At 44.4% G+C, this 71,786-nt stretch overlaps 1 protein-coding gene across 1 annotated transcript; it reads right to left on the bottom strand.

Moving 5' to 3' along the window:
- Positions 1-30,042: 30,042 nt before the first annotated feature.
- LOC123809217 (myosin-3) lies at positions 30,043-50,486 on the bottom strand. The gene is made up of 39 exons (XM_045824170.1): positions 50,269-50,486; positions 48,356-48,499; positions 47,761-47,917; positions 47,256-47,283; positions 46,771-46,879; positions 46,055-46,147; positions 45,233-45,296; positions 45,054-45,152; positions 44,132-44,235; positions 43,911-44,049; positions 43,378-43,496; positions 43,143-43,292; positions 42,050-42,220; positions 41,647-41,953; positions 41,460-41,530; positions 40,790-40,877; positions 40,592-40,709; positions 39,886-40,009; positions 39,651-39,787; positions 39,311-39,566; positions 38,879-39,121; positions 38,614-38,790; positions 38,358-38,503; positions 38,187-38,277; positions 37,390-37,779; positions 37,160-37,286; positions 35,972-36,090; positions 35,605-35,801; positions 35,064-35,247; positions 34,239-34,404; positions 33,832-33,956; positions 33,000-33,308; positions 32,679-32,882; positions 32,475-32,600; positions 31,427-31,597; positions 31,229-31,333; positions 30,983-31,078; positions 30,740-30,877; positions 30,043-30,164 (listed from the first exon to the last, which is right to left on the bottom strand). The coding sequence occupies exons 1-39, from the start codon at positions 50,470-50,472 to the stop codon at positions 30,138-30,140; spliced, it is 5,823 nt and encodes a 1,940-aa protein (XP_045680126.1). The 5' UTR covers positions 50,473-50,486; the 3' UTR covers positions 30,043-30,137.
- Between the last annotated feature and the right edge of the window lie 21,300 nt (positions 50,487-71,786).

Genomic DNA, 71,786 nt, shown 5'->3' on the forward strand with positions numbered 1-71,786 from the left:
TCATTCAGTACCAAATATATTTTTTATCAAAGCCTTTATTTCTAAGGAAATTCCTATTCAATTCTGTAAACTTGAGGCAACCTGGGTGGTTACATGTTAAGAATATCATGAAAATTTTATCTAGAGTCCTGGGAAAGATTGCAATTGCTCTACACAATGGGTGAAAATGGGGTTATGTCCTCTGAGAGGAGGGAATTTAGAAACCTGGTTTTTACCTCAAAGGAGTCACAGGCTGGAAAGGGATCTGAGTGTAGTTTTGTTGTGTCCATACTGTGCTGGGCACTGTCTGTGGCTCCTAACATGCCTCATTTTATTTACATAATCCTGTCTAGTACTTATAATGAAGCCCAGTTCACAGATGAAGCCCAGTTCACAGAACAAACAGAAGCTTTGTTGCTAACCTAAGCATCATGTAGCTGGCAAACTGTAGAACTGCAATAAGAACGCACACAGGTTCACTACACTGAGTTGTCCTCAAACAAAGCAAACAACAAACATTTTGAATGTTAAATATAAGTGAAAGTTTTCTTCTTGCTGTAAATCCACAGGATTGGTCTCAGGCAAAGCTTCTCCAATTGTGATACATGCAAGTGGGGAGTAGAATGAAGGGCCTTGCTCTCCTTCAAAGCACCAGGATCAGCAGGCAATGGTCCTCAATCTGGCTGAATATCACACTCACCTGGAGATCTTTAAAAACTACACCTGGGAAGAGCATTCTGACCTACTTGGCCTGGGGTAGGATTCAGATACTAGCACATTCATAAAGCCCTGCAGGTGATTCTAATGTACACCAGCAGCAAGGGCCACTGGGGACAGAACACTAGACACATATAGGACCAGGCAATGTCTCTATTTTCATGGTTTTCAGAAAGTCTGATCCCCAGAGCAGCAGCTTTAGCATCACCTGGGAACATGTTAGAAATGCATATTCACATTCACGTGCTGAATCAGAAACTCTTGGGACGGGACCCAACAATTGTGGTTTAAACCCTGTAGATGATTCTGATATGCAGTAAGGTGTGAGAACCATTGTGCTTCAAACAGTCAGTTCACTGAAAGGAAATACAGTCAAGATGTGTAAAAGGTATTCAACCTCACAATTAGAGAAATACAAATGAAAATAATGAGGGGATATATTTTTTATCTTACAGATTGATAAAAATTTAAAAAGATTGGCAATATCTTATGTGGCAGTAGGAGGTAGGAAACATCCTCATATCTGGCTAGTGGAAGGGTAAACCAATATATCTTTACACAGAAATTTGGAAATTGAATTGAAAATTTAAAATATCAAGAAATTTCTCCTCTCAGCCTCTCTCCTAGAGAAATGACTTGTTCCAGTGCATAAACAGACACATACAAAGGTATTCATTGTGCTGCTTCTAATAATGGGGGAAACTAGAAACTACCTAAATGGTCATCGGTTAGAGGAACGCTAAGGAGACCAAGTTCAGCCTTACTATGAAGTGCCATGCAGCTCTCTCAGAGACATTGTGGAATTCAAAGGTAAGTTACAGAAATATACATGTAGTACCATTTAAGTTAAGAAAAACACACACCCAAATGCTTGAAACTTTCTCTGGGTATGTAATTAGGAAGATGCATAGAAAAACAGAACAATTATTACTTCTGTGGGGAATAAAATTAGGGGGAACAGATCTGGAATGGCAATGTGAAAGAGATTTCAGACCTATCTATAATTTTAAAATAATAAGATTTGTGTATTTCTGGAGCAATGAAAACAATGTTGAGAGTGAAAAACATATCTATGGAGATAATATACTAATTTGGTGGTTCTTAATCACTTTTGGTCATGACCCCTGAGAATCTGATGAAGGGTACCCCCCAAAAAAATTTCCACAAAGTCATGAAAATTTTTGTTCAATTTCATGGAATTTCTAGATGCCCTGAAGCCCTCCCATAGACCCCTTAGGGCTTCTGGCCCCCAGGCTGAGAGTGTCTGGCCTGCCTGATCTTTGAGGATCCTAAATAGCTTTACTTTTTTGCCCTGGGCTCCATGACCCCTTTCTCCAATGTGTCCCGGAGGAGTCATAATGTCTGAAAGCTATTTTTATGAGTGTCAGCAGCTCCTCTCCCGCAGATTAAATTTCCCCAGAAGGTAGGTTTTCGCTGACATCTTAGTACTTGGAAAGGAGCGATGATCCTTGAGGAGTGAGTGAATGCAGCATATGGTTTGCTGAGCTGCAAACAGAAGCTGACCTGTGTCAAGGAAGCTTCAAGTGTCACCCATTTGCCATTAGACAGCGCCAGGTTCTTTTTTAAGTTCTGTAAGGTCATTCGTGCTTCACAGACCCTTTGTCAAGGTTTTCCACTTGGCCATTCAGAGGAGAGTTCTTTCTTGTATGTTTTGAAAGAAGAAAGGGGCAAGAATAGGGTATCTTTTCACTCCTAAAATTTTAATCAGTTTTCCTTCTGACATTTTTCAAAATGGTACAGAATGATGGTTTTTACTTGTCCTTTAGTTTACTATACACTGTCTTAAATGGCGGTCAGTCCCCTTTAAAGTGAAGCTCCGTAGTATTAAGTCTCCAAGCTGCCAATAGATTTGCCGCCCTTCTGTACTGAGCCTGATCCCACATGTGCTGTGCACGTCTTTACCATGAACACCTGCCTCACAGGCTCCCCAGGGGAGCACTCCCCCACCACCACTCTGCGCCCTCCCCATGTCCCCATCTCTCCCCACACCTTGGCAAGTTTGAGAGAGCCTGGAGGAGCTATGAATGGATGTATTCATCCTGTTTCTAGCTTCCCACTGATTTACTTACATTGTAACTAGGAAATGGGATGTCTGAATACTGTATGGCATTTTCTAAGAAATGTGGATTGTTATTCTTCAAACAACAACAACAAACAACTGTTGGCTTTGTTCAATGGGGATGCAACTGAATGCTCTTGAGTTCTTTCTCCTCTTGAGGAATATATCCTGCAGCTGTATTTGAAGCCTCTCCGTAGCCTGGTCCAACCTATCCTTTTAGACTGCTTGCTTCAGGAGCTCTGGGTCCAGCCACTCTACAAAACCCTTCCTGCTCTGACTCCTTTGCTCATGCCCTTTTGACCCACCCTCATATGGTTCAGCCACATTACCTTTTCTTTATTCATCATGATCCAGATCCCAATCTAAATTTTTCAGGTAGGTTTGCTAGTCAACCTGGCTGACCACACTCATTCTCTTTTGATTGTTTACAAAACTTTCTCTCTTCTACTCATAAGGTATTTCTCTGTGAAATGTTGCACTGTACCTGCCCTCAGTAAATGTGTTTTGAGCAGTTACTGTATGCCAGGTGCTCTTTATGTTCTGGGGATACAAACAAGGTTCTGTTCTGATGGAGCTCATATTCAAGTGTGTGAAACAGAATGAACAGGTACACAGATACATGCAATAATTTCAAAGAGTGAAGAAAATGAAGCAAGGTGATGTCATAAAGTGACTGAGGAGGAGAGAGGGATAACATGAAATAAGATGCTCAAGGAAGGTTTCTGTGAAGAGAAGCATTTGAATTGAAATCTGAATGATAGAAGGTACTAGTCAGGCAAAAGTAAAAAAAGAACAGTAGGCAGAAGGAGCAGCAAATGGAAAGGTCCTGAGGCAGGAAGGAGCTTGGCAAGTGGGTAATCATATATTACCTCTTAAAAAAAGGTATTTTTTAAAAGATGACTGTATTTCCCCTATAGCACCTAGCACATAATAAGGCTGACAGACTGTCATCTCCATGAGGGTGGATTTCATGCCTGTCTTGCTTTCCATGACTAATACATTGATTAGCATATTATAGACACTCAAATCAATGAAAGAGTGGATGGGTGCTCATTCAGTAACTGAATGACTTATATTTGATCTGATAGCAATTTTTCAGCAGAGTAAGAATGGACTCCTTCATTTCCTAAATGTTAACCTGTGCTGAGCCAGTGTATTCCTAATCTCTGCTACCCTTTGTTCAGTGAAGTAAGAACGGGACACTCACTTCCTTTTTGGAGAAACATTGTACACATGTGTGAGACCTCATGTATGAAATGTTTGGAACTCTTGGAAGCTACCCAATAAATTCAGGCAATTCCTATGGCATGGCTCAGCAGGGGGAAGCCCGAGTCATGGTATGTTACATTTTACCCAGGCAGCACTAGAAATACTATGCACTATGACCAGTCCCTGCCCTCACTACTGTAGTAGGATCGCAAAGCTGGCACCTCTTTCAAGCTTTTGGAATGTGGACAAAGCATTCCATCAAGTTAGCGGGATGTTGTTTTACTTTCCCCGCTGCTGGGTTTATTGTTGTAGTAATCCAGGGCTCCTGCATTCTCTCATGGAGAAGGTTGTGCTACAGTCATTCAATATAATCCCTAGTGGAGTGATGTTTTTAGTATATTGAGGAGACCGTCCATTCCTAGAAGCAATAATGTAAAATTAGTATAGAATACAGAATATAATCAAAAGCTTTGTTCAAATAATGAACCTCCATAAAACCTTCATCTCAAACAACATCAGTAGTTGAAATTATAGGCCTACTTCAGCTTTCAGTGGAACTCTAAGAAACATAAGCTATCTAAACATTTTTTCATTTTTTATTTTTTATAAGAGTTCAGTTTATTTGAGCAAAACTGACAATGTATGTTGGAGAGCAAGATCTTAAATGCTCTTATTCTAAACATTTTTTAACTATGAAAGTCTTCTACTAATTTCCAGTGTCACTGTTCAGGGTTATACAATAGTAGAGATCATGGCCACTTGTTCACATGGGGAAATGGATGGAGCACTTTGATGCTCTTTTTTCAGTGAAACCAAGATGTTATAGTTGACCCTACAAAAGGGTCAGTTTTTCTAAGCAATAATAAGTGGGTACTTTAGGAGTAATATTTCCTAGAAAGGATTCTCAGCCTCTCTTCAAACCCACTCTGCCACTGTTCCCCTGTGGATGGCAGCCCACACCTGGATTGGATGTGCAGTGAACATCCATGAGCCAACAATGTGTCATGTGAGTCATGGGCCAAGCTAAACCCACAGTTAGACTTTCTTTTCTTTCTAACAACAGGTATCCTGAGCTGAGTATTTCTTAGCACACAACTTAGTTGTTCTCACCACTCAACTTAAAATATCACGTTCAACAATGACCCAGTATAGTGGCCAGAGTTTAATATTTTGTGTATAATAATTCTATACAACTGATGAGTGTGGAAAGAAGAGACAGAGAATAAAATGGCAAGGTCCAAACCTCCTGGTTTAGCCCCATTTTACCAGCTCACTATTACTCTCTGAGAGGGCAATGCCTGGCATACAGTTTGAGCTTAGACAGAGACACATATTAACGCTGAATCTAATCAGTTGACACACCATTTTGCCATTTGAAGTGGGGGCCAGTTCGGCAGCTGAATTCCCTAAGTATTCCCTGCTGCACAAGTCCAAAACATTGTTCAGCCTCCAACATCAGCGGGCTTCTACCCTCCCAGAACCCATAATCCAGACGGCTTCTGTGTCAGGCAACCAATGTGCCCTGGTATAAGTACACTTGGTAGTCTCTCTGATTGATGTAGAACCCAGTTTGGAAGAAACTGGAAAGACCCATTCAACAGCACAAAGGCACATTGTGAAGGACTATTATTTGCTGCATAGTTATAATAAAATTTATTTCTAGTTGGTTTCTACTTATTTCCAAAAGAAACAATTTCCCCTCTTTCTCAAGAGGTCTGAAGAAAGCATGTTTGACTCTTAGAAGTCAATAGATGAGGAAAGTCTCCTTGAATCCTTCTGAATAAAAAATCTTCCCATTAGACCTTATGTAAATAAAACCAATTTTCAGAATATTCTTTCCAACTTGATTAGTTTTCATAAGAACACAATTCACAACTAGGAGGATACAAGCTAAGACAGAGGGTTTGCTCAGTGGACTAACACTGGTTCTAATTTAGCTTTTGCATTTAATTCTTTTGTTATTTTGGTACTATGACTCTGAGTCAATAATTGTGAGCTGTAGGGTCTGCGAATGCAAATGCAAAACAAGAATCTCTAAAGTCCCAATTATATTTTCCAGTTAAACTCAACACATTCACTCATACAACAGATATTTTGAGCACCCAGTATTCACTTAGTGCAATAATACTAGTACTTACTTCAGAGATGAGTAAGGTAAGGCAAGAGATGAACAACTAACCCTCCCCAGAGTCTAGTGGGAGGGACAGACATTATCACAAATGATAAAGAGCAATATGCTAGGGGCTAGATTCGACAGTCTAATACAATGTGGTGAAAACACAATGGGGAGAGGAAAAATAATTCTTGCAAGCTAGGAAGGGTTTCTTTGATGAGGAGATAACATTGGAGTTTATTCTTTAAAGGGGGCTTTGCCAGATGGAGAACAGAGAAAGCACAATCCCAGCATGTGGAGTCATATTAGCAATATATACTGATTGGAAATAGAGGAAGCTTGATAAGTATGGAGAAAAGTACATTATCCAGGGTGGCTATTGTATGGGGTGTGGCAGGGAGAATGAGCACAGAATAATGTGGAGAGCCATGTAGAGGTGAAAGACAAAGAGTCTTCAATTAAGCCAGTTCTACACAATCTGAAACAGATGAACCACTACTAAACCCAAATGGCTCTTCTGCTCATCCTTATACCTGTTGTATTACTGAGACCCAAAGATCATGACTAGGTGGTAAGAATGTAGGCTTTAGAGTGTCACAAACCTGAGCTTTTTTCTTGGCCCCAAAACCTACTGTAATTGTGGTTTTACAAAATTATTAACTCTCTCTAAACCTCAGTTTTATTATCTGTAAAAAAGAGATAAGAGTAGTACCTTCTTGACCAGAAACATGGGAACAAATAAGAGAATGTGTTACCCACTTACCAAATGTTGACCAGCACACACTGAGTACTCAACGAACGTTGAGATCATAATAATACATAGTAATAATACCTTATAAATAACTGAAGAATATGACTGATAATAATGTTTCCTTTGTCAGGGTCAGTGGAGAAGCCCAGGGTCAGGTAGATCAACTGAGGTGAGATGACCCCATCACTTGGTTTCTGAGGACAGCCTCGATGGGATTTGCAGCTCTGACTCAATCTCTCAGCCAGATTTGTAATGTCAGAAGGACATGCCCAGCAAGATCATTCTGTCCTCAGATTTCTATCCCCATGGGGTTTAAGGAGGGGGAGACCAAGCCTTGGATTATGAAGACATTCTTGCATCTCCCTTTGTAAAATGATAATGCCAAAGGTTCCTGGCACCAAGCAAGTGAATGTGTCCCCTGTCCAAGGCTCCTTGTCCCCACATGATTATTAGGTGTGTGCTGATATTAGACCTTGGGGACTGTCTTTAAAGTTCTTGTTTCTTTCCCCTTTTGTCTTTATGTGTTTAATAGCTAAATTGTACAGGTGGGTACAGGGGTGTTTTCACCTCCTAGCTGTAGTCATTGACTTTGAAATTTTTTAATAGACTTTATCTAGAGAAGTTTTAGGTTCACAGCAGAATTGAACAGAAAGTACAGAGTTCCCATGTACTTACCTTTTCCCCACATACAAATGCAGCCTCGCCACTATCGACATCCCCCACCAAAGTGCCACATTGGTTACAGTCAATGAACCTATATTTATACATAATCATCACCCAAATTCCATGGTTTACATTAGGGTTCACTCTTGCTGTTGCACCTTCTGTGGGAGTTGTTGGCTTTTTATACCTCCAATTGTCCTGGGAAAGCCTATCCAAATAACTTGGGACAAGGCTGGTGAAGCTAGCCCATTTCCAAATAATCCGTTTTGTAGAAGAGCAGTTAAGATTAAGTAGAACTATGAGAGAGAGGCAAACAGAGAGAGAAAGAGAGATGGAGGGGGAGAAGAAGGAGAAGGAGAATGAGGAGGAGAAGGAGAAGCAGCAGCAAGAGAAAGGAAGAAAGAAAGAAGAGAAGAGGAATGGCCATCAGCTCACTTAGGCAGGTCCTACTTCCAATTTCTGATGCTCTTTATAGGGAGGGGTTAGTGATAATTTTTGCCTAGAATGTTCATATTATTTTCTTGTTTCCTAAATCTGTGTCTACCATCCTGCAGTTGTCTCTGGGCCCTCCTCTTCCTGGAGAGATAACACTGACTTTGAATCTTTTCCTTGCAGCTCCCCTCACCCCATACATCCTCCAGGGCTACATGATGAGGCCCCCAAACTATAATAGGGGAAAGATTTATTGTGAATATAGGTCTCAGAAAGGGACTGGGCAATTCTGGAGAGATTTTTTAAAGCACCTAAGATAAGCTTTTAATTACTCTTGCAAATTCTTGTAAGGAAATCTAAGTCAGCCTCCTGCTTTGACAGATGAAGCCTTGTGGGAAGTTGGCTGTACCAGGAGCCTCAGAAAACACTGAGATGTCCTTCCAAACAGGGATGTGAACAGCTGAAGGGCTCCAGTTACCCAAAAGGGGAGTGACATGGACCCTTTGCCAGTTGGAGAAAGGAAGGGAGTGGGGCAAGGAAGGAGGTGGAGAGAAGGACAGAAGAGAAAGGACAGTGACAGAGGGTGGGGGGAGTGAGGAGGAGTGAAGTGGGACGAACGGGCCACAGCTGTCAAGCAGCCTGGCGGAATGAAGTGGGAGCATCCTGTCCCTGACCACACCCGCTGCTGCATTTTGGGGAACAAAGGTGGCACTCCACCTTGGACCTCAGGGTATGATTGGTGACTTACCAATCCAAATTTTACCTTGCTTGAAGTGGAAACCATTCTGGCTGACTCCCCCAGGATTATTAGGGTCTCTCACAGCAAACAACTATTGTAGATAAAGCTAGCCATCTGCAGCTGGCAAGTGGCATTTGTCCTAAACTTTGGATTCAGGATTTCAATATATACTAAGTGTTTTCAAACTGAATGAAAATGAACACCCATTTAAACGTTCTCATTTCACTTTGCTTTTGCTCATTTGCATGTTTTATATTTTTCTCAAATGAATATGGATTGCATTGATAATAATAAAAACAAAGTATTTTCAATTATAAAAATTGAATTAGTTTTTAAAAGTTCACAAATGATTTTTTAAACACATAGAGAAAGGGGGAAAGGGATATATATTGAACTGTTAATCTTGGTTAACTTGTGGGGTGGGGGTGTCATTAGAACACAAGATGGAGCTTGTTGACTTTTGTAACTGTCTCTATGCTGCTTGACTTCCTAAAAAGAGTGTATTTACTGTTGCCATTTTTTTTAGTTAATTCAAGAAAAAAAGAAATTAAGAAAAAAATTTTGCCACATGTTTTTAAAAAGCAAAACTGTTTCATTATGTGAAATACCTTTAATTCACTATTATTTAAAATAATAGTGAATTATTTGTATAAAAATTTTATACACTATTGTATACAATTTTAATTGAACATTGTATTCTTAACTTTATAGCAGATCCTTTATACCAATTTCACATGTGTCAGCCACCTGACAAAAGTTTAGGTTTGTATTTGTCCCCTCAGTGTGGACCATATGGGCCTGTTTTTATATATATAACTTTTTTATTTTTTAATTACAGTTCATATACATTATTATATTAGTTGCAGGTGTAGAACCAAATAGTTAGACATTATATAATCTACCTAGTGATCATCCTGATGAATCAGCACCCATATGACACCATATATAGTTATTACAATATTATTGACTATATTTTCTATGCTGTACTTTACATCCCCATGACTACTCTGTATCGACCAGTTTGTTTTTCCTAATCCCTTCACCTTTTTCACTCATCCTCCCAACCTCTCTTCCATCTGGTGACCTTCAAAATGTTCTCTGTATTTATGAGTCTTTTTCTGTTCTGCTTGTTCATTTATTCTGTTTTTCAGGTTCAATAGTTCATAAATATGTATTTATTGCCATTTTATTGTTCATATTTTTATCTTTTTTTCCTTTTCTTTTTCTTAAAAAAGACCCTTTAGCATTTCATGTAATTTTTGGTGGTGATGAACTCCCTTGCTTTTTCTTGTCTGAAAAAGCTCTTTAACTGTTCTTGAGTTCTAAATAATAGCTTTTATGGGTAGAGTAATATTGGTTGTTAAGTTCTTGCTTTTCATCACTTTCAATATTTCATGCCATTCTCTTCTGTCTTAAAATGCGTCTGTTGCAAAATCAGCTGGAAGTCTAATGGGAGCTCCCTTGTAGTTAAATAACTGCTTTTCTCTTGTGCTTTTCAGACTCTCTTTAACTTTTGTCATTTTAATTATGATGTATCTGGGTGTGGGCCTCTTTGGTCTCATCTTGTTTGGGACTCTCTGTGCTTCCTGAACATGTGTGTGTATTTCCTTCACCAGTTTAGGAAAGTTTTCCATTGTTACTTTTTCACATAGGTTTTCAATTTCTTGCTCTCTCTCTCTTCTCCATCTGGTACCCTCATGAGTGAATGTTGGTACTGCTTGAAGTTGTCCCAGAGATATCTTACACTATCCTTGTTTTATTTGGATTCTTTTTTATTTTTGCTGTTTTGATTGGGTATTTTCTGCTTTCTTATCTTCAATCTCTGATTTCATCCTTTGCTTCATTTATTCTACTGTTGATTCCCTGTATTCTTCATTTCAGTTAATGTATTCCTCATTTCTGACTGCTACTTTTTTATGTTTTCTGGTTCTACTTTTACATTTCCTATCTCTTTGTTGAGGTTTTCACTAAGTTCATCTACTCTCTCCCTAAGTTCATTGAGCATCCTTATAATCAGAGTTTTGAACTCTGCATCTAGGAGATTGTTTATCTCCATTTGGTTAGTTCTTTTTCTAGAGTTTTGTTCTGTTCTTTCAGTTGGGACATTTTTTGGTCCCCTTATTTTGTCAGCCTCCCTTTGCTTTTTTCTATATATTTGGTAGAACTACTACATCCCCTGGGCTTGACAGAGTGGCCTAATATAGTAGGTGTTTTGTAAGGTCTAGTGGCACACCCTCTCCATTTACCAGAACTGGGTACTCCAACCCCATGTGGGCTGAGTACACATTCCTGTTGTAGTTGAGCCTTGATTGCTTCTGGCATATCAATGGGAGGGATGTACCCCCAGGCCAATCAGCTGGGAAGACTGGTTGCAACCACTGCGGGACATCAGCTGTGCAGGGGCCTACCCCCACGGAGCAGGACTTATTTCAGTGGGGCTCTGGTGCCTGCTGAGGTTACTCCTTGACTGTGTTGTTTGGGGAGGTGTTTGGGGGATGCTTTGACGTGATCTGAAGCTGACTACTGGGTGCACTGGCTCTGGGACCTCCCAGGAGGTGCTCATCAAGGTCAGGTACCACCAGTGTTCTACCCAGCATGAGCTAAAAAAAAATCTGTACAGGGCTGCTATTTGTGCTGGGCATAGAAATGCCCAGGAGAGGCTAAGCTGTGAACCAAGGCAGGCTACCTCTAGTACCAGGCCTGGGACCACTTAATGAGAGGTATGGTGCACACTGAAGCCAGATGCTGCTTGTTTGAGAGAGTTTTAGGAAAGTCTGAAGCATGAGCAAAGACAGACCATATATATGGAAAAGCCACTGGAAACATATTGGGTGGGCCCACAATTTGCATGGGGCCAGGTATCAGAGGATCACCGGGCAGGTGAAAATGTTAGCCAGGTTGATAGAGACACATATGGTGTGCGCCTGCCAGCCCTGTGGGGAAGGGCACAGCAAAGGAAAAGTGGCTTCTTTCTACACTCCTGTCTGGGAGAAAGCTGTTGCTCTAGCTCTTGCCCTGATGCCATACACTTCAGGTCATCCTCATATGTCTCTGGTGCTTTTTGAGCTGCTGCCCCAGCAGGGGAGTTCAAGGGGAGTGAGTCTGAGTAAGTCTGTGCACAGGCCCTTTACATGTAACACCTGGGACATCCAGCAGTTCTCTGTCTCACTCAGCTATAAACCCTGCTGGATTTTACAGCCTGAAGTCATGGGGGCTTCTCTTCCCAGCACAGGAACCCTGGTCTGGGAGGCCTGATGTGGGGCTGAGAACCCTCGCTCCTCCAGCAACACCTCCACAGCTGAGATAGGCTTTCCAATTTTTATCTGCCATACCTGAGTGTAGGACCAGCCCATTCTGCATCTCTGCCTCTCCCTGCAGTCTCAGTGTGGCTTCTTCTGTACATTCTTAGTTGTAGGACTTCTGTTCAGCTACATTTCAGCTGGTTCTGAATGATGATTGTTATGTAGTTTAGTTGTAATTTTGATGTGGCTGTGATGTGGGACGATGTGAGTAAAGCTTTTACCTATGCTGCCAGTTTGACTGGAACCAGGCCTTTCTGTTATAAAGCAAATTTTTCCACCAAATCAAATGATCCATATGTGTGTCTTTACTTCAGAGCTTTAATAGCTTAAATAACTTTTTTCCAAGTATGGAATTTCAAGCTGATAGAAAAGTCTGGAAAATAATTTAATAAATGTTCAGACCAGACCCACTATCTAGATTTAGCAAATGTCATTTTCCATATTTGCTTCAGATCCTTAATAATAATTGCAATAAGTAATAAAAAATACCATCTTCCTGTACAATGTTTTATACTTTTATTTTATGTGCGTATCCTTAAATAATATGTATTACTTTATATTTTAAATCTATACCAAAATAATGTGGCATTATATATATAATTACTTTTTGCTGTTTCTTATCAATGATTTTTTTGAGATTTATCCAAGTTGATACATGTGGCTGCGGTTCATTCATTTTAGTTGCTATATATCATTTCTTGTATGACTCTACTGCAACTTACTTATTTATTCTCTTATTGATGGATGTTCAAGACATTTCTAATTTTTCCCTATTATTAAATAATGGTGCATTGGGCATCCTTGTCTGTGTCTTCTTGTGCACTCAGATCAGAGTGCATTCCAGGGACTCTCCTGGCAGTGGAGCCACTGGGTCACAGAAATGCCTTTATAAATTTAAGTGAGAGAGAAAGAGAAAAATGTATAACATCTTAGGTTTTCTTCAGGAAGATTAGTTGTAATAAGGATTTGGGGTCACTTTGTTTCATCTGAGGATGTATTCTTTACTTCCTTTCACTACTTTTCTCCCAAATTTGAAAACTGGGAAACCATTTAGTCAGAGCCCTGATGAGGAAGAATTTGTTAGTCAGAACTCAAAGACTCACTCATCCTGAAGCAGCGCTGATGGTGAGACTGGTGAATCCGTCATTTTTTCCCTCCTTTCTCTCAGAATATTGCTTATCAGCTGAGAGCTTGTTAAATGAGATATCAAGATCAGTGAGGTTATTCAAGAAAGAAAACTCTCTGGGTAGGTAGAATGATAAATTAAAACTTCTGAACCTTCTGAACCCAGAACAAGGCTGCCCCTGGGCTGGGACTTGATGAGTATCCTGTAATGATATTTTTTCACTCCTTCTGGGTCATTTTCAGTGTGTGTGTGTAGTGGATTCCAGGTGATGGATAGGCAGCTTCATTTTAATAGTCTGTTGGTACAGAGTGACCTATGACCTTTACAGAAGGGGTAAAATAAATTCTCCCATCATGGCTCCCTTCTTCTTCACACCAGCCCTCTCAGAAATCAGTTCTCTCAAGCTGAGTGCCACCGAGGACTGACCTGACAGACTCCGTGAGGAGCACTGCAGCCTGCTGCCTGCGGTCACCTGAAGTCTCCTCAGCCCCACATGTGAACAGCTGCTGCAGATGTGTGCAACACCTGCCCCAGTCCTTCCCAGGGCTTGCCAGAGCCACGGTACTTCAGGCCTGTTTGTCCCAAAGTGTGCTCACCATGATGTGATGCATGAACCAAGGTGGCTAAATCTGCTTCATTTTAACAGTCAGTAGTTTTTTTGGCTTATTTCACAAATTTCATTGTTGAGAATGGGCTAAAGTAGCATCTAAGTTAAAAAATCATTAATTTTCATTAAAAACATAAGGGTTTAAGCACGTAAAGGTGAGTGTGTCAAATATCATGAAGACCATATACAGATGAATAGATTTAGGAGACATTTCCTGAACCAAAGCATAGTCTGGCTTAAAGCGTTACACTAATGTGCGTGTTGCTTCCAGCACGCCCCTTCAAGTCCTGGAGTCTGCTTACACACCTGGAAAACACAGGGGTTGAACTAAAACAGTGATTCGCAGCCTTGCCTCCCCCTTTGAATCACCTGGGCAAATTTAAAAACACAGATGCCCGGAATTCTCTCCAGACCAAGTCAGTGAACATCGCTGGGGGCTGGGCCAGGTGTCAGCATTTTTTTCAAAGCGTCTCTCTGTGACTGTATTCAGGCGAGACTGAAAACCACTAGGCATGGTGATGTCTGAGGTTTCTCCCAGATCTAAGATTAGTTCATTTTCTAATCCCATGGGTAAATGGGAATGTAAATGCAAAATAAGTGCTGATTCATTGCTGGTAGAGGAAGCTCACTGTCCCTTTTCTGGGTTTATCAGGTCCTGCTGCAGTGTGTGGTGTAGAGTGTGTGCTGAAGGAATGTTGCATGAAAGAATGAGAAACTGAAGTTCAGCAACATTATCGTCTCAGGGCATCCAGGACTGATCAAGGGGTCAGAAGTTAGTGACCAAACTCAAAAAAGACTGATTTTTTTAAACCGGAATGTCAGTTTACTAGTTTCTAACAGGAGCTATTCTGGATCCAAGACATGGAACCAGTCTTTGCCCCAATGCAGTCTCCTCTTGGTGAAAGGGATCAGCAGGACACATAGTAAGCACAGAACAAAAGCTGAATCTTATGTGCTATTTCTATCAAGTTCTACCAATGTGCTGATGGCCTGGTGTCCAATTCTTTGAGTCTATTTTTAAAGGGTCAGGATCAATCATCGAGACGCAGATTGCCTGCTGTACCTCCTGGTGACAGAAATTTTCGTTCTGCAACTCTCCTTCTCCAACATTGATGCAGACCACCACCCTGCCATTTACACCCACTTGTTACCACAGCACACAGTTCCTTAAGGGTCAGATTGTTTTGCGTTGATTTAGGCAGCTTGCTAATGACATGCTTGGGACAGATACTTTAATCCTCTCAGTAAGGTCACTCCAAATCACTGTGCAAGATGTGTTACTTCTGGAAAGCTATCCTGTAGACAGCTAATCCACCCTTCTTGCCAGCTTGAGTTACAGGGGTGGCATCTGTTGACCTTATGTTTTGGGAACCATCTTATTTTGAGGGCTCTAGTGCTTTTTGTCCACCATCTACAATTACCTACATTGGAAGGTAAAGAATCTACGAGGGGACTTTGCACCCTGGACTGTACTCCTCATATTTCAAGGTAATAGCCTTGTTACAATGCTAAGCTACATATACCTGCTTGACCAATATTTCCTGTTATACTTGGTTAGAAGCCAATTTTTATGCTGAATGTTGTGATGACATCCATCACCACTTCCCTGAAAATGTATCCAGTAACCATGTTGCCTGGGATTTTCCTGACTACACCATCACCACTTAGCTTCAATATACAGAATTGTCTACCTTCCCAGTGCAGATGCCAACGCTTCATTTTCCTTCTGCAAATGTAAGCATCCATCCATGTGCATCAGCCACAGCCCTCCCACATGCCGCCTCCATCTCCCACCCCGACAGTATCATCTGTGAGCTTCCACCTAAACACAAGACCAGAGAACAGAGATGGACTTGCATTGCGCGGGTGCTGGTGTTTGTCTAGAAAGAAATCTGGAATGTGCTGCCACAGGTTCCAACTGAACTATGTTTCTAAATCTTGGTATGTTTCTAAATCTTGGTATGCCACTGACCTGATGAGCTACATGAGAGGCACTAAGAGGCGAGCAGCTCCTGATTTTGGGCAGAAACCTGTTAGGCTCTACCACGTGTACTTTAGTGTGGTTAAATCAGAGGGAGTGCTTCCACCACAGGAGAACATTCGGGTAACTCTGAGGATGTACTCTCATATTACGGAAGCTCTTCCTTAAGATTAATTTACATTTTTCTTCCTACACTTTTAGTCTAATTCAGCAATTTTCAATCTTTTTCATATCATGGCACAACATAAACTTATTACCAAAGTTCTGAAGCACACCAAAAAGAAATATTTTTTCCAATGTGACAAAAAAGTAGGTGTAATTTTTTATTCATTCACAGCAGACAGCTATTGTCATGTTGGCTGTTGTCTAAGGGAAAAGAGCTCAGTGCCCCTGACTAAGTGGTCAGGTATTGCATGTTTTAAAAATTCTTACAGCACACTCATAGAAAATCGCTATTCTGATTGAACCAAAAGCAAGTGAGTGTGCGCTTGCACGTGTATATTAGTGTGTAATATACACAAAGGCATGTGCATATTAGTGTGTGTGTGCATGTACTTGCACAGAAATAGAACATTTATGGAAGGAGCTACAAGAAACTGGGAACCGTGATTACTTGAGGGAAGGGAACTGATGAGCTGGGGTAGGAAAGAGGCATTTTAAATTTTAAATCCATTTGTGCTATTTTAGATTGCTCCTTCATCCATTAAGAGATTATATCTCAATGATCATGTGATCTTCTGAGTTACTTCTCTAAGCGTCTGTAATTCTCATGAGTTGGGGGTATATTTTGTACTTTCTTTCTCTAATCTCTTTACTGAACTCAACTCTGTTGGTTATTTAGAAACGCCTCGTCTTTCCAGCATTGCCTGAGAATGAAATTTTTCATACCGTGAATTGTCCAGAGAAATGAATCTAATCCCTTTAAATTGCTGAAGTTCGGAATCATGTCTAATATGCTATTTATAAGTTGTATTACATACCTTCCTATCTTTTTTTACAGCTTATCAAGATATGTTTCACATATCATAATATTCACCTATTAAAAGTTAAGTGGTATTTAATATATTCACAGAGATGTACAAATATCACCACAATCTAATATTAGAACATTTCAACACCCCCAAAAGAAACTTCATCCCATCGAAAGTCACTCCCATTGGTCTCTTTCTGTCTCTGTGTATTTGCCTATCCTGGACATCTCAGATATGGAATTACATGATATATGAGTTTTGTTCCTATCCTCTTAAGTAGAATAAAGACCATTTTACCTTTTCTTGATAATTTAGGCTATTATTATTGACAGTATGCTCATGAAGACCTCAAGAAAACCGAGGCAGGGTGGCTGTTTTCCTCTAGATTCCATGACCCATTCAAATATGTGATTTTGTCAGAGCTTTGATGCTCTGGTCATAAGGCAAGTTCTTGAATACCTTATCTTACAACCTTTGACTGTCCTATCCATCATCCCTTTTCTGGTCCTCCCATTTTTGCAAAGTTGGACCATTAGTATATCATCTAGGTCAGGCCTGAGTTCTTATGTCTTCTCTTGACCCAGGCCCATAATGGAACTCAACTCTAAGTCTCTGCTGTGTTTCTCTCCTTCTCCTGGAGTGATTAAACAGACTGAAATCTTCCCTTCTCTACTGCTCTTTTCAGCATCTCATATGACTCAGGCAGCTAAATTTCATCTGAGAGATAAAACCCACAAGTATCTTATGAGCTTTCTGGTTTGAGTGGTGTTAAAAACCCTATGGTTCTTTGTATCCTTCCTCCCCCCTTTCTAAAATATTCTGTAGCTCTCATGTCAGGGACTTTGTTGACTCCTCTTTCTCTGAAACTGCATGAGGGCAAAAGAACGTTTTCCCTATTTCCCTTGAAGCACATGCATTCTTAAAATATTCTCAAACGCAAACCTCCAGGCAGGTGGGGCAGGGCAACCCTTAAATCAACAGGGTGCATGTCTGCCAAGTCCAAGAGCATTTGTATGTTTGACAGGGGAGAGGATATTTGACATCTGAACTGTTCTAGGAAGTAGGGTCTCTAAGTATTTTCTTTACCTTTTGCTAGGAATGGTGTGAAGGGAAGAGAGTCTAACTTGGGGCATTATCTCAGGTCTGAGTCAGACTCTTACAGGGGCTGTTGGTGGTTTGAGTCAGCTGGACAGGGAGGGAGTTGTCGTCATCCTGCATTTGGCCAGAGCATCATGGCAGGGTCTGGCCAGGAGTGTCATGGGAATCTAAGATTTCAGACCTTCCCCTCTTATGTCAGGCCCAGAAATTTGAAGTACCTTTGCTGAGCATATCTCTGACTTGTGAATCTGGAGGCCCAAGAATATTCAGTCTGTGTCAGAAAACCAACCCTTCACTGGGCTTGACTTGGGCAGAGAAAGGATGGCAAGTAGACAAGTGCCTAGCACACAGCAGACACTCAGTAAACATCTGCTGAATGACCCTGGATTGCTGGTGTCAAGTCTGAGCAGCTAGTACCAACTGTGTAACATGAGATGCTGAGAAATATCCTCAGGCACAGGTAGGCTGGAAATGCTATAATTTAGGATTTATCTGCCACAGGTGCCCACAAGCAAGTGGAGAGAAACCCAAGAAGTCTTATGGTGGTGGGAAATGAGAACAGAAGCCCAGCTTGAAGACATTGTAGTGGCCCTAAATTGCAGGTGGGTACCAGAGAAGCTGACCTCATACCAGGTCACTCTGCTGAGCTCAGACCTAGCTAGACTAGCTGACAGGATACACCCGGGCTCAACATGAGGTGGCCAGAATTGAGGCAGTCACGGGCCTGCCTTTCACTTGACCAAGACGAAATCTCTCCATAAGTGACCCCACACTGCCCTCTGGTGGTGATTGCTATCAAATGCACACTGGCTTAAAAGGATGCCTTCTGGAGCCTCTTAAATTTACAATCTAGCAGATGCCCTCAGCATTTGGGCTTTAGGGCTAATGTAAAGGACCTGCATGAACCCAATACTGCTGTGCTGTAAGTATAGTGATCATGAAAATTAATGTGCTTTATGCCTCTGTCTGGTTCCACCAATAGGCCTAGACAATTCAGTTAGCCTTGAAGAACTACCACTAATAAACTCTTATTAGAGTTTACAACTCTTAAAATGTGACAGGCATTGTGATTGGCCCTTTGGGTCATACAATTAATCTCCAGGAAAGGTGCTATAGTTATTTACATGTTAGAGATGAATAAACTGAGGCTCAGGGAGGACGTTTCACCCTTGCTGCAAGAATCTGACATTCAGCTCTGGGTGCCACTAGCCTGTTCCCATTGGTGCCGCACCCCAGACAATGGGAATGAGAGGGGAGTGAAGGAGGCTGGGATACTTTCTTTGATGTTTTAAAAATGTTTTTAAATAATTAATATTGATTACTTGTCACACTTTAAAATTTAGACTAAATTCTGGCATCTCACGGGACAGAGGGATATTACCAGTCAAGCATGTCCAGAAGAGAACAACTAGGACACTGGGTTCTTTCACCCGGAGGGGCAAGGACTCATAGGACTATGGTAGCTGTTTCCTGACCGACGCAGATTCAGGAGAGTGAGTTTGTTCTGTGTGTGTCTCCAGGGTGCAGACCCAGGGCCAAGAGAGCAGAGTTCTCAAGGCAGATTTCAGCTGCATGTCAAGACATTTGGCTAGCCAGTCAATAGGGGCCATCCCACCAGTGAAAAGGGTGGCCTGTGGGGCGTCTCTAGGAAGGCTTAGACAGGAGGTCGCTGGGACGTTTATACAGGAAATCATTTGTGGGTAGAAGACAGGTTCTAAAGCCCTACCAGCTCCTGTCTGTGATCTGCCTGTGGGTAGCAGTACCAGCTCTAGCCTGTAGGTGACAGGTGGCAGCCTTGCTCATTAGGAGCCCAAACCTGTTTGGTGCCAGAGTTCCCATGGGCTGGACACGTTTTCACTTGAGGGGCCTTACAAACTACTGATGTCTGGCGGGTAGAAGGAGAAGAGGAGGGTGGACTGTATCATCAAGGATTCTGACTTAGTTGATCTTGGGTGAGGCGAAGGCCTTGGGACTTTTAAGAGCTCCCAGGTGGTTCGAAAGGGAGTGACTGATTGAATGCTTTGACCCTGATGTTTCTCTTGGTTCAACAGGCAGTTTGTTTCACTTTTTTTTTCTTTCCCTGTGCTCTGTAGGGGAAGCCTGGGCCCGCAGCCCCTGCCCCCCCAAAACTAGGAGCATCAAAAGATATGTATGCCACCAGAAGCTGCAAAGAATACTAGCTCATTAAAGGAAAGAAAATAATAATGTTCCTCTTGAAACAGGAGGGAAAGAAGAAACAGGGCCCCAAACTGTGCACATGAAGAGTGATAGGCATTCGGGTCCCTCAGGAAATAAATTGAATCAAGTCATGCAGAGGGCAGGGAATGCTCTAGAAGGCAGGGTGATATACTGGGTAGGGTGGGGTGGAGGCAGGAGACCCATCTTCTCCAGTAGCAGGGGCTTCGACTTGTGGCCAGGCAGTGGTCGTTCTGGGACTCAGGACTCTTTAGGGACCTGGGACATGGGCTGGCCAAAGTGGACTCACAGGGAGAATGAGGGACCTCCTGTGGCAGAACTTATCCTGAGAGGCATTGGGTTTCTGCCTGTGATGGTGAACTGACCCAGCCCATAGCCTCAGTCCCACGTGTTGCAGCTGCCCTCAGACCTGCCCCAGCCCAGCATCAGGACCTCACAGAGAGAAGGAGCTACCCTGAGCGCAGGAATGGCTATTTCCATAATGCTTGCAGATGCTGGAGCACAACCCATACTGCTCTGCCCTAGGCAGGGACTGGGGTGAGGCAAGTGAGTACAAAATTTAAGGGGACAATGAAAACTGGGTAATTAATAATATTAATATTCAGTGCTATATTTTTCAGTCAAAATTAACACAAAAGAATCCATGGTGAACAAATGTTTAAATTAAGACAGGATGGTATTAGTGGGTTTTCCTTTTGCTTCGGCTCCAATATGGCCTGGTGCTATCAGGACTTCCCTGCCAAACAGCAGGCAAATGCAGAGGGGAAGTCTTCTGCAACTTGGCACCGTGCTTCTCCTGAGCATCAGCTCCGGCCTCTGGAGAACTTGATTACTTTGGCTCCTGGTTGAGGACAGTGGTGGCTGGCAGAGCAGTGGTGCCACCTAGTGGGAGACTCCAGGTGCCAAGGAGTGAAAGGTGATGCCAGGCAGAGCAACAGAGTCGCCCAGAGGCTGCCCAGGAGAGCTGTTGGTGCTTTGGGAGATACTCCTGGTGGCAGCTGAGGTGGGGCAGCCGGGGACTGGTGAACAGACAGGCCAGGGGGCAAGGAGTGTGGCTCTCACAGTTCCTGAGGGCTGGGTACTCCCAGGACAGGAAATTCCCATTCCAGCTTTAGCACTGCCATGAGCAGGTAGGATGACCTTGAAACAGTCACTTATCTTCTATGTCCTTCTCTGGGAAGTAAGAGGGTTGGTGTGGACCATTTGTGTGGCTCCTGTCCTCCCCAGCATTCTGTGGCCATGTCTCTAGTTCTGGGACTAGTGTGGGAAAGCCAGCTCTGGGAGAAACTAAACATCCTTCTATCAGGAGCTCTAGGCAGCTTCACCAGCAGTGTTGGGGAGTGGATCTCCAGCCAAGGTATACCCCATGTGTGTGCTGGGGGGTGATCACACCCAGCACACCAGCCTCAGTGAAGTGGCTTTTTCTTGAAACTTGTAACAGTCTGTGTCAAACAACTTAACACTTAAATAGTTATATTAATAAATAATTCATAGAATCATAGACTCAGACCCTCAGGGTAGGTGAGTAGCAGTTTGTGAGTGCCCAAGATTAACAAGAAAAAAAAATCGGAGGCTTTGCTCAGAGAATTTTTTTAAAGAAAGATTTTTTAAGAGAGGTGTAGGAAAACAAGATTCACCTCCTCATACAACCACAAAAAAAAATTACAACTTAACCTCAAAACGAATAACCAGAACTGTCAGAAAAGTGAACTGTATGATAGTCCAACAACAAAGATTTGAAGAAACCACATTTATCCATAGGGTAGGAGGGATGGAGATGTGGAGACGGGTGGTGAGGTGAGCAGATGCTGTGCGGCATGGAAAGGCAGCAGCGGTGGAATGTGCACAGGCAGTCCCCACATTCACATGTGGTGGATAAAAATCAGGAGGGATACCTTGGGAGCCAATGATCCCAGCCCCAGGCCAAACTGCATAGCCCAGGGTTCCAGCACTGGGAGGATAAAGCTCCATAACTTCTGGCTGTAAAACCAGTGGGGTTTGGGCTGGCAGAGGAAACTGCCAGACTTTCAGGAAACTCTGCTTAAAGGGCCTGCACCGTATTAAAATTTACACACACACACACACACACACACACACACTGGGATTCAACACCAGGGCAATGGCTGGAAGGGCACCAGTCACATATGGGGAGTGGGTAAAGTAACTAGAAATGGGGCAAATGCCAGGCAAACCCCTAGAAACCAAGCAGCAGCACAGTCCCCTCTCTGAGCCATCCCCCAACACAGAGCCACAAAGCAGTATAGCAGGTTGCCCTACCCTGGTGATTACCTAAGACTCTGCCCCACACAATTTATAGGTGCCTTTTACAGGAAGTCAAAGCAATTCCACCTAATACATAGAAACAAACACAGGGAGGCTGCCACATTTAGGACACAAAGAAATATGGCCCAAATGAAAGAACAGAATAAAACCCCAGAAAAAGACCTAAATGAAACAGAGATAGCCGACCTATCAGATGCAGAGTTCAAAACACTGGTGATCAGGATGCTCAAAGAACTCACTGAGTACAGCAACAACATGAAGAAAGAAATGAAGTTTACACTAAGTGAAATAAAGAAAACTCTACAGGGAACCAACAGTGAAGGGAAGGAAGCCAGAATTCAGACCAATGACTTGGAACATAAGGAAGAAATAAACATTCAACCTGAACAAAAAGAAGAAGCAATACTTCAAAAAAATGAGCATAGTTATAAGAAGACTCTGGGACATCTTCAAATATGCCAACATTTGAATCATAGGGGTCCCAGAGGGAGAAGAGGAAGAGAAAGAAATTAAAGACTTATTTGAAAAAATAATGAAAGAAAACTTCCCTAATTTGGCAAAGGAAATAGATATACAAGCCCAGGAAGCACAGAGAGTCCCAAACATGTTGGACCCAAAGAGGATCACACCAAGACACATCATAATTAAAATGCCAAAAGTTAAAGATAAAGAGAGAATCCTAAAAGCAACAAGAGAAAAGCAGAGAGTTACGTACAAAGGAGTTCCCATAAGACTATTAGCTGATTTCTCAAAAGAACGATTGCAGGCCAGAAGGGACTGGCAAGAACTATTGACATAATGAAGAGCAAGGACTTACAATCTAGATTTCTTATCCAGAAAATTCTGATCCTATTCTGAGAATCAGAAAATGGGTATTGGGACCCAGTGATAGGAGTTATAATAAACCTTCCTGAGGATTCTGGGGCATGTTAAAAAGAAGCCCCACTTCTCAATCCCTAGTGTGCCCTGGGGATCTTGCTAGCATGCAGATTCTGATTCAGTGCCTAATGACTGGCAGATGGGGAGGAACAAGAGAGTCAGAGGTATGTCAGGATTTCAACAAGTGGAGATGGTCCTGGTGGGAGGTGGTTGGTGGGTGTGTAGAGGACAGCCACGTTTGTGGGTGTGTAGAAGTCTTGGGGGCATCATGGCATCTGGGCAGAGCAGCACAAGATAAATGTGGTGTTTCAGACAGGGGAATGAAAGAGGACTAAGCTTCATCTGCTAATCTGAGTGGATTCAGCTGTGACATTCACTGCCTTGACCCTATACACCCTTCTGACCAAATGGCTTGTGAACCATGTAGATGAGCACATTTTCCTATCACCAGCCTTAAAATCCAAAGAAGGGTTTCGTGAATCTGTGAGAGCTGGGAAGGAGACCTGTGAAAACTGCTTCTTACTTTTGCCTTAGAGCAATGATTAACATTCAAACCATCTTTTTATCTCAGGAGCTCAGAGTGATTTTTAAAACATAGAACTGCTATAAATTTTTCTTTACAGATGTGGCTCGGGCCACACACACACAAAAAAAGGCCTGCATTTATCTTCAACCCCATATTCCAGATAATGAAACAAAACCAGTATTACTCAGGATTACCTGACAAGACAGAATTTAAAGAAGAAGGGCGGGTGGGAACCCAGGTTGAATGAGCATTTTCTATGTGTCAGCATCCAGCCATTCAGGCAACAGAAATGCCCCTGGAATCAGAGTCAGGGATTTCAAACTCAGCTTGTGGGGCTGTTTGGGGTTCAGAACTTTGGGGGTCCTTAATTGCTGAAAGGACCAGTTTGAGGCGTGGGGGCAGCCTGACTGGTTCTGCCCTCTGACTCCTCCCTAGGGGGGACACAGAAGAAAGGGGGAGAAGCAGGTGGTGGGAAACACTTATATAAGGCCCCCTCTGATGGCAGCAGGACCCACTGAGGTCACGGCTGAAGTGCTGGTCTTCCCAGAGGGAATGGCTCTTATTCACCTTGTCCCAAGAAAGCTCTCAAAAGGTGAGAATGAGCTCCCTGGGGCTGCACACCCTTGTCATGGGAGATTAGTTGTAGCTACATCAAATGTATTCAACATGTATTTATTGATCATTGATTACACACTACACATAGTCCATTTAGTGGTCTGAATATGCTGTGGGACTGAAAGCAAGTCACTTAAAAAGGCAAAAACTCATGTCCTTTTAATTTACTTTCCAACAGGGATCATCCTGTGTGAAGTCTATGGCCTTTGCTGCCTCATGGGGCGGTGGTGCAACAACACTGGACACTATATGTTAGAAGAGCTCCTGCAACAGTGTCTGGCAGCACGCAGGCAAGCTTTAACCGGCTGCTGCTGCCATTCCCTCCCCAGCACAGTCGGGCACCCAACGCTAGTCCTGGGAGTAGGCAGCTTCTCTGCCTCTGTGACTTAAGTCTGCTCTGTGGACTTCTCATGGAGCAGAATGTAAATTGTGGGTAGAACATGTACCCTGCCCTCATAACCCAGAGAGGGGCTCATGTCCCAAACCCACCCCCTTCCAGAAACCAGCAGCCTGTGAGGTGGAGATGAGACAGGTCAGATGGCCACAGTAGAAACAAAGAAGGAGAAAATTTTATGTTTCTGGTGAGACCCATTATTTGAAAGGCTGAGTTTTTTCCCCTGGGAATGGTGCTAGGATACCCACATAATGAGCACCCACATGGTAATGTTGCTGTGGGTAGTTAGCTAAATATTAATAAAGAGAAAAAAGGGATTTAGACATTGAGCTTTAAAAACTGGGGAGCATGAGCCTTGTTCTTCAGGTCTGCACACCTGTTGCCCATGGGACGGAGACCCTAGGCCCAAAATAGGGGCAGCTGCTTTGACGCTAATATTCTAGGACTGAGGATGAACCATATTTGGAAATGCCTGTCCCTCCACCCATTTGCTTGCCCTCCCCACTCTGAGTCTTGGGACCTCAACACAGGCTTTCTCTCTCCCTTTTCCTGGTCCAGCTTTCTTGGGGACTTGTTCTTTGTCCATTGCCTCTTCCTGGGCATGTAGTAGACAAGTGATAAATGATAGATGAGAGAGTAAATGCATAAAGAAACACAGACCTGGAACTTCCAGCAGCAGAGCAGGGAGGTGCAGGCTTTGGTACTGACGCACACGAGCTGACAGGCTCCTGTCTTCACAGGGCAGCACCTCACCCCCAAGGGCCTCCTCTCTGATACTTGATTCTCTCTTCAGGCTCATCAGCCAGTGTGAATTACAAACAGGTGTGCCCACACCCATTGTTTCAGAAAGCCAAGAAAATCAACTTCATGGCTAGGATTGCTCACACAAATTTGTGAAGAACCACTTCTGGGTAATTATTGTCTGGTTATTACTGATACACAGAGGCAGATAGCATAGAAAGAACTAGTTTTCCTCAAGGGCACACAGTTTTCCCCCACCACTTTACTGTCTCTGCTAGGAATCCAGTCCAGCACATGCATGGAGCTCCTGCTGTGTACAGAGCACTGTGCTCATTGCTAAAGGGATTGACTATCTTTTGTACTGAGACTATAAAAGCATTGTCACCCTGTCATGTTGCTGAATTTCTCACTAACTCTGTTTTGTTTTTCATCCTTATTATTTAGTACTTATATTTCCTTTATTGTCCTTGAGCTTCAAGGTTCTTTGTCATTTATTTTTGTATTCCTGAGTCACTGGGTTACCCTATACTGGTGACAACAGTTCCTTTTCTTTATTTCAGCTGCCCTTTCTCTCAGCAAACTGGTGTCAGGGATCTTGACAAAGGTGGCCTTAGGGTACCTTTTACTTGCTCCCCTGAATCTCCTCAAGGCTCCTAAATGAGGGGCACATCTCATTTGGGAGAACATGGAGAGGGCCCACCAATGCCTGGGTACTGGGGCCTCTTGCTCACTCCCATGGAAAACTTGAAACATCTTAGCTAAAAATAATCAGTGCCATCCTGGGCTCTGGCTGCCAATGGCCTGCTGCTGGGGACATAAGCACCTCCGGAATGTCTCAGCATCACCCAGGGTAACCGGGTCATGACTCGGCTCCAGCACGCAGCCTCAGAACCTCTTGGCCTCAGCTGTTTTTAGCAGAGGGATTATTGGTAGGGATGGAAATAGACCTCCATGATATGGGTGGCTTCCTCACCCCACATTCCTAGGCACTTTGCTTTATTAGAGCCCTCAGCTGTCACCATGATCCAGGCGTGGAGAAAGGAAAGGCCACCCTCAGCAGCTGGTGGCAGCCTGCAAGCTGCAAGTGTGCCCCTCATAAGGGAATGTCACTCTTATTAGAAGCTGTGTCCCTCACATATCCTTAAGAAGGGGCCACCTGCCAATCATAAATCAAGATGTCATCTGTTCCAAATAAAGAAGGAGCCTACCATCCTAGCTGGCTATCCTTTTATGGTTGACAGGTTATTTTTTAATCCTGTAAATGAGCATGTATTTCTTATGTAATTAAAACAAATTTTAAAGATTTTATTTACTCTTAGAAAGAAGGGAAGGGAGGGAGAAAGAGAAGGAGAGAAACATCAGTGCGTGAGAGATACATCATTCGGTTGCCTATCACATGACCCCATCTGGGGACCTGGTCCACAACCTGGGCATGTGCCCTGACTGGGAATTGAACCAGTGACCTTTTGGCTCCCAGGCTGGCACTCAGTCCACTGAGCCACATCAGCCAGGGCTAAAAATTATTTTTAAAATAATAAATAGACATCTGCTGAGAGATTTGAGGCACAGTAAGTCAGAAAGTCAGATTTCTGGATAATATAAGAATTACAGTGGAAAAATAAAAATACTAAAGGAGAAATGTGAGTCTATTTAGAAAAACAAAAAATGATTTTAAATGGCCCTTTACTTGGAAACAGTGGGATTTCATCCAAAGAAGTTACCTGAAAGAGGGGGTACCTTACACCCTTTCCAGCATCTTGTTTGGGGGCTCATGTGTAAAAGCACCAGTAGATAAAACAAAGGAGCTGAAGATCACCCAGGTTCCTGTTGAATGATCAAAGGCCCATCTGAGGGGACACCCTCTGAAGGCAGGCCGGGCTGAGTTGGTGGGCAAGAGAAGGGTTGTAGTGGAATCCCTGGAGGAAGGTAACGTAAATGGTCAACAGTCAAAAAGAAAAGAAAGTGTGCCCTGTGCTTTATCTGGCCAGTTGTAACACACTTTTGCCCCATCCTCTGCCTCCTCAAGGTGTTTCTCGTGTCTGCCTGACCAGCTGCTCAGGTTGGCAGCACACGGGGTGTAAAGGAGTGGTGGGATCTAGAGAGAATCCCAGCCCTGCCATTTGGACTTTGAGCAAGTTACTCTGTGCTTGGTTTCCTTCTCATTGATAAAGCAGGGGTGACAGCCCCTTGTCATCATCACTGAGTTGTTATACCGATGACATGGGGCAGCGTGTGCTGAGAGGAGAGCCCTTGGTAAGAGTTCAGTAAACAGTGGCTGAGATCATCCCCCCTCCTTGCCAGGACACGGCTTCCCTCTGCTGCATGGGCGGCACAGCAGGTCCTTATTTGGAATGGAATAGGGGATGATCTCAGCCACTATTTACTGAACCTTTCCTTTCATTCCCCCCATCCTTTCATTTTTCTTTCCTCAAAGTTAGAGCCTATATTTTCTGCAGTCATGGGCATCCTTTGTTTCATGGAATAAATGAACACTGGAAAAGTTAGTCATAATACTAACTCTTAGAAAGTGAATTTTTCCACTTGTATCCTTCACAAAATCAGAGCCTGATGGAGCAGGTCATGGATAGCTTCCAGAACCCAACCTCCCCCTTCTGCTTTGTGTAAAATATCAGGCTTTGCCGGTGAGTGAACACATCAGGTCTTACAGCCTCAGAGGTTTTCTAGTTTGTGGCCTAGTTTTGCATACAATGCATCAGGGCCTCTTTTATCAATTCTTCATGTCTGAGATTCTGTAACACAAGTTCATGTCAAAGATGGTCCCTCCTTTCTTCCTCCTGCCCTTTCTCTCTCCTCTTCTCCCTTCTTATCTGTGTTTTAGGGTGTATTTTTAAAGGATAATCACAGTATCACACTACGTCTTGAAAATGAATCATAATCCCATATCTTTGTGAAATATTCAGTAATTTTCAAATTTCACCAATTAAGAAATGAGTGTGTGAGTGTGTGTGTGTGTTAACAAGGTCCATGCAAGACAATTGGTGGATAGTTCCAGTTGAATCTATAACCTATGGTTCCCCCTTTCTATTTCTTTTATGTCTTTTCCTTGAAATTTATTTATTGAAAAAAGTAGATGGTTTGTTCAGTTGAGTTCCCGACATCCCGGAGTTTATTGGTTGTAGATTGCATAGTTTGCATTTCCTATAAGTTGGTGGTCACATTTAGAGGCTTGATCAGACCCAAGTTAGATTGGAGGGCACAAATTCTCCCTGGGCAGTGGTACGCACTCCTATCATGAGGCACATAATGTCTGGGTCTCTATATTTTTGTGATAATACTTGTAAATCATGTCATTCCTGATTCACATAAAAATGGTGATGTTCCAGTCTTTCACTCCTTCTTTACCAGTTTGAGTACCTCTGTAACAAGAAAATACACTTGCTTTTTCAACCACCCACTTTCCACGGAAGGCAATGCCAGGAAGTTCCGGGAGGCTCTGGGTCTAGAGCCCATTGCTTTCAGCCTCAGGCCTGGGTCAGACCTGTTCTCATATCTGTGATTTTCTCTTAGGGACAGCCACCCCACAAGGGCATGCCACGTTTTAGTCACAGTGTTGCCATGAAGTATTGAAAACAAGTTTAAAAAATATGATTTTTGAGACAGAATTATCTGAAATCACTGATAGGCCAAATCTAACATCAGTAGTGGCTCCCTTTCTATAAATGACAGATCCAGCAAGTGCTGAACTTGGTGCTGGGTGCTGAAGGAAACTCCCCTGGGTCTTTTTTTTTAAAGATTTTATTTATTTATTTTTAGAGAGGGAAGGGAGGGAGACAGAGAGAGAGAGAGAGACATCAATGTGCGGTTGCTGGGGGTCATGGCCTGCAACCCAGGCATGTACCCTGACTGGGAATTGAACCTGCGACACTGGTTCACAGCCCGCGCTCAATCCACTGAGCTACACCAGCCAGGGCTCCCCTGGGTCTTTAATTCTCATGGAGTTAACCTGGTCATCTCTTAATCTTCTAGAATAAGAAAAAGAGGGAAACTCACAACTATTTCTGATAAGTTTAATTGTGACAACAAGTGATCCCAGGTTAGTAGATGCTAGTTCAGGTAGCAGATCAGCCAGAGGCTTATTCTGACATCCTGCCACATTTTATCTTTAAGGAGAAGACAAGTTTACCCTGGGTAAGGTGTAAGATTTTCTATTGTGTGGCTTTGAAATAGTGTAGACTGAACCAAGGACTCAGTGGCAGATTATTCATTTATGTCCCTCATTTGTGTATTTCTAAGAGTTGGCATAGTGCTTGTTTGCCCAACAGACATTTCAGAGGTTCTCTTATAGAATTGGGGGTGGGTATCCCCTGCCTTATAAACTATTCAATTTGCGTTCCCCTCATACCATATTGAGATTACTCTTGACAAACTCCTCCTCCTCTCTTCTCCCTGCCAAAGCAGTGGTTATCCTAGGAGTATTTTTTCTTTCTGATCTCATCTCAAATTTAAATCAAGAGTGATCTCTCCCTATTCTCACATGCACACACCAGTTGAATTTATCAAGCCATCTGCTTACTGAAATTTCAACATTAGGCATTAAAATCTCCAAACAATGAACCATTTCCCCACAGGCAGGAGGAAACAATGAAACAGTCCCAAATTCAAAACAAAGTTTATTGCATGTGAAAAGCAGTTAGGTGGAAATTAAGTAAAATGGTCAGGAACCATGAAAATATACATTTTGCATATTTTCTGTCCTGTCCCAGAAGAGGACCGCTCACTCTTCACTCTCATGGACCACCATCTGCAAAGACAGTGGGCATTTTTAGTTAAGTCATATGACAGAGACACATTTCCTCCAGCTCCCTCTCCTGGAAAGCATCAGGGAGCTGCCTGCTTTTACGTTTCAGTAGGACATGGGATATTTTTTTGGATCTCAGGAGAATGTACAATTGCATACATGGAGAAATTCACCTATAGCATGAAAAACTGGCACCCAGAGAGAACTAGCCCCATACACTGGGGCTTCCTACCCGCAGGTACCTATTTATATGCAGAGTGACTGAAACAGTACCAGCAGAGGGTGCTTGACAGGTCTCAGTGGGAACTGTTCATTCCTTTACAGAACAGTGTTTGTCTTTTATTATGACTTAACAGGCCTGGGTTCTAGCAGGGCTGTTCTCAACTAAGTGACATTAAGCAAAATCCCTTCCCTTCCTGAGCCCAAGGATGGACCAGTTCTAAAGCTGACAGTTCTCTAAGGTTCCTTCCATTTCATAAACATCTACATCACACTGGGTTCTCCCCAGGTTGTCCAGGGAGCTGCAAGTCCAGCCCACATCTGCTGCTCTCCATCAAGTTCCAACAGGAAGCACCTACCCTGCTGGAGGTGAAGTCTCGGGTCTTAGCACGAAGCTTATTGACTTGAGATTCAGCAATGTCAGCACGTTCTTCAGCCTCCTCGAGCTCATGCTGAGCTTTTCGGAATTTGGTGAGATGAGCATTGGCTTGTTCATCCTAAAACCAAAGAGCCCAGGCAGGTGAGATCAGCATGCACCCCCCTTAGAGCTTACCGTGAGACAGACCAGGCTGCTGTTCTAATCACAAACATGTCTGACTCACAGCCTCCTCAGCCTGCCTCTTGTAGGACTTGACTTTCACTTGAAGTTTATCCACCAGGTCCTGTAATCTCAGCACATTCTTCCTGTCCTCTTCACTCTAAAAATGAGAACATGGGAATGTAGAGTTTCATGAGGTCTGGCCAATTTTCTGGTGCTAAAGTGTGTCATCCTGTTGTCTGAAGAGAGACCCCAAGGTGGTGTTCACACTTTAGAGAGAAAACACATCTCCAGTTTTCTTTCCACTTACCTGGTAAGTTAACTCCTTGACCCGCCTCTCATACTTCCTCAGGCCCTTGACAGACTCGGTGTTCTTCTTCTGCTCCCCTTCAAGTTCAAACTCCAGCTCTCGGATCTGGGGACATAGTTGGGAAGTTAGTCTGGGGCTGTAGCACCAACAGGAGAAGCTGAAGAGCTCCGTTTATGCTGGAGTCCTTCCTGCAAGTACCCGCGTCTCCAGTTTCTGGATCTGCTTCTTCCCGCCCTTCAGGGCCAGCTGCTCAGCCTCATCTAGACGGTGCTGCAGGTCCTTCACCGTCTGCTCCAGGTTCTTCTTCATCCGCTCCAGGTGGGCACTGGTGTCCTGCTCCTTCTTCAGCTCCTCAGCCATCATGGCTGCCTGAAAAGCAAATCATACCCACTAAGATGCAGGCAAGGATCAAGTGCCTTGGAGCTGTTGAAACCTGGGTAACAGGAGGACCAGAGCCCAGCTACAGAAAAAGGACAGTAGGTGAGATGAGTGAGTCCACCCTTCCACAGGGGAATGTGAAATGAGCTACACTGGGCACAGAAAAGAACCTAAAAAAGGAAACTTTCAAGGACTTGATGGGAAATGGTTTCTTCCTTTTAAACTGGACTCCTTGGAACTCAGTCCATTTAAGAAAATTGTTTCTTTTGTTATCACCACAATCACCAATATATTTCTTCAAAGGAATCTGAGACCTAGAGAAGACTGATTTGGTGCCTAGCGTCACAGGTTTGGAGATAGTGAGATTAAGGAAAGGCCTCTAGAAAGTGAGCATGAACCGGCAGGACAGCAAACTAGTTGCAAGGTAATGTTCTCTATCAGGCAGCTGATGGCGCTGTGGGCACCATAGCCGCTGGAGAAGACATCTGAGACCCAGAAAGGTTAGGTGCTCCTGGGAGCGAAGCTGGCTTCATGTGAGGTGAATTTTGGTGGGATACTGACATATGATGGTTTAGAATAAACCATATGTTGAAGGAAAGAAGAGCACAACTTCCCATGGGCATAAAACAGAATGTAAGCCATCCCGGTCTGTTTTTCCTATGCTACCTTATTTCTCATAGCCACCTTTTAAATGTGCACGAGGGGCCACACTGACTTCAAGGGGGGTGGGCAGCAGTGCACACCATGTGTGCCCTGCAGTAGGTCCCAACCTGGCCAGTGGGAACTGTGTCAGGGTTGGGAAAGGGCTGGGGGCTTTAATGATACACAGTCTAGGCAGCTGCACAGGAGCAGGAAGGAAATGCTATACATCAGTGATGGCCTTCTTCGCTTTCTCTTCAGCATTCCTGGCATCCCTGCTGGCATCTTCCACCTCGCTCTGCAGCTGCATGAGGTCTGTCTCCAGCTTCTTCTTGGTGTGGATGAGGCTAGTGTTCTAGGGGGAGAGGCACAGGTATTGTTGACAAGGCAGTCTGAGGCTGAAACCCTTCCTCCTGGCCTCCTGGTTCCCCACCTGGGTGTGCAGCAGCTGCACTCTCTCGTTGGAGTCCAGCAGCTCCTGTTCAGCCAGCTTCCGAGCCCTCTCCGTCTGCTCCAGAGATGCGCGCAGCTCCTCCACCTCAGCCTGCAGCAGGTTGGCTCTGCGCTCCACGATGGCCAGCTGCTCCTTCAGGTCCTCCTGGCCCCGGAGAGCGTCATCCAGGTGTAGCTGGGTATCCTGTCCAGAGGAAAAAGGAAGTCTAGTTGAAATTCAGGCTTTAGGACCATAAGCCTAATTGATGACTTTGAGTGCTTGAGGCCGGGAGAGGTTTCCCACCAGGGAGTTATCTCAAACCTTCAGCTGGCCCTGGACACTCCTAAGGTGCTTCAGGGTCTCTGCAGCCTGGCGGTTGGCGTGGCTCAGCTGGATCTCAATTTCGTTCAGATCCCCCTCCATCTTCTTCTTAATCCTGATGGCCTCGTTCCTGCTCCGCACCTCGGCGTCCAGGGCGCTCTGCATCGTCTCTACTGTTCTCTGGTAGTTTCTCTTCAGCTGCTCAGTCTCTTCATCTTTCTCAGCTATCTTTCTATCGATTTCTGATTTCATTTGTGTTAATTCCAGCTGGATTCGAAGGATCTTGGCTTCTTCATGTTCAAGTGCAGCCTTTAAAGAACAAAAAACAGAAATAGCATCAGTGATGGTAAAGAGCCTGCTACACTGCCCTACAGGGTAATAAAGCATCAAAGGAATATTCATAACTCTAATTCTGCAATTCAGAACCATCTTTAAAAAGCAAATCCCTAATTTATCTTCAGTGCAGAAAAAATGTTTCATTGCTATTTATTTAGATTATACTATCAAGAAATAATAACATTTAAATGATCACATTTCTTAGGAGTGTAAAACACCCTATGGATATTTTGAATTCATCTAAGATTTTATAAAATCTCAATTTTAGACCTATTGTAGTACATTGATTTTTTCCAATAAATTTAAGACAAATTACAGTATCATCTCATTCAACCTCACAGTTACACTGTTTGATAGGAAAGGAGCAGGCTTTGGGACTGTGCTTTTTAAAGAGGCAAAAATGAAGACGGAGTGGAGCCAGCTTGCCTCCTGGGGTGCAGCTGCAACAGGACCGCCTCTGTTCCTGCTGCCGCCGCCTCCCTAGCACCCTGCTCACCTCTGCTTCCTCGAGAGCCAGCTGGACATCAGCCTTTTCCAGCTCGATCTGCTTTCTTGATTTCTCCAGTTCGTGGATGGTTTTACCATTTTCAGCAATTTGTTCTGTGAGATCTGCTATCTCCTCTACAAAGAAGAAAGTTACAGCTGCATTTGAACACCTCTGCACAGGTTTCCAGGCATCATAGGCATCAGCTGAATCCTTTTTAACTAGTTTATTATCACTGTAAGGGTGCTGTTTCCTAGAGATAAGATACTGTATAGAGAAAGACTCAAAAAATATAGTAACCCTTCGGATGATGAACATTTCTGTGCATGTGTTAATGCACATGAATGGCAGGAATTTGAGCCTGAAGTCACACCCTCTCATACTGAGAAGGGGATTTCAGACGCTTTAAAACTGCTTACGTTCCAAGTTCTTATTTTCTCGTTTCACGGTTTCAAGTTGGTCTAAGGCTTCTTCATAGGCATTTTTCAGTTTGAAGAGTTCAGTGCTCAGGGAGCGGGACTCCTTCAGAGATGCTTCCAGCTCTGCCTGGCTCTCCTCACACTTGGTTTTCCATTCGGCTAGCACCTGGAACACCACAAGAGAAGTTACCACCACTTATTAGCACTATTTTTCCAAGCTTCTAACCAAATAGAAACATTAAAGGAAATCCTCAGAGTTTGTCTCTTGCCTAGCTCCTTGTTCTTGATTAATGGACTAACCAGAATTTTGGTCTGTAAATTTACTCAAAATCCATAATTGATCAGTAACAATTGTCTCCAAAAAGCAAATGGATCCTGTGAGAAGGAATTAGCTGGGGATAACTGTCTCTTTCCTAATATAAAAATGTCCCTATATTTTAAAATATTTCATTAAAACTTTGGTTCAAGTAAGCCTATCTGCCATACCAAAAGGGGGGCTCCCAGAAAGCTCTATGGGACCCAAGTTATATGCGTGCATGTCAGCCATCCAGATAGACCAGCAGCATGGGGGAGGAAAAATGTTGGGGGATGAATAACATTGTAGAAATGGGCTTGTCTCCACTGACAATGTTTGAAAGGAACTTTCACCCCCCATCCCATTCCCATTTCATTTCACAAATGAGACTACAGGTCAGTGAAGTCCAAGGACTTGCCCAAGCTCACAGTGCTGGTGTGCAGCAGGACGGGGACCGAGTATCCTCCTTCCATGACTACAAAGTACTTCCCACATCACAGCAGTCAGCCAGCATGAAGTCAACCCCACACCTTGTCAAAGTTCCTCTGCTTTTTGTCAAGAGCCGCGGCCATGGAGTTGGCTCTCTCCACATCAACCATCAGATCCTCGACCTCCCCTTGCAGCCTCTGCTTGGTCTTCTCCAAGGAAGCACATTTTGCATTCACTGCCTCCACCTGTTCCTCAGAATCCTGAAGGCGCTGAGCAAGTTTTTTCCTTGAAGAATATGAAGGAGAAGCAGATGCTATTTAAGTTTCAATCCTCTTGAACATCACTATTCATCATGTTGGAATCACTAACCTTATGATTCAAATGCCCATTTGTTTTCATAAGCCCAGGAGAATTTCCTGGCTGCTAAAAATCAGCAATCAACAACCTGCCTTGTCACTAACCAAGATCAAAGTTGTCTATCTTAAGGAAATGTGCTAAGGCCAGGTCCCTCCAATGGCACAGCACTGCATTAAAAGACACGGGGTGGGGAAACGTCTAGTCACAAAACAAGCTTATTCCCAAGTAGTTCTCAAGTCAATGCCCTTTACCATGTGATCATTTAAGGTAAATAGAGTTGCTCACTTGGCTTCCTCCAGCTCCTCTGTGCGCTGGATGGCATCTGTCTCATACTTGGTCCTCCACTGGGCAACCTCACTGTTGGCCTTGGACAGCACCCTCTGCAGCTCAGCCTTGGCTTCCTGCTCCTCCTCATACTGTTCCCTCAGCAGGTCACAGTCATGGCGGGAGGACTGCAGGGCATGTGCCAGGGCGTTCTTAGCCTGAAAACATCAAGAAAGGGGACAGTCCCCAGGGGATTACTATTTTAATGCCGCGTGCATGATGCAATCCAAGTACTCTCCTCTTATCATCACCTAATGAGTGAAGTTGCCCTGTCCTGCGGGTGGTACTTGAAAATCAGACCACAGAAGCACTCCCTCAGGGGACACACCTTGCTCTCTTCCTCCAACTGCCTCTTGAGCTCCTCTATTTGCTGGGTGAATGCTTGCTTGCTCCTGGAAAGTTGGGATACTATACTTTCCTTTTCCTCCAGTTGACGACTCAGTTCACCTGTGTTCAGAAAGAAACGTTTTATTAATTCATCCATGAATTCATTCGTTTACCAAACTCCTACTGTGTGTGAGGTTCTGTGCTAAGATGGGGGAGAGAGCAAATTATGAGGTATAGTCCTTTCTTAGGGGTAAAGGAATGAGTCCTCGAGAAAGAAAGTGTAAGCACAACCTCATAAATATTGTCGTAAATGACTAGAAATGTGGAATGGCTTTTGTCAATAAAACCCATGAGGATAATTATAAATATAAACATGACCAAGAACACCTAAAAACTCCCCCAGACCTTCCAGTGGTTGGTGTTTCCAGCTGTTTGTTGATTCATCATCAAGAGAAAACATGCTTTCCAAAGACTTGATATCTCTAATAATCAGAACATGAACCCTTGGGTGAATATGGTGAGTTCAGGTTTACATGCTTATGTGGAGGTAAGAGAAAAAAAGGTGGGTGTGAGAGGCTTTAGGACTCTTTCTAACACCAAGATTATTTTGGAATGGCAACTAAACTTCTTGTCTTCATTGTCTTGGTTGTGGCTGCTAGCAAAGGATGGATGCACCAGTGACGATGATGGGCTGTAGGACCAGCACTGGGTGAAACCACATTTCTAGGTGGAAGCCCCAAATAAAATAATGTTCCCCGATATTCTTATTACACACCAAGGGACTGTACAAATTGGCCATGTTCTTTTCTTTATTGTCTGGACTGCAGACAATCTGGAAACATGCACAGCAAGGAGAAGGGCCATTGGGGATTTGGTTTCAAGGATGAGTCCTGCCTTTCAGACTCTTCTGAGGCAAGGTCACATTAATTCGGAGAGTTAGAGCCAGATGACACTTTGAGGCTCTTCTCTTTCTAGTCTCCTTCTTTCTGTCTTGTTACTAAATTCTCAGTGTCCATCTCCTTCAGGATATTTTGAAAGGCTCTTTTTCTGGGATATTCTAATGGTTTCTCTCCTAAAAAGGTGCTTTAGTAGAAATTCTTCCCCAGACAAATAGTGCCCTTTAGTTTTGACCAATTGGTCCTCTTAGGGCTCAATGAGGTGTTGCCTCCTCCCATGTCCCATCACTTACCAGCCTCAGTCTGAAGACGAGACTTCTGTGTCGTCAGTTCACTCAGGGTCCTCTGAATCTCCTCATTCTTGCCCCTGGCCTCACTTAACTGATCCTCCAGAGTTCGACATATTTTTTCCAGATTTGCCTAAAGGATTGAGAAAGAGAAGAAAATTAAGTCAGCGCTGAGATTTGAATGACCCAAAAGGTCTATTGAATTTCAGGTCGTGAGCCCCATTCTGCCCAAATACCTTGGATTTTGACACACTCTCCACGTTGCTAGAGAGATCGTCAATCTCCAACTTGAACTCACTCTTCTCCTTCTCCAGCTTCTGCTTGACCCTCTGCAGGTTGTCTATCTGCTCTGCAAGCTCAGCCACACTATCCCCATGCTTCTTTCTCAGGGCAGCTACCGTGGCTTCGTGCTGCAGGGTGGCCTCCTCCAGGTCCCTGCGCAGTTTCAGGAACTCGGCCTCCCGCTTTTTGTTCAGCTCTATCTGGGTGGAGGTGACACCTCCCGCCTCCTCCAGCCGCTCGCTCAGCTCCTCCAGTTCTCGGGCGTAGTCACTGCGCTGTTTCTCTGTCTTTGCTCGAGTGGCCCTCTCAGCCTCAATCTCTTCCTCCAGCTCCTCAATTCGAGCCTGTAGAGCCAATCACCCCCAGAGTGACTTGCTCTGAATGTCAAAAACAAGCTAGTTTCCATTCATATTAAACAAGCCAATCCTGGGACTTCTCCCAGAGAAATATGAGTATTGCTATTCTCCTTCGCTATGACTTTTTCCTGCACCAACATGATCATTACCCTGCAGTGATCAACCCACGATGTTGTCCATTCAAAGAAAGGTCGACTCAAAATAATTCAATTATACATTTTATTTTAAATTATATTAAAAAATTATTCACACTACTCTGTCAGCCTAGCAGAAAGGAAGCCACTGAGGAGGCAGACCCATGGTGCTGGCCACTGGCTCACATTGGCTTATAGCACAGAGAACCCAGCCCATGGTGAGCGACCCACATGTAAAAGAAAAACCCAAAACACCTCTACCTGTAGCTCTTTGATTTTCTTCTGAAACTGAAGGCCCAGAGTCTGCTCATCTTCCACTTTGCTCTGCAGTTGACTATATTCAAAGTCCTTCCTGTGAAGGAAAATGTAGAATGTATGAAGAAAAAATACCCAGTAACTTGCAAAATTGAAATCAGTGGTCTTAGAGCATACTTCTTGAGCCTTTCATCCAGCTGTTGCTTATCGTTCTCCAGATCTACTATGGACTCATGGGCAAGCTTCAAGTCTCCCTCAAGCTTCCTTTTGTTCCTTTCCAGGTCTACACGGAGCTTCTTTTCTTGTTCTAGGGAGCTTTCCAGCTGCAAAAGACGTGGTTTCCTTTTGAGAACAAATGCTTTGCACTAGAGGATTTTGGGAGGCTCTTCCAACCCAGAAGTCCTAAGACTGTCAACTAACAGCATTTACTTACGTCATCGACTTGCTGTTCCAGTTTGCTCTTGATTTTACTCAAAGAATTGACTTTGTCTTCTTCAGCTTGGAGATCATCCAGGGCCTGCTGATGGGCCTCTTGGAGGGCCTTCTTCTCCCTGGTTAACTTTGCAATTGTTTCATCCAACCCGGCGAGCTCCTCAGTAAGGTTTTTAACCTAAGAAGAAGTCACAAGCAATTGTAAAGGCAATACAATTTGGTTTGCAATGACAACATCAAGCTGGAAAGGCCCACAAAGAGAGTACCTTGTTTTCTGTGGCATGCTTTTCCTTTTCAACCTTGGCCAGTGTCAGCTCAAGGTCATCAATGTCTTTCTTCAGTTCTGAACATTCGTCTTCCAGTTTCCGCTTCTTGGCCGTCAGCTCAGCATTGATCTCTTCCTCATCCTCAGCTCTCTCAGTCACCTCCTTAATTTTAGCCTCCAGCTGGAACTTGGCTTTGATCAGTTGATCACATCTTTCCTCAGCATCCAACAAGTTTTCACTCTCCTTTAAAAAAAAAAAAGAATCATGATTTCTTTTAATGAGATAAGTTTGTGACATTCCAGTATTTTCTTATATATGAAGTTCTTTATGAGGCATCTAAACTAAAAAGCAAAAGTCCCACCAAAATTCTAGTTTTCTTAAGTAACCACATCTAGAAGGAAAGTGAAAACAAAAAGGTTTCTAAACACATACAGCTTGCACTTGGAGCTGCAGGTCGTTCTTCTCTTGTACGAGAGTCACCAATTTTTCCTCCAATTCCTTCCTTTTTGCCTCTGACTTGGCCAGTTCATCTTTGGTTTTCTGAAACTCTTCCTTCATGGTGGCCATCTCCTTCTCAGTCTCCGCACTCTTGAGGAGGGGCTTGATCTTGAAGAACAGTTTCATCCACGGCCAGTGCTTGACGTTCATGAATGAGCGGATGTTGTATTGGATGCAGAAAATGGACTCCCTAAAAACAAAATATTGGTTATTTCTAAGAAAGATCCCCCACTTACTCAAAAAAGCACATGTTTAAATAAAGACCCTGTTCAACCTTCTCTGAACCATCTTCTGGAATTCCACACGCATGAGAAACCCTCTGCACACTGCTTGTGTCCGAGTGATCAGTTTGGCCAGGCGGTCATCACGCATTTCTTCCAGTGTTCCCAGCAAGCCAGCTTTGAAGAACACCTTGGGGGGGGGGGGGTGCAGACAGATGATGTGAGTCAGTGTTCCAGAGAAGTCTAAGAGGGACCAAAGGCCAGCATCTGTCAGAACTGATGCATTACCTTGGTGTGCCCAAACTTATACTGAGTGTGGTCGATATCGATGGATGCCAGCAGCTTTTCACAAGCTTTCTTACTATCGATGAACTGTCCCTCGGGGATTGCGCTGGCATTCAGCACTCGGTATCTGCCCATGTAGACAAAGAAACAGTCAGAGGACCTTGGAGACCATCTAGTTCAGGTCTCTCTTCCTACAGGCAAGAAAGCCAAGATCCAGAGAAGGAAAGGAACTTGCTCATAATCACACTGCTGGATAATAGCCTAGAATCAAGGCCTCTGGATTCTTAGTCCAGGTCTTCTCTGCCATGTGCAATATGTATACTGTGGCCAAGTGGTAGGTTATTTTACATCAAAGTCCATAACTATTCTGTTGAAATGAGTCTTTTCAATGGTATTTCTCACTTTTAAATTCCAGTACTTGCAGCTCTTATCAAGAATCATATAAACCAGAGACATGGAAATAAAGAAAAAACTGACAGTGACCAGGGAGGAGTCAGAGAACAGGGGAAAGAAGGGGAAAGGTCACCAAGGAACACACATAAAGGACCCACAGGCAAAGACAATGGTGAGGGGGAGGATTGAACTAGGGAGGTGGGGGTGGGTAGGGCAGGAGAGAGTAATAGGAGGAAAATGGGACAACTGTAATTGAACAAGAAAAATGAAAATTTAAAACAAAACAATGACTCATACAGAACTTTTCATGACGCACCTTTGTTTGAAATCCCCGTAGAGAATCCGATTGGGGAAGCCCTTGCGGCAGATGCGGATGCCCTCCAGGACGCCGTTGCAGCGCAGCTGGTGCAGCACGAGGCTGTGCTCCATGGCCCCTGGATGAAGCCAGAACCTCAGTTCCACACACAGTCCCCCACAAACGGACCACCACCCAGAGAACCAGTCAGTGTCCTACCTGGGGTTTTGGTTTCGTTGGGAATTATACAGCGCACGAAGTGAGGGTGAGTAGTCCGTAAATTTGACATTAGCTTGTTCAGGTTTTCCTAAAAGAAAAAGATTAAATTTGATAGCCTACTGTTGACTTTTATAAACATAGAGATATACTGTAATGAAAACTAAGATATAGTGTATTTTAAACTTATCATGAATTCTAAGGAATAATGAAATTATTTAACTCATTCTTTTAATAATCATATGGCTAGAGTCGTGGGCAAATAAATAAATAAATAAACCTGTATAATAGTTCTTTGTGTCACAGTGAGCCAGAGACAAAGTAGAAAAGGCCCTCTGATCTGAAATTAACTCAAGAGATGTATCCAGCCCCACTGGATGAATGAGGTGCCTCTGCCTGAGTCCTTCAGACAGGTCAGAAAGTTCGTGCAGGGGTCTCACCTCCCAGGCCAGCTGACGCAGCTAGTTACAGTACAAAGTGATGCCTGAGTCCTGCTCCTCCGTTTGGTGGACCTCACTTAAGTATCACCAAACCAGTACTCAGCTTCACCAAGTGACAGAATCTGGTTAAGACCACATTACTGTTCTTGCATAAACAAGTTTAGAATCTCTACACTGCTCATTGTGCAATGACTTAAACCAGCTACAGGCAAATAAATTTGTATGTTTCTTACCCTGAAAAGAGCAGAGACAGTTTGGAAGGAAGAGCCCTTCTTCTTGGCAACTTTCTTCTTTCCGCTGTCAGCTGAAAGAAACAACATTGTCCCATGATTGTTAGCAGATCAGTGGAGGTTTTTCAGTCCTATGGACTAAACTGGTAGGAGGAAGCACAACTATAGGGCACTCTGGGGAGTTGGTTACCATCCGTGGTGGCAAAGGTGGCATAGAGGTGTGCCAGGAGCCTGTTGGAGGACTTCTGGTACAGCCCGACAACCGTCTCATTGAGGGGGTCCTTGTTCTTCTCCAGCCAGCCGGAGACGCTGTAGTCCACAGTGCCCGCATAGTGGATCAGTGAGAAGTGGGCCTCAGCCCTGCCTTTGACAACCTTGGGCTTCTGGAAGTTGCTGGACTTGCCCAGGTGCTGGTCATACAGCTTGTTCTTGAAGGAGGTGTCTGTGGCCTTGGGGAACATACACTCCTCTTCCAGGATGGAGAAGATGCCCATGGGCTAGATTTAGGTAAAGCACACTTGAGGTAAATAAGAGCTGCAGGGTGAACAGCAGAATACATGAGGAGAGGTCACCCAGTCGATAGGATAGTATACCTTCTCAATGAGCTCAATGCAGGCAGCCAGGTCCATCCCGAAGTCAATGAAGGTCCACTCGATGCCTTCCTTCTTGTACTCCTCCTGCTCCAGCACGAACATGTGGTGGTTGAAAAACTGTTGCAGTTTCTCGTTGGTGAAGTTGATGCACAGCTGCTCCAGGCTGTTATACTAACAACAAAATATAATGTTCTTGTGAAAATTTGGGCTTCTTTCAAAATCAAAGATTCATCCACTTTCATCCTCATTGCTTAGGCTCTAGCCAGCTCATTTATGCTTTCAAATATGGTCACGTTCTCCAGCACCTGGCTTAGAGTGCATCTCCTCTTTGCAGTCTTCTCCACACGTCCAGTTGGAAGGAAGGGGCTTTTCCTGCTCCCGAGGTCCCCTGGTCTGGGTCTATCCTGTGCACTGAGCACAGGCTGCATTATTTTGTAGTTACTTTTCAATTTGCCTTACAAACTTCTCATCTTCCTCTATAGACTACAAGCTAATTTTTTATTTACCTGCATGTCTTCTATCTGGTAGACACCAAATATGTACTTTGATGAATAGCTATATGCTTCTAACCCAGAACCAATAGGACATTTATGTAAAATATTGCATAATTGGCTTATTATCAAATTCTCCATATGCCTGTTCTCTAAATCAGTAATTACATTTGAGATTATTTTTGTTCATTGAACTATATCCTTTAAAATGGTACTTGGCTGAAGTATTCCCCCTCTTAAAATAATATAAATCCCTGGCTGGCGTAGCTCAGTGGATTGAGCGCAGGCTGCTAACCAAAGTGTCGCAGGTTCGATTCCCAGCCAGGGTACATGCCTGGGTTGCAGGCCATGACCCCCAGCAACCGCATATTGATGTTTTTCTCTCTCTATCTCCCTCCCTTCCCTCTCTAAATAAATAAATAAAAAATAATAATAATATAAATCTTCCCCACATTCTCTTCCATCTGATCCACCCTCCATCTAAATTTCCTACAAAATAATGACATTATGACATGCTGGCCACCTTGACATCTTCTACAGAATTGTGAAAGCCAGTCCCCATGTGCAATGCCACATGAGAACATGAGCATAAACACACGAACCTCAAAGATCTCGAAGCCCGCAATGTCCAAAACCCCAATGAAGTGTTGTCTTGGTAGCTTCGTGTCCAGTTGCTGGTTGATGCGAGTGACCATCCACAAGAACAACTTTTCATAAACAGATTTGGAAAGGGCATTCACGGCATGGTGGACCTGTTGGGAAAGATCAGCAGATGAGTCTGAAGACAGTGGCCATCGTGTACCTGTGTCCCTTCCAGGCCTGGAAGTAGTCGCTTACCTGATCCACAGTTTGACCTTTGGTAACGTACTCATTCCCAACTTTCACCCTGGGGAAGCACAGAGCTTTCAGGAGGTCTGAAGAGTTCAGGCCCATCAGATAAGCTGTCTTGTCAGCCACTAGCAAGAAAAAAAAAGATGATTACAAAGGGAAACCACTGATGCTTGGCAAAGTACAAGAACCACTTTGAAAGTCATCCAGGTGTTACAAAGCTGGGTGAAGTCTGTCTCATATCTATAAACTGTTTATATGTGGTCAATGGAAGCTAAGTCACTCAGAGAATAGGACAGATTTTATGAAAAGGCAAGACTGGGTTCCAGAAAGCCCTGATCATTTCTCATTGTATCTGAAATAGGGCCACTCTAGTGATTCAGCAAACTCAAGTGCGACAGTGCCTATAGGTGTCTGAGCCCTGGAGGGTTCACTTCCCTAGGTAGAAGGAAGATTAATTACTCTCAAAAGAGGCACCAAACAACCTCAGTGGAACACACCCACCCAACCTTGTCTTATACCCTGTTGTGGTGATTTTGTACCTTCAGTGCCATCTGGCTCTGCCTGCTCCTCTCGCTGCTTTTGCTTGAACTTCATGTTCCCGTAGTGCATCACAGCTCCCGTCAACTTGTAGAGTCCAGATTTCTCTTCTGGAGTGAAGCCCAGAATGTCAATGGCACTCTGGCATTGAAAGAACAACATGTCAGTGGGCTGACCCCAGTGACCAAGGACGGGCACCCCCCTTTCTCTCTGTCCTACTGACATCCGTAGCCAGCAGCTCCTCAGCGTCATCAATGCTGGCAACCAGGATTTCACCCTGGCTGATGAAGGGGTAGTCGTAAGGGTTGGTTGTAATAAGCAGCAGCTCTGAAAGTAAGTAGTGAGAGGAGGTCACATAGATGCAAAGAAAACACCCACCCTATAGATTTGAGCTCCCGTATTCTGGTTTGAAACGTTTGCTGCTGGAGCCCAGATTGAATTGAGAGTTAGAAATCTCTTTTAAACAGCGTCATGATACTCAAGCTATGACTGAATATAAAATGTCCAGAAAAGACTGTGCCCATGCATTGTAGACTAAGAACCCCTGAGAGAATGCAGTATTTAAATTCTCTTGCTTTGCATGCAAATGGTGCTTATTGGTGTAGGTTCAGAAAAGTTAAAAGGGAAACTGGCTTAGTGTGGGTCAGGTAGGAGCCCCTGTTCCCACTGAGGGAAGCACGGTTTAAAAAGCTGCAGCCTATTTACAGGCTTGGGACCAGAAGGCTAAGCAAACAGTCAAAGGGCAGGGAAGACGGTATTTATAAGGCTCCTCTTAGGTGCAGAACAAAGTTCAGGGTGACTATCCACGGTCTGGAGTATTCTGATTTTGCACTGGTCTCAGCTTTGGTGAAAGGTTGGTTTCTGTGTCAGACACAAGGGGGCGCTAAAGGACAATGAAATGCTTAGTCTTTCGGAAGGTTTTCATAAACCAATGATAATTCAGTAATGGTTTAATCTCGTCAACTGGGTTCGTTTTGGTCCGTACCCCCCCCCCCCCCCGCCAAATTGGCACGTCACTGTCAATAGGGCTACATCTCATTTCGAAAACAAACTTTGTTGCCTGTGGAATCCCCTATGCCCTACTTGGTCCATCGATGTCAGAGCAGAAATGCGGAAATGACCAACCCCGCTGGGGTCTTGCTCACCTATGAGCTCAGGCTTCTTGTTTGAAAGAATCTGGTAGAAGATGTGGTAACTTCTCTCAGCCTTCAGTTGGAAGGTGACTCTAGATTTTTCCAGCAGATCTGTGAACACAAACACAGGGCTGTCTTCCAAATTGCTCCCACCACCCTGAGGCATCATCTGATCTCAATTATCTACTTACAAGTTTCAATATCTGCAGAGGCCAGCTTCCCAGTGGTACCGAAATGGATTCGGATGAACTTGCCCTTGGAGGGAAAGTGAGACCAGCATTTACTATGGCTCCAACTATTCTGCTAGACTCCTGGGTCATGTGAACAGAAGATTTATTTCCCTATAATTTGAAATTAAATAGCCCCTCCCCTTTTCTCCCTTCTTCTCTTACCAGTTTGATATGCCTTCCTTTTCCCCATCCCCTTTATTCCACTCTGCCTCCAAACCACCCTACCCCAAGCAGTCAACAGAGTCAGAGACTGACTTTTTTCAAGTCACAAATCAAACCATATCACTTCCCTGCCAAAAGAATCCTTCAGTGGCTCCCTGAGTGAAATCCAAACTCCTTCTCATGATCTGCAGATGCCTGCATGACAGGTCTCTTTCTGCCTCTTCCTTCACCTCATGGTGCACCCCCACCCACCTCTCCGCACCCACTCAGATCCTCTTTAGGTCCCTTGACTAGACCAGGCCTTCCCCTGCTTCAGAGACTGTGTGCTTGCTTTGCCCTTTGTCCCTCCCCATCCTGCAGAGCTCCGGTTCACAGACCCTGCCCCTACCTAGAGGCCTTCCCTGCCCACACTGTCTAAAGGAGACCCTGGCCTCCATTGCTCTATCACTGGCCCTGTTTATTGAACTTCATGTGAATGTTTCGTTACCCGAAACTGTCTTGTTGTTTTGTTTCATGCTTTCACTGTCTATGCCCTCTGGACTGTAACCTCTCTAAGGACAGAGACCTTGCCTGTATCATAGGCCACAGATAAAATCCCTGCATAATTGAACTCAGACTCACAAAGCGAGAGGAGTTGTCGTTCCTCACGGTCTTGGCGTTCCCGAAAGCCTCCAGCAATGGATTGGCACTGATGATTTGGTCTTCGAGAGTCCCCTAGTACATGAGATCAAGGGAGGAAGAAGCCACAGGATGACAGTAAGCAATGCTTCCCAGCTCTGCCACGCTTGCCTGTTGGTCACGGCAAGGCCAGTCCCCCGCTCCCTGACCCTGCAGCCTGAGGATGAACCAAACCAACAGCAAGTCTTATTCAAACACACCTTTGCCTTTTTGTTTTATTTGGCTATAGTTGAGTGTCTTAACTTAACATTCCTTTAAAACTTCCATTCCTTGATTGTCCAGTCAGTTAGGTTGTCTGGTTCACTTCTAACTATTGCAATGTTTTTGTTTAGAAAGGTAACTACAGGCTACGGTTCTCTCAAGTGGGTGGATGTGACTCTGCCATAAAAGAAGCAGCTCTCTGATTCTCCCGAACTGACCTTTCTTAGAGCCTTATTTCCACCCCCTCCCCACCTTCCACCTCCCCGCCCTGCAAAAAAAGGTAGGATCTTGTCTTCTATATGGGGTCATCTAAGATCACTAGTTGTCCTTGTGGATTTTCAATTCTGGACTGCTGTCCTTTCCTTGAAGAAGGGGAGTGTTTACGGCCTCCCTCTGCTCCCTCATCCAGAGTTAAAGGATAGACATGAGAGCATGGTGAGCCTTGCTCGGCTCCATACCTTCATTTTGGAGTCCTTCTTCTTGGCAAGATCTCCAGTAGCCGCAATTGTTGCAAAGTACTGGATGACCCTCTTGGTGTTCACCGTCTTTCCTGCCCCGGATTCTCCGCTATTTGGAGGGATGAAAAGAGAGAGAAGGAAAGAAACAACTTCTGTTAGTGTAACTGGTGGCTGTAAGATGTCACACAGAGACCTGGACATACTCTAAGCCACGTCAGACACACATCTACCAAATGAGGGTGAGAGACCACACAGAGAAGCAGGGCCCAAGAGGGGCTCCACAGCTGAGCTGACCAAGGATGGGCACTTCCGGTTTTCTGGGGCCTTCCACGTATCTTCTTGCCCATGCTCCAGTCTACCTTTTCTTTCTAGACTTTGTTCTAAATACTACCTAATGCACAGAACAGAGCTTGTGGTGCCGTTGCCTTCTGCATTGGGGACAAGGAGCCACAGCTATGAAACTGCTTTATGCCTTGGAAACTTACGTGATCAGAATGGACTGGTTTTCACGATCTGCCAAAGGCAAAAATAAAATAGAGTTGATGGCAATATAAAAAGAGCTTCCCAGTTTTACCCCATTTCTCAAGCAGTCACAGTTCAATGCACAATCCCTCTCCCCCCAATAGTTTGTTTAGTCCTAGATGGGAGCTTGAGAATGAGACCCAGAGAGGCTGAGCCCCTGCTTAAACCTAGCCACTGGCTTCTGACTATATTAGGTTGAACCACGTGAAATTGTCAGCACTATTTTTGGCCCATAGAAATGTTACTCTCATAGGGTTTAACCAATATTTGCATTAAATGCAAACTCCTCAAGAGGGCTTGCAAGGGGCTTGGGGATCTGGCCTCTTTTCTGCCTCCTGAGCAGCTTTGCCCCCTCTCCTTTGCATGGAGGTCACGGGCAGGACAGGCAGGCCCAGGACCACGGGCCGCTTCTCCGAGCCCTGTGCAGCACCTGCTCCACCACGCCAGGCCTCCTCCTCGGAAACCTACCAGTCAGCATGAACTGATAGGCATTGTCAGAGATGGAGAAGATGTGTGGTGGAGCTTCCTGGCGCTTTTTGCCTCGGTAGCCATCCACCACCTCGGGGTTGTACACTGGCAGCCACTTGTAGGGATTGACGGTGACACAGAAGAGGCCCGAGTAAGTCTGTGGGAGAGTAAAAAAATATATATGTGTGTGTATGTATGAGCCCATAAAACCTTATGCCCTTTGTATTTACTATTTTTCTTTACAGTATACTACTAAAAGAGGGGAGATATAATTTTCATTTATAGGTGAGGCATGTGAGGCTGGGGGCAGGAGGGCATATACAGCTGGTGAGTGACAATGCTGAGACCCAAGGCTTATCTTTCCTGAAAGGTTCCCTCTTCCTGCTCGCTCTTCCTGCTCCCAGCCCTCCTCCTTCCAGCCTATCTTCTTCCTATCCCATTCATCTCTCGCATTCTGTCTTTCCCTTCCCCCTTTTTTCCATTTCCCTTCTTTTGGTCAACAGCTTAGTCAAACACTAATCTTTCATCCACACAAGCATCTGCACCCCCAGCCCAGCCAACACGCCAGGAAAGCACCGCCAGTGTGGGCACGGACATAGATCATCCAGGAGGTGTAGCGGTCCTTGAGGTTGTACAGCACGGCCGGCTCGTTCAGGTGCGTCAGCATGGCCATGTCCTCGATCCGGTCGAACTTGGGTGGGTTCATCGCATACACATCCTCTGGTTTGACCATCAGGGTCTGAAAGGGAAGCAGTGCAGTGCTTACCAAAAGTTCTCTGTGAGGTTTGCCCCCTGCAGACACCTGCCACCCAGGAAGAGGCCTGTGAGCTGAGATCAGCAGGAGCGAACAGAGAGAAAACGTGAGGGACACAAGGTTGAGGGCAGCTGGCAGTGGCGGTGACAATGTGATTTGTTTCTGTCGTGCGAGGCTTTAGTTTTTTCCTCTGTGATGGGTCTCAGGGGAGGGAAGGATGACAGAAATGAGGACCCAGCACCTCTGCGGGTGGATGCAGGGGATGGTGCTGGACAGGTGTAGGAGGGACATTTCCACTTTGGAACACTAGGTGGCCCCAAACCCTGCTCAACAGGGGATGGGCTTGTTCCTATCTACTCAGAGAACTACAGGTGCATGGGGGTTCCTGAGGCAGGGATGGAAGAGAAAGAGGTGGCACTGGAGCAGCAGATTGGCACCCACAGTTACCTGTATTCAGAGCTGTCTGAAAGCAGCTGTCCAGCCCCCCCACCCTGAATCTTGCCCCTTCACCACCCTCCTGCCTACACTTGTGAAAGAGAACCTAGCCCCACCTCAACCCCTCCCCACTTCTCTGGGGTCAGAGTGTTACACGCAGGTAAGGGCCCCATGAGGCAGAGCAGTGGTTCCAAGCACAGACAGTGTGTTTGTCCTTCCCTGGGGAGGAAAAATCCCTCGCCCTGTGCCCTGAGGCTCCCTCAGTCAGGCACACGGGGTGTGAGCCGCCCTCCTCACCCTGGCCCTGCCCTCACTTCCTTTCTTGCTGAGACTTCCCTTGAAGATGAAGCATAGCCCTGTCCCATCTCTGGACAAGGCAGTGGGAAACCTCCCTTTTCCTGCCTTCAAGCAGAGATTCACTTAAAACACCATGTAACCAGCCCTCCTTGGGAATGGAGGAGACTGTCTCAGATTGTCATTCTTTACGTGTAGCTTCCATTTTCCCTACTGCTTTGTAAGCCCGATCTTAGCTCCGTTACTTAAATATATAGAGAGCCCCACTCTGCGTGGGCCAGTGCTCGCTCACCCTGGGGGCAGTGAGTGTTCAAGGCCTTTTCACATCATGCCCAGCTTGGGCACGGCCACCGAGGAAAGCTGGGTGTCATTTCTTTTACTTTTCTCTCTCACATCTTCTTTTCCCTGCCTTTATTTTTAACTTTTCTTGGAACTTTCCAGATTCTTCTGGTCTGGATTCCAGAAATTAGTGAAGTCCAGAATTGCTCCTAGCACTCCCACAGTGACCCCGGCCATGGTGGGCACATTGCCCATGGCCTTCAGGACATGGGGAAGCTGCTGTTTCACATAGAGCTTGTGGTCACCTATGGTCCCTCACCGCTCTCCTTACTTCCACAGTTAGACAGCCACTGCTAGAAGGATCAGGGGGAAACCTAAGCTACCAAGGGAGAGCATTGTAAACGAAGTCTTCCTCTGTTGGACCCCCAGCTGCACTGCCTCGGGACGCACCAGCCAGCCACCTCCTACTCAGAGCCGCGTGAGCAGAGACAAAGCACCTGAACAGGAACTGCCTCGATCAGCCACAACCAGGCCTTCTCCCATCCAGCAGCTTGAGGCCAATATTTGCTCTGCTTTCTCCAAGGAAGCTAAACAGTGACACTGGGAGAGGCCTTCCAGCGCCAGAGCCACATGGGGCTGGGACCAGGTCCAGGGCCGGGGTGGGGGGGACACAGGGACTAGGCCACTGTGGGAGCAGACACAGAGACAGAGGACCTACAGAGACTGGGGGCACGGACAAGGCTTACGCGGTTGTCTTCGGTTTCCACCATGACCTTCCCGTCCTGGGTACTCTTAATTTTCCCCTTGGCATATTCTTCCTTTGAGTCGACCACAAAACAGTAGGTTTTGGCATCAAAGGGCTGGTTCTGAGCCTCGATCCTCTCCTTTTCTGACTTCCGGAGGAAAGGAGCGGCTATGCCGAACACTTCCATTTCAGTGTCGCTACTCATGGTGCAGCTAGAAGGTAAACCCACCAGGTGAGTCCAGCCCTCCCCCAGTCCCTCCCCCGGCCCTCATCCTAACAGCTCCACCTATAAGCCTTAAGTGCTGGGAAACTCAAAAAAGTCCATGTTTATGGGGTGGTTGTTATGTGCAAAGGTTGTAGCCCCTGGCCTCCATCATCTAAGGCTCAGATTGGTGAAGGGCCTAGAGGTGAGTGCAGCTCTCTCAGACCCTCACTTTCTTTAAAATCCAGGCATTGCTGAGGAAAGCATTAAAATACCATAAAAAATAAAGGCCATTCACCCTGGCTGGGTAGCTCAGTTGGTTAGAGCATTGTCTCAATACACAAAGGTTGCAGGTTCAATCCCAGGTATAGCACATATGAGAATTAACAAATAAGTGCATAATAAGTGGAATGACAAATCATTATTTCCCTCTCTCTCCCTTTCTCTCCCTCTCTCTCCACCCTTGCTCTCTCTCTAAAACCAATAAATAAAAATTCAAGAATAAAGGTCATTCTTCAAAGAGATTCTGCTCAATGGCAAGTAGCTAAGGAATTTTTCAATCATTTTGAATCAAGGTGGCTACCTCCTCATACAAGGAAATCAGCTGCACTTCCTTCAGTGGCTGAAACTAGAAGCCGCACTTGACCCCAGAATCCTATTGGAAAGTCTCCTGAGGTGCTGCCTCCTCTGCTCCTCTCCAGCCTCCCTGGCCCTTGTCTGAGCTCTCTTAGACTCTGTGCCCTGCAGGGCCTGGGGAGGTGAGAGGAACTGGTAACCCGGGACCACCTAGAGATTCCCACCAACCATGGGACATGGCCAGAATTCTCACCTGAGAGACACACCCACAGGAGGAGAGCAGAAGATCGCAGCAGCCGTGGAAAATCAGACCTACAATAACTACACAAAAAGAAAACTTGGGTCCTGGCAGGTCTGGTTCAGCTTTGAATCAGCTCTTGATAAATTAACTAAATAAGGAGAAAGGACTAATAACTTAAAAAGAGCCTTACCCCAGAGACAGACTGGAGGAGCAAGTGGGACATGACCCACAGGGAAGACATTAATGTAGTAAAAGGCCACAAACCTGGCTCCTACCAGCTCGCCATATAACGTCCTTCAGTCTGCAATGCCTCTCATTCAGAATTGGGCAATAAAAACAGTTTCTGTTTTAAAAGCTTGTGGTTCCAAGCCTGGGTCAGGGAGAAATCTCTAAGATCGGCTAACTGACATCCAGACGGTATGATGATCTTGAAAGGGCGGGACCCGTGACAGGCATACAGCCCAGGTGGGAAAGGTGAGGACAGAGAAAGGCACAGAATCCCAGGGTGTCCTGGGATTCTCAGCTCAGAGAGCTGGGACTCTCTGCTCAGAGAGGCAAAGGGAGAACGGGATCATGGGGGACAGGCCGAGGTCCACGGAGTGTCCAGGGGGACCCTGCCCATGGGGGACCCTGCCCATGAGGAGGTGGGGAGGAGAAAAGGGCCTGAAAGATCCCTGCTTCGGTGGGTGCTGGAGGCAAAGCGTGGGTGGGCATTTGGGTCTGGGGAGATGTAGCTCCACCTCTACCTATTCTTAGTGGAGCCAGGAAGGGCCCTGGCGCACAGCACTTGGCCCCATGGAGGTAAAGCACCAGCTGTGCGGGAGGGGCTGTGACTTACCTCCACCCACAAGAGCAGCTACAAAGGGGCTGCAGTTGGCCTGGGCTTTTATAGGCCCCGCTAACCCCATGGCTCATTCCTTTTCTATATTTGGAAAGAGAATGACCAACACCACAGACTGAGAAGCAGCTCCTTCCTCACGTTTTTTTTTTGGTGGTTGTTGCCAGGGGAAAGGTATATATATAGAAATGAGCAGGATCATAACCACTTTTCCAACAACTCTAGAGCGTTAGGAGTTTGGGATGCCTTTTTCTGAACGTGGGGCTGGTGCTCCTTCCCTCTCTGTGAGGGCCCGGCCTGCTGCGGAGGCCCTGCCTGGCTGCCCTGGCAGCCGCTGCCAGGCCTGGACATCAGAGTGAGCCTCAGCCCGGGGTCTCAGCACAGGCAGCGATTGCCTTAGAAATCTCCTCATGTAGGAAAATGAATGAAACGGAAAAAGTTCAAATCCTCCGGAGTTTTGAGTAAGACTTTTGTCACAACACAGGGTTGTGACAGAGCTGTATGATTATAAGACAAGCCAAGAACAACAGGAACAATAATAATTTTTCGGCCCTGCCTCCTCGCCTCTGCCCTGCTCTTCTTTGCCTTCCTTTTACTGTATAACTTTCTGTTTCATTAGTATCATTATTAAGTTAATTCTTTCTCAAGCACCAGTAAGACCAATAAGTAAATTAATGATGGGGAGCCATTCCACCAGCCAGTATGCACAGCAACAGCTGCTTAAGGCCCTGCTGTTATTAAGATACATCACCAATTAGGAAAGACCAGCTGCCAGCCTAGATGGGGGCAGGGAGAACAGTGGTGGCCTGCAGAGAAAGGGTGTGTCTGGGAGGGGGCGTCTAACAAATGTGGTTGTTTCTAAATCAGGTTTGGAAAAAGAAAGCCTCAGAGAAGAGTAAGGGTATAGTTGAAGCTTTTGCCCTTTCCCATTCTACTTTGTGTTTGTTTTTTCCCGTTTTTCCTGAACAAGACTTTAAGAGTAGCCAGTGGGCATGCTGCAATTGTTAATTCTAAATGGAACTGTGTGTCTACAGTACTCACTGGAGAAGAAAGACTGTGTCCTTCCACCTGCACCAAGCACAGCTGTGGAGCCATTCAAAGAGGTGAGGGTCCTCATGATGAAGGGACATTAATTCAACCCTTACTCTATGCTGGCATCCATACAGAGCACTTCAAGAAGATACAAAAGAAAAATATTATAAATGATGAGTCGATTGTTTTTAATATGTAGGCAATTTCACTTCAAAGCAACATGTTCATTAAGTGCCTGTTCTATGAAGGCCAGGCAAGGTGAGTGGCCACCAGGGGCACCAGTGGGGAAAGGCTGCCAACCCACTGGCCTGCTATGGGACGCTGTGCCATTGGCCATCTCCTCAGGAGGCCTCATCAGGACAGCCACAGGACAGGTAAATGTCACCTGTGGGAATAGGTATGAACAAGTCCCATGGAGCCAAGGGACACTGCAAGGGTCTCTGGCTAAAACTCAGGCAGACTGTGGATAGAGAGCTCTTTCTGGAGGGGCTTTGTGAGAGAGTGGGAGAAGAAACATGGGTCACTTTGAAATTTTCCTTTTTTTAGAGAGAGAGGGGAAGGTGTTGGGAACCGCCCTGCCTGGTTTCAGAAGCTGTAACATCCCCATGGCTAAGGCTGAGTGAGTGACCTTGGACCATAAAGCCACTAAGGAGATAAAGCTTATCTCCCTGGCAAGGGCACCACCTCTGCCCCTTTTACTTCACCCTGCTTGGCCCCCAATGTATGATTGGTTAGTTAATGATGGATAAGATTCCTCAAGGGAGGGACAACCTAAGACAGACATGGTCACGGGGGTCCCCAGGGAAGGACTTGGGGGGCTATAGCAAAAGGAGGTGATGGACCCTTGCCCCTCAGCTTTGACATAGCCTGAGTCCTCATTATGTCTGTGGGGAGTCTCCTAATCTCTTGGCTGCCTTACTTCCCCTGCCTGACTTAAGCCTGAAACAGTGACAGAGGGTGGTGCAACCCTGTGCTGGAAAGGGAGGGTTCCCCAGGCAATCAGGCCTAAGAAAGAGTACATAAAATCCTGTGAAACCTGCTTTGCTAAGAATGTCCTCAATTAAATGATAAGGGTCTAAGCAGGAAATGAGTTTTTTCCCCAAAGTTTTGTAGCCCTTTAGCTAACAGACTCAGAATATGCCCTCGTAGTTCTTTGAATGTTATCTATTGTTTGATCCTTACTGCCTAACAGTGATTAATGAGCTTTACCTGTATTCTTGTGCAAATTGAACCCAATAAAAGCCTATTGAGGAAAAGGGTCTTGACCCTTCTCCTTTGAGAGATTGGCCACCTTTCCTCCCCAAGCAGATTATGTCTTGGTAGACTTATTCTTATCTGTGGCGGCTGGGGGGCCCCCGAGGGTACAGGTCCCCCACAGGAAGGGAGAGAGGAAGATAAGGGGAGGGGAGAGAAACACTGATGTGAGAGAGAAGCATCAATTGGTTGCCTCTTGTATGCTCCCTGACCAGGATAAAACAACCTAGATATGTGCCCTGACCCAGAATCGAACTGGCCACATTTTGCTGTGTGGGATGACCCCCAACCAACTGAGCCACACAGGTCAGGGCTGGATTTTTCCTTTTCATCACCAGTTTACCCATCTCTCTGTGTAACCATATCCATACCCACCTCCAGGAAACTGAAGGGACATATTCCACACAGGATTTCTTTACGTTCCTTGTAGAAGAGCACCACATCCCATCATGGAGCCCAAATCAAGCTCTAAAATGTGGCTGGCCTTCCAACCCAGCTTCTCCAAATTTACCCATCCCCTGCTTTATCCCTCAGACTTCTTCATCATAGAGTCCTAGAGTGTTCAGCTGGAAGATCACAGAGATCATTTGCTAAACAACCTCCTCATGCATAAGAGAAAATGGAAAGGCCATAACAAAGAGGATTGGAATTAGGGATGGAACTCAGCTCTCCAAGAAAAAACCCTCAAGGCAGAAGTGACTACAACAATCGCCACATGGAAAACAGTTAAAAACCTTGTTATTGGGAATCTAAATTATGGCCTTGGGGAAATTCTCCTTAGGAGAGGAGGAGCAACACGTCCCAGTGGCCGCTGCTGCTGGTGGCAGGAGGAGCAGGGCTGGGAGTCAGACAGGCCCATCCCTGGTGAACACACCAGGGTGCACTGTGCCTGACTTCTCTGTGCCTCTGTTTTTCATCTGTAAAGTGGAGTGATACGGCTGCCTCAGAGGGCAAAAATGTTACATTTTGCCTTGTATAATGCCTACTTTTTTGCCCAAATTTTTGAGGGAAAATAGGATGTGTATTGTACATGGGTAATACTAATTCTGTATCTATATAAATGTTTTTAATTATTTTATTTATGTATTTATTTATGCACTTTAATTCTTTTATTTATGCTTATGCATTAAAAGTGTAACTCTAGAAAGCAATGATGATATCAGTATGCAAAATAATACCCTGGATTATTTTGTAATAATCAATTTTGTTTCTAAATATAAAAATAACAAGTAATTGAATTAAAAATTAAAACAAAAGATTTTTTCTGTGAAAGTTTGGGCCAAAAATGTGGGTGTGCATTATACATGGGAGCGCATTATCCACTGCAAAATACAGTACATGCATTCAGCAGGATATTAGGATACCAGACACACCACGCCTGGTGCTGTGCTTGGCACACTGGAGGGGTTTACGTTTTCTGTCTGAAGGTTTCTGTGTGCTACAGCACAGTACCACTGGCTTTCTTGATGCCCTGAATAGATTATGTTGGATATTTGTTTTATTTAGATAAAGAGGGAAAAGGGACATATAATTTTTTTAAAGATTCCATCCAAAGAAAAATATTTAAAAACCTCTTGTTGCTTTAAGAGACAGCCTTCAGGAGCCAAGGAGATACTCTCCTGCAGCAGAATTCCTCCTCGGAGCAACAGAGACAGATGACTTATCAGTGTGTTACTAGCGGGCTCTTTGGGAACAGGAGGAGCCCTTGTTCTTCCAGCCATCGCTCCACTAGAGCCCAACCTCCTCACCAGGGCAGAAAGTTGCATTTATTTTCTGATGAACTGGAAAGAAGATGTTTTATGTCTCGGAAATGCTCACTGGCTCAGGGTGCAATGAATGGGGGTCTGCTGCACTCTGCTTCCCCAACCGGGCTCTTCCTTCTGAGCTGTCTCCCTCTGCCTGCTCCATCTGCTCCGCGTGGACAACCGGCGCTGGCGGCGTACCTTGTGCTCAGCACCACCGTCCGCCAGAGCACGAAGTCAGCTTCTTGTGGGGTGGGGAGTGGGGTGCCTGCTGGATCAAGAGTCTTCCCTGGGCCCCACTGTGCGGGGAATCATGTGTCATTGGCAACGAGGAACTGTTATTCTGAGCCAAGACCTTTGCCAGTGCCAAGAGCCCCAGGTAGAAATTCAAGAAAAGAGGCCATACTCTCTTTTAAGTCAACTCACCAACACCCTCTTTGCCCCATTTTCTATCATGAAAAATTCCAACATGGAGATAAGTGCAAAGTATCGTAAATGATCGCCCCAGATTATAATGCAGGTGGGTAGACAGCAAAGCCGCACTTTGAACCGCCGCGCTTTGAACCCCAGCGCTGTGTGACAGTTCAAGGAGTGATGTCAGGAATTACCACATGAGCCAGATGTTTGTGAGGCTAATCAGAGCAAATTTCTTGCAAACGGCAAACCTCAATCTGTGAGTGAGAGGGACAGCTGGTAAGGAGATGATGAACACAAGCAGAAAATTAAGGAGAGGATTAAAAATGGGAGAGCAAAGGCTTGCACGACACTCGGCTGTCAAGGAAGAGCTGAATCCCAGGCCTAAGGTGGGGCCCTGGGGCTGTGCTCCCAAGCCTGCACTTGGTTGGATGACTGATGTCCCCTTGTGCTTGGGAGCATGGGGCAACGTGATGGAGGAGGGAAGAAGGCTCAGAGCAGGACAGGAAAAGACGGGCATTCCAAGGGAAGAGAGGTGGTAAAGAGGCGGTCATGGCCCCGGGCCTTGCCAGGGGATTTGGAGACAGAACTGAAATGTAATGCATGCGTCTGGACAATGCCATACAGAAAGAAAAACAGGTAAACTAGTCTACTGGCTGCCTGAGGGTGTGGAAGGTAAAGGTTACAAATCACCAGGGCTTTGCAGTGGGGGGAGGGGGGACAGGGGAGGGATGAAATGGAGAACAAATAGCACTATGATCACAGGGCCTCTGGAAGAAAGGTGGCCAGCGTGGGAGGAAGGAATCTACTAAGATTTGAGCCATAGCCAACTGAAACAAATTGAAGTGTAGCAAATCGAAGGATAACACTGAATTTTCATAGAAAGTTGTGGTTTTCAGTTTAGCTATGCCTCAAAATCACCTGAGGAGCTGTTAAAAAAAAAACACTTTGCATAACCAGTTGGAAGATACGATGTCACGTGGAAGAAAAAGCTCCACAGCAGTAAATAAGATAAAATACTACAGAATAAATTTGACAAGCTATGTGCAAAACCTGAAAGTGATACTGGAAGACACGAAAGTCGATTTTCTTTGCTATTGGCTGGGATGATTCAACATTATAAAGATGTCAGTTATACCCAAATTAACTTATAAATTTAATGCAATCCCTAAAAATATACCAATTTTTTTTTTCTGGAGCTAGAAAGTTGATTCTAAATTTCATACTTGAATAGTGAAGAAACCCCTGAAAAAAGAAGTCACAGGCAGAATGGTCACCAGACATTAAAACCTACATTGTAAAGTCAACAGTGGAGAGTGTTTGCTGGTGCCTGAAGAGACAGGCTGACCAAGAAACATGATGGAAACTCTGGAAAATGGCCCAGGCACACATGGATATTTGACTTAGGATGAAGGTGGCATCTCAAGTCATTAGAGCAAAGATAGACTCTTTATTAAGTGACAGAGGGACAACTGGATGGCCATTTGGAAAAAGATAAATTTGATCCATATCTCACACCACAACCAGAATAAATAACAAGTGTTAGCTCCAAATGCAAAGAAATGAAACAAGTACTAAAAGAAAACATGGACGAATTCCTTTACAATCTGGGAGTGGAGAGGACCTACTGTGACTCAAAATGCAGAGTAGTCGAATAAAAAAATAGACAACGTCAACATAATAATTTTAAAAGCTTTATGGCAACAAAAATTAGCAGAGTATAAATCAATGACAAATCGGGAGAAAATATTTGCAGTTTACATCACAAGGGATAATCTCCTTATATATAAATCCTAAAACTGAAGAAGAAAAACGTAAGAACCTGAGATAGAAATAAATAGCAAACAAGCAGGCAGCTCAAGATAAAGATATACAGGTGGCATTTAAACATATAAAAATGCTCATTATCTTAAGAGAAATGCATATTAAAGCATACTTTGCCATTTGGAATGAAAAAAACACAAACACTGAGTAACATGTTCTGTTGGCAAGCTGTGATGAAATTCATACTCTCACACTTTTCTGGTGGGTGAAAACTTGTGTAACTCTTGTGGAGGGGAATTTAGGAAAAATTAACAAAAGTAAATATGTAATTTCCCTTTGTCCCAGCAAAACCTCTTCCAGTAATCTACCCCTGAGATACATGTCCACAAACACTAAAACATTGTAAGAACCGGGTTATTGTGGCACTATTGACAACTGTAAACGATTACAAATAGCCAAAGTATTTACTGATAGGAAGCTTGCTGAATAAATTATGTATAGCCACATGATGGAATATGTGGATCTATGGTTATGCAGCCATTAGAAAAAGAATTATGAAGATCTTTATGAACTGAGATGGAATAATTTCCAGGATATATTGTAAATAAAAGAAGAGAGGTCCAGAACAGTATATATAGAATCCTGCCTTTTATATAAGAAAGGAGATGTAAGTATCTATACATATTTGCTCATTTTTGCAAAAAGAAACATAAGAATAACCCAGAAACTAATACAAATGATTACCTGTAGAGATGAATGAGAACCGTGGGTGCTCTGCCTTCTTATGTGGTTTTGACTCCTGAGCCATGGAAATGATTTATATATTTATTCAAAACTAAATTTAAATTAAAAAAAGAAAAAATAAATTCCTAAAATGGAATACAAGCCAAATAAATAAACCTAAAGTACACTGAATTTATAATATAACCACACTTAAAAAAGACTTAATTTCTATCAATTTGGAAAAGTACTCTGAACATTCTTAGGGTGATAGATTAAAATTATAAAAGAACTGCAAAGAAACCAGGAACTTTTTTCAGTAGGTTTATGGTTAGTTGTAATACTGGATTATAATTTAATATAATTTATATATTCTAGATAATGCAAATAACTAAATAAATATATCCATCATATGAGAAGCAAATAATTTCACTCTAAGATAAAAAAAAAAGAAATGTATAAAAGAAGGTAAGAAAAATCCTGTAATGTTCATTTGAATTGTATCTATTAGTATGAATCATTTTGAGCATCTGGAAGAATAATGACTATATTTGAATATCTACACATTGAAGGGCAGGGCAGTGAGGAAGGAAAGCTCTTTTTTGTAGAATAATGCCACTAGCAAAGGTAGGCAAAATGAGAAAAGGAGAAAAATCATCACTTTGCCACCCCCATTATAACAGTCAGTCCAGGTAAGGATCATCAATGATGCTGAAACCACTGGGCAAAATGGTATTAGGGAGGAAGGGAGAAGGACATTCACTGTTCTAACCAGGTGAGGAAACTTAGCACCACTAGTAATGGACAGCTGACATCCTAACATGGATGTTGCAGGATGAACTACCCAACATTCCCTATACAATCATCTTGCCACATGTTTAACTGAAGCTATGCAAGCCTCTGGACACAGCTTCAGGCTTTCAGAAAGTATAGAGGGAAAGAGGTAAATAATCAGTCAAATCCAGAATGTGGGACATTCTGCAAAACTGGCCCAGACAATTCAAAGTGAATCAATGTTATTAGAAGAAATCTGGAGAGACTGTTTTAGGCTAAAAAAGACCACAGGGTAAAACCAAATGCAATACATGAACATTGGTTTGATCTTAGATTGACAAAAAGAAGGGAAAGTTGGTAGAGAGGGGTGAAAAAACAATCTGAAAGGCATTTTGGGAACCAGTTGAGGAAATTTGAACATAAACTAGATATTAGGTGATACTTATAGAATAATTATTAATTTTCTTAGGTGTGAAAATGGATCTGTAGTTGTGTAGGAAAATGTCCTTATTTTATAGGAATTTCATTCTGAAATACTTAAGGAGATATCATAACTTATAGAGAGAACTTCAAATGGTTCAGCCAAAAGAAAAAAAGGGGGTAAAAAAGCAAAGAAAGAAGTACACATGCAGATAAAACAAAACTTTATCAGTGGCAAAAATTTAACAACAGATGACTCAGGGAAAAGGTAAATGTGTGTTTTATAGGTTTGAAAATATTCAAATAAAAAGTTATGGGGAAAATATAAAAGCAAAGAAACAGGCCTGAAGCTCCCTGTGTTATATGTGACTGGGATTCGAATGCAGGGCCACCGCTGAGAACTAACCCTGTAGAGTTCCAGGTGGTGGTGAGGGCAGGTGGTTGAGAGGGAAGAAGGGAGATTCAAAGATTAGAATGACTGGATTCTGAGGGGAAAGCCATATTTGAAAGCGTACAGGTACTCCCCAAATAGTGACTGAAATGGGCCAGCGGAGGACCCAGGGTTGAGCAGATATGCGTGTGGGGCAGGGAGGGTGGAGGGGGTGATTCTAGAGGAAAACTTGAGTCAGGACAGTCTCAAGTAGCAGTGACTGAAGCTGTGGAATGAGGGATGATCAAATGCTTCCTCTGTAAACGGAAGTACTTGAACTCCAGAAAGGTGTCTGAGCCGGTTTGGGGAACCCTGGGAAGTAAACTAGAGGTTTAGATGTTCAGGCTCCACCCAAATCTCTCTGTAGATCAGAGTCTTGGGGGTTAGACTGGGAGTGCAGCGTTTTAACTGGCTCTCTGGGTAATTCTGGTGAAGAACTGCTGGCAGGTGACCTCTTCAGTTCCTCTGGACTCTGGCACGATGGCTCTGTACTGACATGCCTGACCTCCAAATCCATGAGGGCTGGGGGTGGCCTTGCCCCGGACTGACCCGTCCTTGTCCTTGATTTCTGAGAAAACCAGGAACAGGATACAAGCGGTGTCTCTCAAAAGTTTGAGCCACCCAGCCCAGAAAAGGCAGCTGCTGCCCTCCAGGGGGTAGAGTGGGGGAGGAGGCAGGCCAGGCCCCTGCTGGGCCACAGCAGCCCTGGCCTGAGCTTCAGCGCTTCCTTCCCTGTCACCAGGCTTCAGTCTCCTCATCTGAGAAATGTCTCTCCAGTCTCCTAGGCCCCCTTCGGTCTTTGCTTTCTCTGATTTTACCATTCGCATCAGGTACCTAAAAAGGACTGGCTGGGCTGCACAGTGTCACGATTCTCATTCTACCAACACAGTCCCGTGGGTGGGAGGACAGCCGGTCGCCAGGTGGTCCTAGTCTGTGTCGGCCCTCTGCGGTGCTGCCCACGCCCCTGGCCCCACACATCATCATTTCTCTTTAATTAATTTTGTCTTCGATTTCAAACCTCCACTTTCCCAAAGGAGGAAGCTAAAGGTTGCCCACTTCAAGGTAACTGAGTTGCTTCCAGCATTTTTTCAGTGCTGTTGGATAAACATTAAATTCTAAGTGCTGCCTTTTGCCCCTTTCCCTCCCTGTACCCCTAAACCTGCTTTAAATTCAGGGAGGAGAACCCCTTAGGTTTCATCTTACGGGGTGGTGGTAGAAGGTACTTCTTGTCTATACTCATTATTTGCTCATGGGGGTTTCTGCTGAGAGGTGGCCCTGTGCCCACCTATTCAGGAACCCTCCTGGTGGCCTGCAGACTTCAGGCAGGTGGACGCACTGCACCCCCTCACTGGAAACAGAGGCCCCTGTGGATGTGCCAGGCTTGTGCCAAGCAATGGGAGCCTCATGGGAGTAGGATGGACATGAGACATACACTGTGCAATTAAATAATTAATGACATAACTTTGTGATTTGTACCATGAAGGGGGCAAGCAGGGAGCTCAGAGAGTCACCCAGATGAGGCCAGGGGCCTCCCTACCCCCGGCACCTCAATGCTGCCTCTGTTTACCCCCACATCTGCTTTCTGAAGGAAATCCAGTCTCACTGAACTGTGGTTTGTGTGGATCTCAGTAAAGATAGGAGGGGAGATTGGGGACACATCACCTTTCTCCATTTTATCAGCCCCCCTCCTAGATTCCACTCACTGCCCTCCCACCATGGAGCTGAAAACACCTTTCTGCCCAGCAGCTTTCCCTGCCCTCCAACCTGCATGCCAGTCCGCCGAGGACCTGGGTTCCCAGGTAGTGGGAGTAAGGTGTTTCCTTGCTAGGTGACTGAGACGGTCTCTCCACAGATGCCTCCCAACACAGCACCCCCCATCCCACCCCCAACCTGTCCATCACACTCCAGGGAGAACACCAGGTGCCACTGCTCTACCAAATGGCACTGGGGGCCTGTAGGTTGTCAGCTCTGCCCTGCTGTGACCTCCTGTTTCCACGTCATTGGTCAGTTTGTCAGTAACTTCTCCGGCTCCCATACATTCTCTCTAACAGGAAATGCTAACTGTTACACGGACTGTGGTCTACTGCAGGCTGAGCATGTCACGGACGCAGAGTGAAAGTGCCCTCTCACCCTGCCCCGCTCCGTTTTCCAAATGGAAAGCACCAAGGCTTTCCCCAGCACTGGGCTGGGGCTGGGGCTCTGGTCAAAAACCCAAAGTGGGGACAGGGATTGCCATCCCTCTAGGAGAGCAGTCAGTTCTAGAAAAGTAGACTATGAGATAGTTCTTTAGGAAACTCAGAATGACAATGAAGAAGAGTTAATAATTTTAAAATGATTTGGCAACCAGGCCTTGTAGGAAAATGTTTCCTCTCCCAAGTTATTTTTCTGATTATACAATTAATATTCATATAAAATTTTATAGGACAATATAAGATAATGAAAATTAATCAGTCTCCCAGAGCTAACAACCACTAGTATTATATTATGTTTTTGTATGCCTAGTCATATTTTTCTTTTCAAAATAAAAAGGGCAGACATTTACATATTTTTTATTATAGCAACACATGCTGACTATAAAGATAAAACCATATTCTGTGAACATGTGTTTGGGAATGACACCTTCCTGTGTCAGGACCTTCAGATTTACATCATCGTGTTTAATGGCACCGCACAGCTCCAGCACGCAGATGGATCAGCACCACTCATTTACTAAATCCTATTTTAAAAAACATCATAATGGCAAATGTCCTTATAACTTTGAGCATTTATCTATTTTCTTAGGGTAATTTATTTCTAGGAGTAGGGTTACTGAATTAGTACTTTTGGCTCATATAACCATTCAGTCTCCTGAAGGGTCCTATCTGCTTTCCAACCCCCAGTCCCGACTCCCACACCAGATAAGGGTGATTTCTTTACATCTTTGCCAACTCTGGGTATCGCTGCTCTCATTTTTGCCAGTTTTAAGGTGACAGATGTAACTTCCTGATGTTTTAGTTTGCTTTTCTTCTATGAGTGAGATTGACCCTCACCTCAAATGCTGCTGGTCATTTGTAGTTCTTCTATGAATAGTCTTCATAAATTTTGTCTTTTTTTCTTGAGATGTTTATATTTCTTTATTTTAAAAACTTTTATATATCAAAGATTTTAGTAATCTCATATAAATTGCAAATGTTTTCTCATGTGTTCCTTATCTCACTTGAGTCCCACAACAACCCCCGGGTGGTAGGCAGAGTAGGTGGAGTTATCCCCACTTAACTGACGTAGAAACAGTGACTCAGGGGAATGTTGGCCAAGGGCTACAGGGTGGCGGGAAGACATCTGTTTCCTTGCTGAGTATAGTGACCAGAGCTGTCCTACTGCTCCCCAGGTCCCTGATGGCACCCATTAGGGTTATGGGAGAAGGAACATTCTCCTATACAAAATGAAATATCTTATATGTTGGTTGGGCCTCAGTTTCCTCTTCTGTTAAAAAAATAGAGTAGAATCAAATGATCCCTTACGTTCATTCTCTTCAGTTCTCTAATCTTCCAATTCTGTGATTTGAGGCACAACAGACCCACTTGGATGAATGCATTGTCTTCACCCTTAGAGAGCATACGTGGGGTGAGGGGCGGGATCATACAGCTGGGGTGTCCTCCATGCATGGAGTGCAGGGTGAGTATTCACGAGTGTGTTCCTGAGAGCATTTTCTTCCTTGCTTCCCCAGCTGGAACCAGGAGCTTGCTTTTGGCTGTGCCTCTCCCCAGTCAAGAGCAATCAAACATGCATGTCAACATGGGTAAACCCTAGAATTTCTATGTATGGCTGGAGAGTCCTGGATCAAGGTAGCTGCCACCTCCTCCCAGGATCCCGCAGATCTCATTAGTGCACCATGCACACACCTACCGAGCTGCTCACAGCATGTGGTCCTTCCCAGCACCGTGTTTACAGGAAATGACTACTGTTAGATTAAAGCTGACACAGAGATAAACTACTCTTTGTCTTTCTGATACTGGGATATTTTTCCTAAGAATGACTTTTCCTTATTACAAAATTAATGTATGTTCCTGTAGATGGGTTTAGAAAATAGATCCTCAAAAATAAGGAAATAAAAAATCATCCACAAGCATACAATCATTGCTAATGACATTTTGGTGTGTATTTTTTTTTAAGATTTTATTTGTTTATTTTTTAGAGGGGAAGGGAGGGAGATAGAGAGAGAGAGAAACATCAATGTGCGGTTGCTGGGGGTTATGGCCTGCAACCCAGGCATGTACCCTGGCTGGGAATCGAACCTGGGACACTTTGGTTCCCAGTCTGCGCTCAATCCACTGAGCTACGCCAGCCAGGTGGTGTGTATTTTTTGTTCATACAAAAAACGAGATCAAACTTTTGCAGATTACTCAGTTAAAGTAGATATTGATATATTTCCATAATCATTAAACATTAATCAACTGCTCCATTTTAATGGCTCCACAGTGCTCCACTTACAGACGTGCCATGTTTGCTTCTCCTCTGGGCTGATATCTCACAGACCCCATAGTGGATATGCAGATTGCTTCATCCATATGCAGGTTGCCACCTGCCATAGAAAACGCTGCAGTGAATGGATCTCTGCGCACACCTGCAGTTCTGTCTGCACACACATGCCGGACAGTGGAGCAGCAGGCTTGCTCTGTGTTGACAAGTCGCCACCCAGAAAGGCCACCAACTACACTTTATATTCTCCCAGGCCCCTGTGAGGGGCCATTTCTCCACACGCTCATCCTCCATAGGTAACCTTCCTTTTAGCATTTTGTCAACCCTAGATACAAAAACTCCAAAGTTTTAATTGGTGTTGTTTGATCACTAGTAATGGGTTTTGGGGGTGGGGGGCAGAGTTATGGCTACTTAACATTCTTTGTTGCTGAACTGCTTGTTTATGTCCTTTTGTCACAGGTGTGCACAGGTGTGCACAGGTAACCAGGTTCTTAGTGATCGAGAACAAAGAATTGAACCGAACACACAAAGTTTATAGCATAAAGAAAGAGGGGAGGTTTATTAAGTGATAGTACACACCACAGGACATGGGAGTGAGCCAGCTCTGAGCAGAGGAAAAAAAGGCACGTGGGCTGGGGGGATTCTATTCTTATAGGGGCAGAAGCCCCCCTGCTAGTCTTTGGCGGGCTTTTTCCTGCGCAGGTACAAGGAGTTGGATTTCAAAGCTACTGCGCATGCGTGGTTTCCCATGACTTTCTTGACTGGCTACTGGAGAAGGGAGTCCCACAATGTTATTTCATTATAATGATATTATAATGAATCAGGGGGTAGCGCGCAGGCGCATTCTATGATTCAGAGTTGTCCCAGAAAACAGGAACAACCCGTCTTAGGGGGTCTTAGTCATGTATAGGTGTTTTCTACCTCAGCCCTGCGGGGCCTCGGGAGCTTCCTTCCTGACTACCTCCTGCCTCACTTTGTCCAGCTTCTTCTTGGGGTGTTCATTTTCTGTTTCCTTATGGAATTGTAAGCATACCTTATGTTTATATTAGTGACCATAACTTTTTGTTACGTTTTTGACTGAGCCTAGCAATGACTTACTCTTTGCTTTCTGTATTTAGTGTCATGTTTACAAAAATTTCTCTACTATTTTAGTCTGTCTTTGTGGTTGCAAGAAACAGAGGCTGATTCAGAACCTCCAGAGAAAGGAGGTGGAGTGGGGAGGGCAAGTATCGGGAGAACAGATGGAGATGACGTGTGAAACTGGTCGCCCGGAAACTCTAGAGCCCTGGTCTCCAGAGCCAGGGGCACGCACGGCATTGGCCTGTGGGAAGAAAATACTAGCCCTTTCATGTATATGCATATTTTTTTTAATTTTTATAGGAAAATGGAGTAAACATACATAAGATATATAAAAATATGTATGTTGACTTTATAGAATAAAACAAATACCCATGTATCCATTACCCAGACTAATAATACCCTTTACTTGCTATCTCACCTTTTCAAATTTCTGCTTTTTGTATGTGTTACCTCTGACAACCACTTGCCAAATATATTTGGGCAGTAGAATATGTTCTTTATATATAGGTGTATGTACATATATTAAAGGATGCATATGAAAGTTTTGATTTTTCAGATTTATTGTTGGAATCAAGTAGTTTGGAACCTGTCTCTCTTTCAGGGCTCCTGATTATCTCCACCCTCCTGCTTCTCCCGTCACCCACAGGCCTCCTCTGCCTCCTGCTTTGCGCACAGGTCCATTTTGCATGTAGCTTCTGGTGGCCACCTCTGGCCCAGCTCTGGCCCTTTGTCATCATGGCTTTGCTTCAGCTGCCATTGCTCATTAGCACAGCCTTCCTCCACTCACATTCTAGAGAGGACCCGATTGGTCCGGCCTGTGAAACAGACAGCTCTGGGCCATGGCGAGTGGGATGATATGGTACAGTAGATGGCCACTGCCCCTCTGTAATCTGCCAGAGGGGGTGCTGCTCTTAGGCGTGTGGACAGGGCATGCGCCGTAACACCTCAGGTAAACCTACTCCCAAACCAGGCAACTGTGCACATGTATAATATTTCCTGCTGGTGCATGTATTGTTGAGTTTTAGTGGAAGATACAGTGTAAGAATCTTTTTCTTCATTTCATTAACCTCCTCTGCCTTCTGCTTTCCAATACAAATTTTTAGTAATCTTCACCAATACAATATACTGCCTTTGTTATATAGTAAAGTTTCATAAACTTGGGTCTATTTTCACACTTTTGTGATTTGACCTGCTAAATGTTGTGTACGCAGCACACTTTAAAGATATTTGTATGGCTTAGTCACATATTTAATATTGCTAAGGCAAGTTCTTTCTCCTTTCTCTTTTTTCTACTACTTATTTTTCACATTTATTTTTCCAGATTAATTTAAAAACACCATTGCAATTGAAAAATATTTTAACAGGAATTTTATTTTAGCCAACTCATTATTTAGGGTATGACCCAGACACTGGATCATAATACATACCTATTAACTCTTTGGGGAGAAAAGAAAAATTACACAAGTCAAGATTTTTCTTTCTTTATAAAAGCATTTAAAAGTCTTCCAAAATTTAAATTTTACTGGTAAGTTAAAGAATAATTTAATTTTTCTTTTACTCACTTATCAGTGTGCACCAAGAAATTTCCATGGGATTTTTCACATGCTCAAGTCTTGCATATTATGCAGGAAACTCCTTTTTCTTTCCTTTTGATAATTAAAAAAATTTTCAGTTACACTTGATTTCCAATATCATATTGGTTTCAGGTATACAACATAGTGATTATACAGTTATATAACTTACAAAGTGATCACCCCAGTACATCTAGTGTTGATCTGACACTGTACATAGTTATTATAGTATTATTGACTGTACTCCCTATGCTGTATTTTACATCCACGTGACTATTTTTATAACTGGCAATTTGCACATATTAACCCCTTCCTCCCTTTTTACCCACCTCCAACCCTCCTCCTATCTGGCAACTATCAAAATATTTTCTGTATCTATCGATTTGTTTATTTTTAGATTCCACATAGAAGTGAAATCATATGATATTTGTCTTTCTCTGACTTATTGTACTTAGCATAATACCCTCCAGGTTCAACCATATTGTCGCAAATGGCAAGATTTCATTCTTTTTTACGGCTGTATGTATGTTCCACATCTTCTTTACATAGTCACCTATTGATGGACACTTAGGTTGCTTTTATATCTTGGCTACTGTAAATAATGCTGCAATGAACATAGGGGTGCATATGTCTTTTGGAATTAGTATTTTTTATTTCTTTAGGAATAAATATTAAACGTTATCTTTTTTAAGTATACAGTTTGATGAGTTTTGACAAATATGTGTGGTCCACTACAATCAAGACATCGATCATTTCCATCACTCCCCAAGACTCCCTCAAGTCTCTGGCAATCATGTGTCATTGCAATACATTGAAACCATGTTGAAAATTTAAGTAGAAGAAAATTAACATACTTGCATCAAGTCTTCTTATAAAAAATAAACTGTTTTTTCATTAATATCTTAAATTTTTTTCCAAAGTTTTATAATCCTCTTATCAATCCTAAATCATTATTATATTTTTCTCTTTATTATATCTATATATTGCATTTTTATTATATTTCCTATATGACTCTTATGATATACAGTAAACTTACATATTTTTGCAGTTGTATGATGGGCAACTGATTAAATACATAAAACACTCAAAAGCATAATTTTAGGTGCAGGGGCTGGCAAAGTGAAGGACAGAATGAAGTAACAACTGTCCTGTTCTTTGTTTCTCTTGTGGGTGCTCATTGCATCTTGGCTGTCCAGTTACTGAGTCCATCTCTGTGTCCCTGGTACTGAGCCCAACATGGGTGTCCACATGGTGTTGGATTAATCAGTGATCAGCGAACGACTGTCCCAGTGCTGGGACCCTTGTTCCAGACAGAGCTTGCTGCGTGGCTGAGGCTGGTGCCTTCTGCACCTGCAGCAGCCGGAGCCCGGGAGTTAGGGGAGGAGCAACCCACTGCAAGGCTCAGCCTGCCTTAGAGGTGAAATGTCTGTCTTTGTTAAGAATGGAGGTTGATCCCACAGGGCTCCACTGCCTACCTTCTGCAACTCAGGGAGCCCGACCAGAGAAGCTCCTAGACTGTGCTGAGCAGCGGACAGGCAGATTCGGTTTCTCCCAGTTTCCCCAAGTCACATCTGCCTTACTCGGCCTGACTGAAATCAGGCCCACTGGGGCTCACATGGTCCTCAATCTGGTTTCAATTCAGTGCTTCAAAATGACCAGATGAAAACACTTCATTTAGTGCTGATAAGGCCTCTCAGGCAAAACAAACGGCCCATCTCCTTGCCATTTGCTGGAATTCTGTCAATTCACTGGAGAAACCCTTGGTTTCCTGTGCTGAACAGAAGTTCTGACAGCTTTTGATCAGAATTTTTAAAATGGAGCAATCAAATAATTATCAGAAAATGGGATTTGTTTCCTTGAGAAACTCAAATTATATATTTCATGGAAGCAAAATTAATTAAAGAACTTCCTGGTCAGGGGAAGCGGAATTATTTTATTATTGTTACTCTTCCCCCCTCCCTTGGGGGAAAATTGGCAGGCTCTCAGGTACGGGGTGGGAGTCAACGTGCTGTAGGTAGAGCAGTGGTTCTCAAACCTCAGTGTGCGTAAGAGCTGCAGGGGATGGGGATCTTGTTAAAGGTTCTGATGCAGGAGTGGAGCCTGAGACCCTGCATTTCAGTAAGCCTCCGGGGAACGTGAGGCTGCAGAAGCAGGGCATTCTAGTCTAAGCTTTGCAACAAGCTTGCAGACAAGTCCTCACTTGACCCCCCTGCCCCCCACCAGTGAAGACATACCACTTGGTCTCTGCATGTCTGATACTGTGATGGCAGAACAACCTCAAGTTCATTGCTGAAACCCTGGTGCCCAGCGGGAGCAGAGCCCAAGGCTCTCCATATGACCTCTTGAAACTGGGAGGCTCTCACACATGTCTAGGAAGTTCATGTTGGCCCCTTACCTTTGCATCATCTTGAATGGAAAATGGATAATGGGCTGCCAACTGCAGACCTGCCCAAAAAGGGCACTGTCCCTGGCTTCCTCCCTAAAAAGGAACTCAACCAGGCACAAGAATCATCCGTCAGAGCAGCCACACGGCTTGACTGACAATGGCCAGCTGCTGCTTACTGCAGAAGCCGAGGAGGAATGTGCCTGCTGCTCTCTCCTTCATTGTACCCCCACAACCCCCATGTCCTGGGCCACAAAGCCTCTGAGCAAACTTCTCTCTCAAAGCTGTGCCAGGCTTAGCCCCTGTCCTATGGCTTGGGTGTCACCAGAGCCACCTAGCTCCTGTCCCTTCGAGTGGGGATGAGGAGAAAGATACTACACACAGGGCATAAGTGCAGCTAGCCTGCTCTGACTGCCCTCCTCAGACCTGGGACTCCCGTCACTCCTCTGACCTTGCTCAAGCTTTGGGAGTCTCACCCCTGGGCAGTCACTTACCTGGAGACCTGGTTTATGGTTAGCGGTATCACCAGTCCAAGCTGCAGCGAGCTGCTTAGGGAGGGCCCGGCCTCCACCACACCACACGCTATTTTCTTTCCAGCCCGCCTTCCACAGGAGCTCTTCATCCTTGCACTTTTTTGTTGTTCTTGTTACAGATTTTATACAGAAAAATGTACAGATCTTGGTTATAGCTCAATCCATTTTTAGATATGTAAGTCATTACCCAGATCAAACTAAAAGAACCTTTCCATGGCTCCAAAGGCCAGTAGCCACGCAATTACTGGAAGAGGTTTATAATATTTGGACTATGATCATAGATTAATTTTCTCTGTTTTCCTAGCATCTCATTTCCTCCTTGCTGTTATCCATTTACAAATTAAAACAACCCAAAACAACAACAGGACAAGTTGGTTGGTCTTCCTAGTCTAGTCCAACCTGACGACCACCACCCCTGGGAGTGGTGTGCGGGGCTGTCTCCCTCTGAACCCTGAGTGGGTGCAGATGTGGACACAAAGTCTCCTCTGTGCCACGGACAGAGCACACCCCCACAGTGAACAGTGTTGTGGAGCCTGGAAAGCAAAGGACCCAAATATAAACTTGGTTTTTCACTGACTGGATATTTGACAATAAGCAAAAAAAAATAAAGAAAATTGGTATAATGATGGAATTGTAGTTATGATTTTAAAAGACAGAGTTGGTATCTGTTAGAGACACAGACAAATGCAGGATCAGGGTGGGTGGGGATGGGTGGAGGTGGAGATGGAACAAGCTCAGCCACGGGATGATGATTATTAAAGCTTGGTGATGGGCATATCAAGTTTACTAAACTATTCTACCCCTAAAATATTAAAAAATTCCTACAACAAAAAAAGAGAATGCAAGTTTCTTTCAATTAAATGTCCAGAGATACTCTTCTGTGGGACACAGGGTGAGCAACTTTTAAGACCCCCTAGGATGGGTGGCACCAGCACCGTCAGACACCTGTGTGGATCAAGACAACAATCGCTGTGACACCCCGGGCGGGTGACCAGGCCAGACACCTGCTCTTGGCCCTCCCAGGGCTCCCCCGACACTCACAGCAGAGCCTGCTGGTGGTGGAATGTGGCCCCTGGCCCTTGTGCTG

The sequence above is a fragment of the Phyllostomus hastatus genome, unplaced genomic scaffold (genome assembly GCF_019186645.2).
Source record: "Phyllostomus hastatus isolate PE091 unplaced genomic scaffold, TTU_PhHast_1.1 phas_scaffold_55, whole genome shotgun sequence".
Taxonomy (NCBI): Eukaryota; Metazoa; Chordata; class Mammalia; order Chiroptera; family Phyllostomidae; genus Phyllostomus; species Phyllostomus hastatus.

Bases quoted from the DNA above. Each gene is read 5' to 3' on its own strand.
- LOC123809217 (XM_045824170.1), bottom strand. From the start codon at position 50,472: ATGAGTAGCGACACTGAAATGGAAGTGTTCGGCATAGCCGCTCCTTTC. The intron at 46,880-47,255 runs GTAAGTTTCCAA...CCCTCCAAATAG, and splicing joins AACCAGTCCATTCTGATCAC to CGGAGAATCCGGGGCAGGAA. The intron at 37,287-37,389 runs GTATTTGGGCAG...TCAATCCTTTAG, and splicing joins AGAGTGTGTCAAAATCCAAG to GCAAATCTGGAAAAAATATG.